The sequence below is a fragment of the Apteryx rowi genome, unplaced genomic scaffold (genome assembly GCF_003343035.1).
Source record: "Apteryx rowi isolate R43461 unplaced genomic scaffold, aptRow1 scaffold_72, whole genome shotgun sequence".
Taxonomy (NCBI): domain Eukaryota; kingdom Metazoa; phylum Chordata; class Aves; order Apterygiformes; family Apterygidae; genus Apteryx; species Apteryx rowi.
The window spans coordinates 1,367,658-1,439,746 of NW_020451005.1; the positions used below are offsets into that span (position 1 = coordinate 1,367,658).

At 36.7% G+C, this 72,089-nt stretch overlaps 1 protein-coding gene across 2 annotated transcripts; it reads right to left on the reverse strand.

Moving 5' to 3' along the window:
* Nucleotides 1–23,642: 23,642 nt before the first annotated feature.
* EDNRA (endothelin receptor type A) lies at nucleotides 23,643–53,220 on the reverse strand. 2 transcript variants are annotated; one of them, XM_026087545.1, is made up of 7 exons: nucleotides 52,819–53,220; nucleotides 40,769–40,896; nucleotides 32,642–32,840; nucleotides 28,577–28,729; nucleotides 26,250–26,383; nucleotides 25,731–25,839; nucleotides 23,643–23,780 (listed from the first exon to the last, which is right to left on the reverse strand). In XM_026087545.1, exons 1-7 carry the CDS (start codon nucleotides 53,218–53,220, stop codon nucleotides 23,643–23,645), a joined length of 1,263 nt encoding a protein of 420 aa, XP_025943330.1. The 2 variants fall into 2 exon arrangements, with proteins under 2 accessions (XP_025943330.1, XP_025943331.1); XM_026087546.1 differs by lacking the exons at nucleotides 32,642–32,840; nucleotides 40,769–40,896.
* Nucleotides 53,221–72,089: the final 18,869 nt, after the last annotated feature.

The following is a 72,089-nucleotide window of genomic DNA, read 5'->3' on the forward strand; positions in this document are numbered from 1 at the left end:
CGCCATTGTGCGGGACTAATGCTGTCACCAGAACACACACAAACTCTCTTGTTTTCAGCAAGAGAATACATGTGAAATAATAATAAAACCCAAACTGACAGAGTTCATCTTCACTAACTATTAAAGCATCTAATATTAGAGAAAAGAGTAACAAAGCTACTCCATAGAACTTGGAGATAACAGCTGTACTAGCATCATTCTCCATTACTGGAAGGACTGATGTGAATTACTGTTGATGTCAATCATTATGTACATTCTGCTCTCATGAATTTCAAATTTATTTAAAAGAGACTTATGTCAAAACATAATAAACTGGGATTATTCCTTAGTATATGGAAGCCTATAAATAATTTACTAAACTAAAATGGCAAAGAAAATAGACTATTTTATAATTGCAATTTGAAAACTATGTGGTATATATTATTCATGAATTATATTTTTATTTATATGCCTACGTTTCCTAGGTTTCCTCTTTTTTTTTTCTTACTTCATACCAGGCAAGTGAAGGCCCTAAGTGATAACTAGGCTGTCCATCTTGGCTGCTCAGAATTTCACAGTGGAGTCAACAGTAATGCTTAAACTCAAATTCTCACACAGTGAAAATCGCAGATTTCCCCTTTTGAATTATGGTAGTAATGCTATCAGCCCTTTGCGGTGTGCTTCCAGTAGAACACTGCTGATTAGTTCACACTCTACTTTGGTGCTTACTCACACCAGCAACTTTGCTAGTGCATTTTTATTTCATTTTATTTAAACTTATTCATAGTTAAAAATGCAAACTAACAATTCCCTGAGTGTTACCAGCACTAGAGACTTTTTTCTTTCCATCATCAATTTTCTATCACATTTCTATCACAGGGTTGTAATCAGTTCTAAGAAATTGATCTTTGTTATGGGAATGCTGCTATTGCACCCAGATTACTTCCTTGCATTTTTGTAGATAATCATTGAAAGGAATGGCTGTTGTTCAGCTCCAGAAATATCTATAACCAGCAATTTGGGTGATAATTTCAAGTGTGACGACTTTTGTTCATGGTTACTCAGATTTGTACATGTTAGCTAGCTGGGGACTTGTTTGCTACCTACTGTCACTAGATTGACTGGCACTTTAAAGCGTGAGCTCCTGTTGCAGTGAAAGGACATCTGTATTTGCTTGACAAAGCACTGACAGAGTTATATTTATTTATTTTGTGTATGGTGTCTCAAAATATATTGTGAAATGTAACAACTAGGGGCAGTGTAAAAGAAAGTAGTGGACATAAAATGATCAAAATAGGGCTCACCTATCCTTCCTGTGATTTATTAAAATATTGAAAGGATGCATGCTAAGTTGTTCTAAAATTCAGCAAGTTGATTATGAAATCTTCTTGTCCCTTGTTTCTCAAAGGAAGGATGTCCCTGTCCTGTCAAATTCAGTGATACAAAAACCTTTCCAAAATTTTATCATATATGACTTGCAGTAAAGAACAAATAACATTCAGATTCTGTTGTAACTGATCCAGTATAGCTCTTGGCTGAAAGTCCATGCTCCAGATGAAGGAAAAATTAAAATTCACAGATCTTTGGGATGTTTTCTGTAAAAGAACTGTTTGGTATGACTTAATGTGGCTTTCATAGGAATAAAATCTACTCCAGAATAATATGGAAGGGGAGGTGGAAAAGATGCTGATCAACACCTTCTCTACAATAGAATTCTATCAGTTCTGACAAAAATCATAAAAATAAATCACTCCTATATCCCATCAGCTGTGAAGAAAGAGAACTGTTATGTGGTAAAGGTATAGAATCAACTGCAACTTTCACTGAGCATAGAACTTTATTAGTCTATAGAAAATGGCATTAGCTGGATGTCTCCTTTTCTCCTTTGCTTGTTATGTGCCATTCTGTTGAAAAGTTAGCAGATTTTTACCCAGAACTTCCTTTGTTACTGTTGAGTTTTTGTTCATGAGAATTCTCAAATGCTGGTATGGAAGTTACTTCAAGAAATGATCTGTCCTGGTAGAGAGGCAGGCAATGCTGTTGCTTAGGTGGTACCTGCTGCTACAGGCACTGTCAGTGCTGATTCAGGAAACAAGTTTGTGAACTCTGGTCAAAAAAAAACCTTCAGTCTTCTAGTCAGCTTGCAGCTACAGCTTTAAAAAACAGCATAAATACCCATGAGGGACTGTTAACAGAGGATCTTCTCTCTTCTTCCACTCCCCTTCTTAGGAAGTAATATGTGGTACTGCACATCTTCCTCAGCAGAATAGAAAAGGATGAATTTGCCTGTAGGTGGGGCACAGGGACTGTTTCTGGTTAAGTTTTCATTTCAGCCGAATTGAGACAGTAGTGTTGCCAATAACATACATTTAATGTGAGTCATGCAGCAGAATACCATGAAACTAATTTTATTACCATGAAACTAATTAACTGATTTTTGAGCCCTTGGAATACATTATATCATATATAAATCCATGAATATTATTAGTAGAAAATGTGTTTCTCCCATAGTAATATGATTTTAAGCACTGGAAAATACCCAAAATCTGTCAGGCAATAAAATTACTCTAGAATAGCTGGTCCTGATTCAAGAAGGGGAAAGAAATGACAACTGTGAAGCCAAATATGAGGGAACAGGGAAGGGTCAACTCCATGGCCATTTTCTTCCCTCTTTCACAGTATCAGCTTCTGTTGCAAAAGTATGCTTGCTTCTGATTAATACCAGCTTAAGAACTGCTACAGCAAGAAGCAGATGGCTCAGCAGACAAATGGTAATTCAGCCTATACAGCCTATCAGGGATATAGTACTCTGTTTACAGTTCCGTTCCTTTAAGAGACAAACGCGTTACCTGATATTTCTGGGAAGACATACATTATGAATATCACAATATCCCAGTCATCAGAGAGTGAGAAATACTATGCTGAGAGATTTTGCAGCTATGCAAAACTGTGAATTCACCTGGGGAAGAATATCTTCAAGATTTTCGGTAGGAGTCCTATAGAAAAATAGTAATTTTTCACAGCTCTCCACTTCAGGAGAGAGAAGAAAGCCCCTAAATGGGGTTGTTATATTGTTTTAATACAAATAAGCAAAATTTTATTTATATTTTCTCTTGATTATTTCCTACTTCAGCAGACAGCTATCTGATTGTGCTGCTTATTTGATTGGCAAAAACACATCAAAACACTGCAGTAGATGTATTTTTTATGACTAATAGTTTATTGACTGTGTAAATACTTATTAACTTGTATAGCCCTTTAACCATATTACCCAGGTAAAGCTGCTCAGATGGAAATGAAGTAAAAACAGAGGGTTTTTTTTTTATTGAAAAATGAAAACAACAGGACAGGCCATGCTACTCTTCATTATATATTTTGGCTAAAAATAGCTGAAATGATACATTTTCAGATATGTTTTAGCTTAAGAAATGTGTAAAAACTATTTTTAAATCTTCCACATTCCTGAATAATGTCAGTTTTATTACTTGACACTTCCTCCCAAAATCCCAACTTCATTCTCAGTTGTTCCATAAAGCAAGAAGAAAAGTACGTGCACAGAAGGATACTTGAAGAGTGTTTATGCAGACACAACTGAAGTATTGTGCCAACCAAATGTCATAGAATAATACTAGTAACCACTAGGATGTGCTGTCGGTCTGAAATTGAAGCCCTGATATTTTAAGCAACTAAAGCTGCAAAATTCTCAAGTGTGATATAAACATAAAACTCTAGTATTCGTATTTAGAGATCTTAGAAAAAAATTACAAAATACAGATTTTCATAAGGAAAGGAATGGGGAATTTGAATGATAGGAAAATTTTGCTATCATGCAAATACCTTTGGCAGTCATACATAAAGTGAGAGTTTACTAAAAGAGTGTCACAGCCATGACATTATTTCAATTTGTTAAATACCTAACACTACATTTTAGTGTTTGCATTTTAGTATATGTATTTTTGCAGACTGTGGTCTCTGTTTTAAGACCTCATATGCATATCATATGCAAATACATGCAACATTTTTACATGAAAAAAACCCAAATGTGTTCTATAACAAAATCCTTGCTTGATCTACTATTACTTGTGGTAAGTATAAACATGTATCAGACGATGTTCAACTTTAATATTTGTGGATTTAAATTGATGTGTTGAATTACAGGTTGTAAAACAATGTATGTTTTTCAAAATTTAGCGTCCCCAAAACTGAGATAATGGAAACATTTGAAGCATGGACGTTAAAATTTGCCCTTGTCATGTCAGTTATTTTTGGCGCTTTAACCTAGAAACTGTTTCATATATTAGGATTTCACTTAACAGTATATTAGCCATTACAAAGTGATAAGTAGTGTAGGTGGAGAAAGTAGATTGAAAGGCACGCAGAAGTTACAGGAGGATCTATTTTAGCTGTTCAAGCCATAAATATGATGTGAAGGGGTTGGTGGTTGGTAATCCTTTCAAACTAGCAACAATCCTTACAGACATCTATAATTAGAGAATTCCTTCAGTAATAAAATTACTTTTTTTTAGGGGGGCGGATTTTCAGTGTAAAAAAATTTAGCAGGAGTGTAAAATGTTATAGATTCTGAAAATACTTCAATGATTTTATAGCATAGGCAACACATTTTGTTACCAGTAATGATGAAGTGGTGTAATGTCTTTTTTTTTTTCTGATTGTCTGCTGCTACTTGCATCAAGCTTGCATAACATTAAGTATTGTATTTCCAGTAATTTCTTCTAACTCCACCCAAAAGGTGAAGTTTACTAAAGATGTTTTGATCATGCTTTCTTAGTTATCTGCCTATCAGTGTTGTTAGCATCCTACCAGAACTGAAGGGTAACACCCATGAAATTGTTATTATATATTCTTTGAAAAAACAAAAACAACATAAACCATTTTAAGAAGAAAGTCCCAGTCAATTAAAACATGCCAGTATAACAGAACTATTTCTTTTGAAAGGTATGTTTTCTCTCTTTACTTTACTTTCCTGAGAGGCATAAACTAAATATATGTCTGAGAGCCAGGAACTCCTCCATTGCAATTCTAATTCTGATATTGACTCAATGGTAGCCTGTGGTAATTTATCACATTTTTTTATATGTAAAATGGAAATAGTATGACTGGGGTGATATGAAGATTAATTACCTTATAAATCATTCTGAAAATCTGCATCATACAGATATAATGATTATTTCTAAACTGTTGACTCTAAATCACTTGGGATGAGACCCAGAAGAGGACATAAACACCAGATACTGGACTCGGGTAGAATTTGGGTGCCCAGGTTCAAAATCCTGCAATCCTAAAAATGTTCACACAGCTGCCACACAACCCTGGAGATACCTAAACTTGATTGGAAGCTTAGGTATTTTTTATTATGGAGTGCATAAAGTACTCCAGCAGTGCTTTTATGTGCTCTCGGAGGTGCTTAAGCCTTGATAGGACTGAACAGCCTAGTATTTAACTCAGACTAATGTCCAGAAATAAGACATGTTTCCCTGGAGAGTTCACCCAGTAGATATGCTCTGAAAATGCTTAATTCCTGAAGGTAGGCCAGGATCCCACAGTGACAGCTGGCCCCACAGCAGAAAACTCTTTCCCTTCAGACAATAGCTCAGTGGTTAGAACAGACAGAAATGTGGATGAGATCCAAGTTCAATTCCCTTGTCTGTCTAAAAGGACCCCAAGCTCCTAAGTTTGCCTTAGTCAGCAGCAGCAAACTTTTTAGAACATAGGGAGGATTCTCCTATATTCATTTCACTTTCCAAAGAAGATGTTCACTAATCACTGTCAGCTTTTAAGCCTTGCAGTTATGATGCATTAGTGAGAAAGAGTAACTGTTTTCCAATTTTACAGAAAATAGAGAAATATTCAGTACTGGATAAGTACAGAAATAGTTGTAGGAGTTGAGACTGGAACCCAGGATAATGTGCTTCCTTGAGTGCCTGCTTACATTAGTCTGCTCGTGCACAACGTGATGATTTTTGTGGATGTACCAAATGCACATACTTCTCTTCATGCACTGTATAGAGGCTCAAATACAGGGTTCTGGATTCAATTATGTGTGCCAGGAAGCTAAAAATCAGATGTTGTGATACTCAGTAGTGCACTGCTTTGTCTTTTTCTACATCTGTCCTAGTCTCAACGATAAAGGTTTGTAAGATATGATAGAACCAACAGTGATACGGTTTCTTTCTTTCTCCCCTTCTCTCTCCTTCTCTTTCTTTCTCTCCATGTTTGTAGTCAATTCTTAAAATGACCATTTAAGAAACATATTCTAAGCCTGTTCTTTTTTTTTTTTAGAAGTCAAAGGCAAAAATCCTTGTGATGTTCCTGAAAACAGATTTGGGCTCTGAGAGTTAATGGAAAAAGGAACTTTGTGAGGAGTTTCCCATATAGTACCTGTTCTATCTAACACTCAAGCATTTCTGCCATGGTTTACCAAACCTGCTCTTTCTGCCAAGTCAATACCTATCACAATGCTTTAAAACAAATTAATTAAAAGGAATTTTATAATGATTTTAAATTCAAATCCTCTGAGATGTATTCTGTTAAGTGGCTGAAAGAACTGCTAAAATGAGAACAAGAAAAGTAAATACGCTTTTCTTTCCAGAATATATGCATGATTTTGCTTTCTTTTCATTGATTTGTTTAGCTAAAATTTTTGTAACAGCTTATGCATATGATTAGATATGATTATTCCATGATTCAGTCATCATGGAATAAAATCATAAAGAGAAATTATTCCCTTTTTTTATGAACACTGGTATAGGGAAGCATGAGTTGTGAGGATGCAAACAGGCTTTGATCACTACCAACATGTAAACAGTAATGTGACTGAAAGATAATCATCATACAAACTACATTTCAAATAGATAACTATTAGTTATTAATGGTTAAAGAATTTTTTCAGTAACCATGAAAAAGCATAAAAACAAAACCTCTAATTCTAAATCAGCAGGGCTGCTTAAACATGATACTATTAGTGGCTTTATGGATACTGTAACAAATTGCTTGCTTTTGTGCTGCAGTGTAGAGAAATCCATGAAAGAGATTGAAACCCCCTAAACTGGGCCTCTGGAAAAAAAAAAAAAAAAGCTCTTCCATATTTTAAAGTGGCTTTTTAGGCCTCCTGAGTCTTTCTGGCACATCATTCTCAGACCCTTATGGACTGTGTTGCTGCCAAAAAGCTCTTTTCCCACAAAACTTCAGTAAACTTTGAGTGCTAGACACTGGAGTAGTGCATTTCCCAAAGAGAAATACAGTATTTCAAAATACATACAGTGTAGGAATTAGCCTCTGAATGAACCCAACAGTATTTTTTCTCAGTTTTCTTACAAATACAAAAATTCAATTCTGTATGTTACACTGATTTAGCACTTTGTTTCTGTTGAAGCAATGGTTTTGTTTTACCAGCAGTATGGTTCCTGATATATTTTTATAAATTAGATGTGCTTATTCTTGTATAAGTGTACTTTGATTTTACTAGGCATTAAACCATACTTACATTTAATCACAACCACATCAAAATATTTTGTAACTACAAAATATTTCAACTCAAATAATCCAGAGGAAGAAATATGCTAGAGAAGCCATGGGCCAAATTTAGCTTGGTTACTGGGGCTAGATGAAATGAGTGCAAGCAAGTTTGAAGCATTTCTTTGGACTGTTATCCAGACTCTTAGACCTTGTCAAATTTTAGTATTCTGTAACTTCCATTAAAAACAAGAAATATTATATGCCGTTGAAAATGGAGCTTTTGTGTATAATTGGTTTTGCTCTCCTACACTGGCCTCTAACTCTTGTGCTAGGAGTTTGCCATAAGCTCATTTTATGTTGCAGGAAGGACTATGTTTTTTTCTGTGAGTGCTTGAAGTACTTCAAAGCTAGAGTAACGGAAAATGGAAATTTCTTCTGATGTATTTTGAAGGAAGTCTTTCAGAGGTGGCCAGGACAGAACTTTAACAAAAAGATTCAAATTAGCCAAACTCTTAGTCAGTGTGCCACATCTGGTATTCCATAGTCCTGGGGCAGGAATACTGCATTTTAATGTTTTAATTTATTCGTAGAGCATTCATACATCAATAGGCCAGGGGACCATTATCATAACAGGCTTGGTCCTGTTGTCTGAGCCAGCACTCCCAGGTGTATGCATGCAGCTCCAGGGGATTTGCCTGGGAGTTGCTTTCACATAAATCAAAATAGAATTTTGAGTCAAATGGTTAATTCTATTCTGAGAGACACTCTGACAGTATCTGAATGAAGAAATTGGCTCACCTCCTAAGTATCTGGTCCTACCCTGCTTACTCAGGCAAAGCTTCCACTGACTTCCAAGAATCCAGTTTAGTGTACAAGACAGCAGTAAAATCCACTTCAGTGTGAGTTTTGCCAGAGTAAATAGTACATAACTGTCTGCAGAATTACATACTTCCCTTGCAAACCCCGATTTTCATTTATTCATATGATTCTGCAAAAATACATTTTGTAGTCAAAACTTCCCATGTTTTGTCCTCTCCAAGCTGATTTCTTTCAGAAAGCTCAAAGGAAAACTTACTAAGCTTCTGTTACGGACTTTCCTACTAGCTTATACTGATGATTTTCCAGGTCATTGTAGCTTGACCTGCTTTGGAGTTGCACAAGGCAATGAAAGGTGCATCCCTGAAACACCATACTACTTTTAAGTATCTGCTTCTAAGCATCTAGGCAAAAACATTTCAGATAAAAGCCTGATAGGATTTGTTGATTTGTTTTGGGAAAGGAATGAGTGATCATGGCTATTTTCTTTTAAGAAAACACATCTTCAGAGTAAGAAAGACAACCAGCATGAAAAATTTCAACCCAGACAGTTACTATGAAAGTTGCAATCAATGTAAAACCAAGTCTTGTAATAAGCTAGTGGGCAACATAAATAACAAGCAGCAAAACCAGACCCACCTATGATACTGTTAATTATATCTCAGCTGAATGTTTTAGAAATTTGCCTGTGTGTTTTGAGACTGAAGGCAGAGCTTGAATAGTTTTGTAACTTCCCCCTACATGGCCTTGGCCAGCCTGCGTAGAAAACTATGGAAGGGCAATGCTGTTATGGTGGAAGGAGCCTTGATGTGGAAGGACAGCTAGCATGTATATTTCAGGCTGAAATATGATGACCCTGAAACATTTCCAGTAGAACTAGTTAGCAGAAATGCACTGACATTCAAAGAGATGAGTCATGCAGATCTTACTCTTTATTCTCTCCTTCCTAACAGCTTCCTATGAGGTTGGTAAGTATATATGCTGTAATGTGAGGATCCGTCTTAATAATGAACTTTGTCATAGACTTCTCATTAAGAACACTGAATAAGGATACCACAGTGTCTAATGTCAACTGTTCAAAAGCAAAAGAAGTCTTTAGGTGACCAGCAGGAACTAGTAGGGAAAGGAATGGCTAATCACTTTTCTACGTTTCTAATGGAGCACCTATCTCTGTAAAACAGAAATTATGTTTAATTAATTTATTGTCATTTTACTGATGTTGTACCGAGGCAGGGTATGATTATCATTAATTATCTAAGTATGATTTTAGGCTTTCTGTGGACACTTTACAGGAGTTTAGCTATTTAAGTGATGTTCAAAAGTTCATCCAGCACAGTGTTAAAGCAGAATCACTCTGCATTCCAAAATTGAGGAGGAATATCCTGTAAATCACTGTTCAGATGGTCTCACCAATTGCCCTACTCTGCCTTGACAGCTAGGTTCAGAATTTTTATGCTGCAGCCTTTCCCTCACCTTTAAGACTGTATCTTCTAAGTGGCACAGCAGAATGCTGAAGTATAAATACATACCTTGCTGTCAAAGAGCAATGCTCTGCCAGAGCCTGGCAAAATCTTTTAAGTGGCTGAGCCAGTGGCTGAAAACTAGCCAGGGTCAGTTTAGGGCTTGGTCCATATATCTGGTGAATGTGCTAATAAACTGGTTATAAAGCCTCCATTCCTATCTGGAAGGGAGTGTATCAGTTAGAAATCAGCAATACCAAAGACTGGGCCAAGAGGAGGATTAATGTGTTCTCTTGCACAAATCCGTTTCATCAGAGGAGATGAGAGTTTGTCATCAAAAAATAAGCTAACTCAGCAACAGTTTGCTTAGGAAATCTAACAGTAAATGCTCTTACAAATTTTGTTACAATTTTGTTTTTCTAGTTTAGTACTGTTTAATTTTAATGTCTCCCAATAACTATTTGAGTAAAAATACTTCTGAAATATTGGTGTGAAACTGCAGATGTTGCATATAGATAAATGCAAGTGTATAGCTCTTACATCAGTTGTTAATTTAATTAAATTAACTGAATTATTTAAATCAATTATTGAGCTGAAATGCTTCTTGGTGTAAAATTAGAGTTTCCTGAATTTATTTTTACTAAAGGAAAAGGATTTAGTTCTATAGAATAGGAGCCAGTGGAAAAAAACAGATTGGTTTTACAGTGCAAAATTAGGTCTTAATTGCACAGGATCAGAACTTTTTTTAATACATGTTTTTTATTTGATAGGATGCAGTAAACAGAAAACTAACAAATCACTAGGACAAGACAATATTCACCTAAGAACGCTGAAGAAACTCAAATGAGCTTTTAGCTGTAGGTACATATGGGCCTGCCTCAATACCAGAGAAACAATAGGTAGCAAATACTCAGTTTAAAAACAAAACAAAACAAAACAAAAAAGATTTCTGAGTGAAACTGTAGAGCAGTAAGCTAGAGTCTGTATTCAGCAAACCAATAGAAATTTTAACAAGTAATAGAATTAATGGCTACTTTGCTAAATATTTTATGTTTAGAAGAACGAACATGGGTTTTGTAAAGGGAAGTTGCATCTCACAAAACTCTTTAGATTCGCTGAGAGTGTTATTTGTTGAATACATTCACAAGGGTTGTCAAGTTCATATAATCTATTTGGATTTCCAAAAGGCTTTTGATAAGATCCGTCTTCAAAGACTGTTAAATCAGCTAGGTTTTCATGGTGCAAACAGAATGTTAGGAATTATTACAAAAGGATAAAGAACAAAATAGAACATTATTATGCTACTACATCTTGAACAATAGGTCAAGTTGATTTCTTTTGTATGCTTCGTCTCAAAAATAGCATAGTAGAACTAGGGAAAATACACAAAAGGTTAGTGGCAACATTTGAAGCAGCAGAAGCAGTAGAAGCAGTCAAGAGTTCAACATAGGTTAACGCATCCTGCTTCTTCACAGTGATAAGTACAGAAAGGATCTCACAGAGGACGGATAGTAGGAGAGATACCAGGGATAAACTGTAAACATTGAGCAGAAAAAATTTGTATTCAATGTACAACTTCTAATTTCTCTAACTTATGTATAGACATGTGCATTCAGAGAGAGTTTGTGTAATCTTTTGAATTTGCAGAGTTCTCAGGGTTGCAGCACTTGGATGATCAAACAAAGTTAACTCTCAAAATTTCTTGCAGATCGCTACTTATCCTTATCACCAAACTTTCAGCATTATGCAGACTATGTTGCCATGGGCTCGCAGAGAATAGTTTTGGAACAATTTATTGGAGTATTTATACGACATATAGTTGAAGCATCATTGGAATAGATTTTTAACTTGCTGGTGAGCTCGGAATTGTTCTTGAGTTGTATTGTTTGTTTTTTTGGTTGGTCAACCCTTTCCACTTTTCCCTGGCACTCACTGTTACAAATTGCTGCTAGCTAGAACTGTTAACCAGTTGTAGGCATAGCATGACAATTTGGGTTGCAAAGTAGTGCAAAAGAAGTAATCTTATTTAAGCTAATACATAAGCAGTACATTAAATTAATCAAATGTATCCTATTTGGAGAGATGAAGTTAGCTAATTATCCAACAAATTAAGCACCGTTTGACATTGTCTTGTTTTCCTTTCAAAGAAGAGATTATTGAAATTAAACAGCAGATTAACTAAAAAGTTCATGTGGAGCTTGATAAGAAGTATGTCAGTTTGGCTTAGTTTATAGAAAGGCCCTTTTCCTGTGACATCTAATTCTTTTCATGTAATATGTTTTCCATATTATTTTACTTGATGATTTTCTTTGCATTCAGAACAAGGTGTATAAAATCACTTACTCATGGCAAAAGCTTCAGAGTGGGAATGACTGTACATGAGAGTTCTCATGCAGTGTTTAGTTAGTGTAAAGTGTGTTTTCCCAAAGCCTACAAAATACATCCTTAGAACAGCTAAATATGTAATTGGCTACAGAAGATACATTTTCCAAAAGTGTTTTGTATGTGTAATAGAGAAGCTGAAAGAAAGCAGATCCCAATGATCTGCATATCAGGAAAATTGAAAGGGTTTTCAGTTTGACTCTGCAGAGTAAACCCCCACAGAGATACCTTTCTCTTGTATATATCAAGTGCTTCAAGAATACAGCACATTGCAGTGATAAACATTGATTCTGTGATTTTTCTGATATAGGATTGCTATATTTCTGAGAAATATTTGCTCACACTGTAATACGTCCACATTGATTTCAGTGTAGCTCAGAAGTTTCAATAAAACTGATCTGCATGATTGCAGTAGGCATGTCAGGGATACCTAATTTTAGGATGTCCTAGCTAACTGTACACATCTTCAGTTTCTGCCTGAAGAGTAAAAATGGACACATCCAAGGAAAACAGTAAGTGCATTGACATAGCTCATCCTATTGGTATCTGCGGGATGACTTGTGTAAGGAAAAGTTAAATCTTGGAGCAAGGTTTGCAGGATCCGGACAATATTCTGGATTTTAAGAATATCAGTGTGCTACGCTGAGGATTGCTCCCCGTAAGTAGACAGACTTCCTGTCTTCCTGTTCTGGCCACCCATCTCTGCTGCTTGAGTGGTGTAAAAGTAGAACCGCGTTACCTCTGGCTTCTTTTGCTCAGCTGCTTTTATGGGAGGAAAAGTGTGCCAAAGCTCCATCTTCTGCCTGAGCATAAGAGATTATAATTTTGCAATTATTCATGCAAGCCACGCAGAGGAGAGTCTTCGTCTTCTTCTGTCCTGCTTAACTGTAAAGGCCTTAGTCACATTACCATAGTTAACATGCTGATGGGGCTTCATTGTGTATTCTGACAATGAAATCCCAGTCCTGCTGAAGTCAGTGGCAACTTTCACATTTACTTCAGTAGGGTCAGCGTTTTATCCCAAGTTCTTAATTACAACTTGAAATTACTTAAATTAAATTACTTTAATGACTGTTTTTAACTTTGGTTGGGGTAATACCTTCAGATGGAAAATAAAATAATATCCTTCTTTATTTTCTTTTTATTTCAATCAGTGTCAATACACTTAATTCTAGTGTGAGCAAATTAAAATCTTGAGCAACACTGGCTAAGTGTTGATGGCTTTTTAATACCTTCCCAGCTGATTTATATATATATATATAAAATACATACACACATACACACACACATATGTATGTATAAAAAGAATTGATAAAATTTATAAAAACCCTTATTTGGAAAAATAAATTAGTTACAAAACACAGAACTAGGATACAGTTGATATGTAAGGCCACTTCTAGCTTGAAAAATCTGGAAATCTTGGAAGTGAGTTTGATCTTTGTGCAGCCACTTTTTTATAATAAAGTTGTAGCTGGTAATTTTCTTTGTAGATTAGCCTTATGACTTTAGCCCAGTGGTATTTCAAAGATACGTCTAACCATATTTGGGCAGCTCAGCCCAATTCTCATACTCACCATCAAAGAGTTTACCCAATTTTTAAATTTACCACTACTATACTACTGATTTAGTCCTATTTTCTAGAATATAGAATATTGAAACATACTTTGATTTTTATGCATATATTTAGTCTTTTCTATTGCTCAAAAAGCAGTTTAGTTAAAACATTGAGGTATTTGGTTGCCCAATGCACTTTTCACATCACTACTCATCATAGTGCATAGTCAGTTATATGTGGTATGGAAGTGCTCATACTTAAATTACAAAGTATTTTTCTCTTATGTCTGTCTAAATGACTGACACTTTTAAAATAAATACAAGAGAAGTTCAAAAAAGAACCTTGTTTTTTATACAAATGCAGATATTTTATATGTAAGAACAGCCTCTGTTTAAAGTTTTGTGCAAGCAAATTCTCACTTGTACAAATGATCATAAAAAGGAAATAATCCAACATTTTTTTTGATTGTGGAGAAGTCCTTGGCACTGGCATCACTGAAATTCCTTATTGTTACAGGAAACCGAGAAGATGCTGCCTATTACAAAAAATATTAACCAAAGACTTTCTGTAGGTGCAAGAAGGCAATATTAGTTAACACTCAGTAAGTCATTTCCCCTTTTCACGATTATCTCTGAGGCTGAGATGTCTCTCTCTAAACTAATACTTTAGAAAAAGACTGCAGGGAAATCAAAGAATCTTGCATTGGATAGTTATGTCTTCCTGATCCCCAGAATTTAGAGCCATTTTATACACTGGAGCATAAAGAAAAGGGCATATCCTTATGTTATTTTATTCCAGCTCGTGTAACTGTGGACATTTTCATTATTCACATGAGCCATGTAATCTTTCATTTATTATTTTAATTCTGGTTGAATTAAGGAAAGTGATAAGGCTTCAGGTTTTTCTCTGTAGAAAATCAATTTATTTTCCTCTATCAGCAGTAAACTGTAGTATTCATTTGTCCCAAGAGTACTATGTTGGTTTTCTATTTAAAAACTGACCCTAAAAATTTGTGACTTTTCTGGTAGTGTAGTTTAACTGTGCTTCTGTGTTGGAATATACCACAGATCTGGAGATGGATGCATATTCATATTGTGTAGCTATTTCAAACAAAGCTAAACAAAAAGTGGACTTTATTCAGAGGCAGTTCAGAGGAAGTCTCTTTTTATATATTTCTTTTAATATATAAAAGTTACATGAGACTGGATTAATATCATGAGCTTTTAAGAAGTATGCATTGTGACTTTTTTGTATTTCCAGATACTGAGTTTTAGAATTAATGTGTTCTAGTTTACTTCATAGTCTTGAAGTTACGAAAGATGCTCTTTCATTCTTTCATTTCATTCTTTTTAATAGAAGTTCAGTTTCTCATGTAATCACAAAACTTCAGGGGTTGCCTTTTAGGGAAGACAACAAATATTGAGGGAGAAAAGACACAAAAACTTCAGACAAGGAGATTTCAATAAAAAATGAAGTGTGGTTATGGAATGGCAAGTTGGTGTCTAGTAATAATGTATTTCTAATCTTCTCCCTACATTTCAAATGTATAGCAGGATGCACATTCTCATAGATGGCTTTTCTAGTTGCCTATGGAACAAGATCGAGTTAGCTCCAAAGCACAGCACCAAAACAGAAGCACTATGGATCCAAGCTGAGGAAAGATGAGGCAGAGGGAAGAGGGAGCTGGTGTGCATGTGATTCCAAAAGATAGCAACCTATCCTGCAACTTGGCTAGGAAGAATGAAATGTCCAGGAATGGGAGTCTCTCCCTCCCTCCCCTACAAAAGGAGAATTCTTGCCCTCATGAGCATGACAATTAGATTAGGAACCAAGAAAAAGGAAATTAATTTCAGTTTGAAACTCAGAAAAAGTACAATCATTGCTGCCTAAGTCACATCTTTCTCCTGGAGCTAAATCTACGGTTCTGCACAACTGAGTTGGCTTGTGCCAGTGAGACCCAGTTTAGCCTTCTACCTGTAGCAAGTGCTTTGGAAAGACTGTGGGAGCAGAAAGAATAAGCAGCCTCCCAGGAGCACATTAAAAAAGAACCAGTGTGAACTTTTATTCAGGACTACTGGAGGAAATGTTCCTGTTTTCTGCTACAGTCCTTTGATTGTTCATTGGCACTTAAACTGCAGCTGACTTTAAGTCTGATGATCTGGAAAGAGATAGTATGTTGCTATCATCTATGTACTTAACAATGACTTTTGAAGTTGAGACAGGAAAAGAAAAAACAAAAAATATCCAGCCATGGTTAGATGGAGGAAATTACTCATCACAGCCTGGATCTAGTAACCTATCTAGTAACAAGGTCTAGTTTCATTCCCTGACATTTTTGGAGGCCTACATATTGGAAGAGATTGTGTCTTTCTAATAAGATTTCTTTTTAATTGTAGGCATGCCTCCATTAATTGTATTAGCATGCTTCTATCTGTTAGAATCTACTAATATCTACGTTTTCATATTTGTTATAATATTTTTGTGTAAAGTTTAATTATATACCCTCAGTGCTCAGAAGGGCTTCTCGTGAATAGTTTTGGATGCATGATTCAGTCTTTTTACTCCCAGGAACTATGCCGGCATGATATTAAAGGCCTTATTCTGAGGTGCTCTAAGGGATTTCCAAATCATAGATTTTAAAGCAATTTGTGGCTACTCAGTTCCTCTGAGAAATGTGGGCAGAGTGCTGCTAAAGAGTGGGCTTGGGTGATGAGGGTGTAAGGGGAAGAGTTGGAAGAGCGTGGTGGATAACAAGCGCAGGAAGCAGTGCTCTCTGGTGAGTAGGAGAATCACTGGTCAAGGCATCCCTGTCCCCAAGCAAAAGATGAGCTTGATCTGGATAGCATACATCCTATTCAAATAACAGTTTTGACAGCCAAGCCCATGAATTTAGGCTAAGCGTGACAAAGTAATTATTTTATTTAATTGACGTTGACTTGTCATTAACGCTGCTTGCTGAGACTGTTGATAATGCTGCTTTCATGGGCCACACCTTCACTTGCTGTGACCGTACTGCAGCTATTTCCTATTCCCTGCACTCTTCAGAGAAAGAACTACAGCCTGTTAAACTATTGATGTCCAAAAGTCATATGTTGTCTGTGTGATCCAATAGCCATAGCCATTTGCCTATGGGTAGGGTAGATTTGAAGGACTTCAAAGAGACTACAGGTGGCTCCCCTGTAGCCTGTATAAAATTATTAGTTATAGAGAGTTTTTAAGTAAAATGGTGGGAAGGGTAATAGGGGCTTTGAAAAATACTGAGTCGTGAGAAAGTCTTGCATATACGTGTACGTGTGTGTATTTGTAACATGTAGTTCCCATGGTCCACCATACCTCTGGAAATTCCCATTAAACATTTATTAAATAAGTATTTTATATTAGATTTTAAGTGGAATTAGAATGCCAAGTTTTCTAAATATAATGTATTTATCAAATAGAAGAATGAGTAGACTAAGTCTTTTTGATGTTATATGTTGTGCTGATCATGTGGTGTTGCAGATTAAGCTGTTCAAATACAAAATTTTTTCATATCAGTTGTAGCACTTACTATGTTGAACATTACTGTAGTGAGTAAAGAGGAAAAGAGTAATATTTTAAAATATCTGAAATGTATTCCTCTAATAGCAAATGGGATTTTATCATCTACTAATTTATTTGTCTAAATGTATGTTGTAAAAAAAAATTGAAGACTGCTATTGTTGTAAAGGCAATATATATCATGTGAGGTGATGGGGTGAACGAATATCTGTTACTATTAAACTGCCTGATTCACTTCCAGAAATCTTATATTTAGATTTCTGTGTAAGTATACTTTTGTTGTTATAGATAGAAAACAGCAAGTGCCTATAGATAGGCACCTGTGGAACATACATTGGTTTTCTGCTGGCTTTAGAGTTTGGTAGTAGTAATTTGTTTGCAACTGCCTCTACTAGTTGTTCCCCTTGTTCTTTCCTTCTAAACTCTRAGCATAGATTTTGGCTTTTATAATGCAAATGTACTGAATTGTCATAAAACAATCTGTTTACAAAAAATCTGTTGATTAACACAGTGTAGAAATTGCTAGAGAGATGTGAGGCAAGTTTCAGACCTGTTTTGCTGAAGTGTGTATTGGTAAGAACAAACATAGTGATTTTGCCTGAGCATAAGGGACAAGAAGAATGACTCTTGTAGCTCCTGATAACACTTAAAAGTCTCATGAAACAAAAAAATTGCTGACGCATAGGAAGCATGTGCTATGCAGTGGCTTCTGGTACAAACTGATAAACTGAATAAAGCAATGACACATTTTCTACTGCGTTTTAGCTTTCTTAAGTGAAATTGTTCAGGAATAATCATAACATGAAAAGCTATAATTAACAGGCAAAGGCAACAACAATTGTCTTTACTTTGAAATACTTAGGTTTAGCACTACAACAACATGCTCCTTTTAAAAACTGGAGCAATTGATTCCCCAGCAGTCTCACTGTGAACATTGGTACTTGCAATATCTGCTTTAAAAGATGATGTGATGATGAAACAGCACTGGAGATGTGCTCTCTGTGCTTGTGGTACTCTTCTATGTATTAGCATTTGCAACATTTTCCAGCTTATGGCAATACTGGATTTGGCAGTCTTTATGTTGTTAGAGGGTTTTTTTTAATGGTATGCTTATTTAGCAGGAAGAAGGTAGGAAAACTGAAGATGTAATCTTTAATAGCTGAAAAAGTTAAGGCCTCTTTGGATAGCTTTTCAGAAACTGCTCTTTATACAGTAAATTTGATCAAGTCAGGTTGACACTGAGGGGGGGCTTAGAAAATCTGAAAACAACCGTCCCTCCAAACTCCTACATTCGATCATGACTCTCCCCTTGCTTCACTGGTTGCAGGTGAATGATGGACAAGAAAAAGCAGAGCTATAGTTCAATGTTTTTAAGGTCCCAACAGACCTTGAAATATAGAAGCTGTATTTTTTAACAGATCAAGAATAACAAGCTACTGTAACCTATGAGACCGCAGAAGTGTGACTCAAACAACAGTTCATTTCAGAAGCAGTTGTGTCTGTATAGGGAAAAAGCTGATTCTAGATGGAATGCTGAAAGTCATATCATTTCATCTTCCTTTAGAGAAACTGGAGATGACCTGCATTTTTTGATTTAGTTCTCATCTTCCTTTCCCACACTGGTACTATTGATAAGCTGTGTTTCTTTTACAGCTACATTTTAAACTTGCTTGTTTTTTTTTTTTCTATGCAACTTGGAGATTGTTTCTGTTTTATAAACTTTTTATGTATCTTCCCCCACCCTGATTTTGAAGATAATTTCCTTTATTTAATCTTTGAAAGGGTGGGAAGTGTAAATTAGAAATACTTTGCTAACCCCAGCTTTGCACAACTGATTGTCTTGAAGGAATTCCATCAGGCAATGTTAGCATGCAGTCTGAGTGTGTCTGCTACTGAAAATGCATGTTGTGCCTCAGGGACATTTGAGCAGAAATCTGTTTATACAAATACAGCAGAATTTGAATTTGTACCATGCCTTCTTGGAGACTATGTCCCATAGTGCTTCATTGAATGAAATGATACAGTAGCAAGATTGTGGTAAATATGCAAATGATGAGAGAGAAACAGCAAAAAAGCAAGTAATTCCACAAGCAATGGAACTTATGAGTACTGGTTTCCAAGAATTTGTGTGTTGTGGTTTCTCAGATGTCTTAAAAGTAACTACCTCTGATCAAAGCTTTTTCTGCAGCTGCGATGTTCGTGACTTCTCTCTATCATGTGAATTTGTTGAGTACATATAAAATCCATTTCAGCAATTTTCTGTGTAGAACACTAGTAGGATCTTCTTCTTCTATCCATCCACCAATTTTCATGAAACTCACTGGAACTTTATAATGATGAGAACTCTAGTCTGTAAAATTTTTTGGAAATTGGTTAGGGGGTTCAATAGTTATTTTTGAGAGACTGAGGGACAGACAGGTAGACATCTGAAACTGACTCTCTTAAAAGCAAATATAAACATACACAGACTTGAGGGTTGCATAAGCCTCATTTCAAGGAACCAAGATAAGAGTTTATCAGGTAAGATTTACGATGGATTACTGCATAGGCATTTTTTTTTCCAAAGCAAAGGAGCTAGTTAGGTCAAATCTGAAGCATGAAGAGTTCCATATGTAAATAAATATATACAAACATAAATATAATAAAAGCCTATGTATACTGTATCTGTGAAGCAAATAAAGATAAAATAAACCAAAGAGGAAATGTTTAGTGAGGTGGTTTGAAATAAGTACAGGTTAAAAACAAAGATAATAACTGGATTCTAAAATGGAATAAATGCCTGGAAGGTGTTTGCAGTTGAAATGTATGACTGTATACATGAGAAAATAGTCAATGACATTTTATGTTGACTGGACTGAAAAAAGTTGAGAATTGTGAAAGGCCACAGAAAAGAAGACTGTGATAGTTAAATGCATTTCAATTATGATGAACAGATGTTAAAAAAAGTAACAAATGAATCTGAACAAGTGAAGAATAAGAAAAAAAAACGTTAAACTCAAGAATCATACTGAAAGCATGGTAAATACTTCTCTTGCCCAGCAAAATAATTTCTGAGCCTGAGGCTTTTAAATACAAGGGACACAATACCAAGCAGGAGTAGGAAAAAAGTATTAATATGCAGGAGGCATTAAAGGTGTTAAATGTAAATATAGACATGAAGTCGAGGTTATTGATAAGATTAGGGGGCTGAGAGATGATCTTCTGAGATTCCATACAGAAGAAACTTATGGATAACAGAGATCCTGTCAACTGAAGAAAAAGCTAGACTTGGTTCAGCTGAGGGGAAAACAAACACCAGATGTGAAAACATCTATAAAAAGGGAGGAGGAAGGAAGGATACTTATTGTGGAGAGCTGTTCTGATGTAAAAGAGAAAGCAGATTCTGTGCTTCTCTGGGTTTCTTTTGAGAAAGCAGCAGAGCAAAATCCCAAATAAACCTACATTGCTTCTGATGCGCAAAAATAAATGTCAGAGCACCTTTTTGTAGAAATTGGCAGAAAAAGAAAAGGCTAAAATTAAATTATGTAGTTGAATTTCAGAATCATGGAAGGGTTTTGTTGGTTCTTTTGGAAAGGTAAGTCTTTCAAAATTGAGGGGAGTTACAATACTAGGAGCAATATTTACCATAACCAATGCAAGAGGCAATAGTAGGAGAGAATTAAGTAAGTATGCCCTTTAATAAGTTTTACAGAAGCATCAGTTCCTGCTCACCAGAGTTGTCACATAGTAACAGCCTTTCTCTTTATGATTGGCTTGTGGGAGCAGCAGCCCCAGAGACAATGCAAAACAAAGTTTGAGATCTCTTCCTCACTGCTGTTCAGGCTAGCTCTGTCCTTCCACAGCTGGAGGGGATGGGATGAGGACCACTAATTAGCTTTTGTGTGCTTCGATCCTTAGAAGTAAGCTTCTAAAAGAACTTTCTAAAATTTTATTTAAAAAATAACAAAAACCTCTTCCATCTATTAGATACTTTGCCCTTTTTTTTTCTTTAGTTAAAGGATACAAGTTGTGTATTTATAATGCTGTCACTGAGGTCAGTCAGCCTTTGGGGAGGAGGAACATGTTTTTTCCAGGTAGGGCTAAATTGGCTTAAAGTCTGCTTTGTGTGTGCATGTGTATGTGTACTTTCTTTGCCATCTAACAGAGCCAACTATTGGGTTGAAAGCAACAGTTGTTCAAAGTCTTAATGTTGGAAGGAAGACTGTTAGCTTTTTATGACTTGTGCTTGGTATCAGTGCTGGTAAAGCCTAAAGACGGTCAATTTCAGAAGTAGGTAAGAGCTGAAATTTTTGCAGGTAGATCCTCTTTTTGTAGCAGTAAAGAGGCCTAAGGTATCTGTGGCCTGGATTGCCTCTACTGCTCACTGCCCTTTATAGATAGGTAGAAAAGATTGTCTTTGAACAATGAGATTATTGGTTTGCTGGTATGGGATGAATTTTGGGTCCATCTAACAGTCAGATGGTTAGATGGCCAGAGGTGGGTAAAGAGCACAAAGCTTTTTTTTTTCTTGCATTGAAATAATGAAGTGGCAATTTACCACTTAAATCCATTCCTTGTGTCTTTTTTCTGTTTACCTTTATCATCCACTCAACACATTCTGTCACAGCAGCAGTGAAGGTGTCAGGCTGTAGAGAGACCCACTAAACCAGCCTTCTCAGAGGAAAGCATTGTTACTCATTTGCTGTGATTTTTGATACAAGTTGAGGATGAAAAGTTTTGAATAAAATTTAGCCAAGTCTCATTCCATAGCATACTCTTGGGCACTACTACAGAGCACTATCAAAAGACTGTATTTAGGCTTATAAAATATCATAAATGTGTATGTAGTTATACATGCATATATGCCATAGAGACAAAAGCACACAAAAATACATAAAGAACTTTTTTTTAATGTATGTTAGAATATTTGTGTGTATGTAAACATTTGGAAAATTTGTGCAGCAGAAGTCACTGTAGGCACTAGTATTTTGACTTTGTAAAAAAAAAATTCAGAATTATGTCTTTCAATTGAAATGTAACTGGATGTTTAAAAACTCATGGAGTTTTAGTTACAGCTTCTCAACCTTGCACAATGGATGCTATAAATCTCCTAGCAAATTTATGTAGAAGGCATATTGTACGTGATACCACACTGTTTAATTCCATTATTTAATAAAAGGCTACCTATTAAAATTTTTTATAGCCAAACACTGAATCTCTTGCCATGTAACCATAATGAATAGAAATGAAAAATAGATCACCTGTTTACATGTATGCAAGCAATATTTTCTATATATTATTAATAGCATTTGTATGGTTAATAATTCTAGTAAACTATAAAAATCCCATTAAAACCTTTAAATTTTGTGAGAGTAAGACAAAAAACTCTGCAAGCATAAGGTACAAAATGTCCTTATGCACATACAACTGTTATGGACTTCCATAGTTTCGTATTCACTATGACTATAACTTTCTGTCCATTTAAATAGTGTTGTGCATAGTTGCTATGATAGTAATCATATTCTTAAAACTCTTTGGGCTGCTTTAAAAATGTTTCACTGTATTCCACTGACCCTCGTTTCAATTTATATTTAAAGCAGCTATAGTCTAAATAGATTAATAGGTTCATATAGTTTAAGATTTAACACGGCAGTTGATTAGAAACACATGGTAAGATGCCCCTCTATGGACATTTTTCATGCTTTTTGCTTGTATAGAATATGTTTACTTCATAGAGAACATTCAAATAAATAACACAGTATAGTACTGTGTTATTAATAATACCTTGTTTTGGTATTAACCTGTGCTTAAGTGCCAAATGTTGGTGCTATTTTAGATGGTATTTTCCTATTTTTGAGTATTGAAATGCTACAGATGTGAACTGCCCAGCTAATGTCCTGACTCGTAACATAAGTAAATAAAATACTGGTGTGAACCAACACATTTTCAAACCTAAACTTGAAAAAAAACCCAACAACAACATGCAAAACACACTGGTGTATGCAATATATCCACCACGAATAAAAGACAAATGGGCAGAGATAAAATATACAGTCACAGAGAGATTCCTTAAGATTTTGATATCTTCTGAAAAATTCCATGGCGATTAATTCTAGGTGACARTCAGGTAAAAAGGTTGTGGTGTACCAGTCAGAGATACAAGACAGTTCCTGCTTGGTTCAGAAGAGCAAACCACATGTGTGGTTCAAGTCAGTTTTTTGGTTTTATAAACACATCGATATAATCTTCAGAGACAGAATTACCATCCAGGGGATCTCAGTTCACAGAACATCACATTTATAGTCAACCTACTCAGCACCTCTGGAATTATATACAAGAGTGCACGCTTCTGAATTGATTATGTTGTATGGAACACTCACTGGGCTTCCTGTTAAAATAGCTTTGTTGTGACTTTTTTTTCCTGTTTGATTCTGAAGTGGTGCCAGAGTCCTTAATTTTCAGTTTATGCTGTCTTTATGGCTGCTGCGATCTGTATTGTGATTTAGTTCTTGATTTTTCCACTGAATGCTTGTTCCATTCATGGGCACTGAGGTCACTAGACTTTTAGATTGGGAGCAGCAACAGCAAAGACATGACTGGAAATTAATAAAAGAAAAATATGGTTAACATGAATCTACCAACTCTATGCAGCTTGCCAACTGTATCCTTTGTTCAGAAGTGAACAGATGATTTTAGGTGAAGAGAGAGAGCTGCACCCAAAGAAATTTTTTATCATAAAATGTAAACAATTCTTATGATTAACAATCCCAAAGGCAGCAAATTAGGCCTGTTTTTATTTAAGAAGAACTTTTGCAGCATCAAAAGGGAAATTTGTTTGACTAAGGTAAACAGGTTGGGAACTAACAGAACTCCACACATATTCTAAGAGCTGGGGGAGGGTCCTCTCTCTCACTGGGCTGAGGACCTAGAGATCAGTAGTAGCTGCTTAGCAAGTAGGGGGGAAAACGAAAATTCCCCAGCAAGTGATTTAGGTCCCTTCCAACATTTTGGAGGAAGACAAAGTTGTTTAAGAAAAGAGATGGTGGATGTATTGAGGCACATGATTTTTTCATAGCTAAGAATAGAAAGGCAGTTAGGATTATGCTCCCAGGTCCTGGGATCCCATCCAGGGATGTTCAATTGTCTCCTCTTTTCAGAAAGAATTCTTTGGCTATCCTCCCCTCCCTTTACAGAAACAAATGCTGAACTCTATGTAAGTGGGATCTCTCCACCTTATTTAGGGGAAAGAGAGTTATGGTCTCAGAGGAACAATGACAGTAACAGTAGTTGATCAATGATTTCTCTGAACTCAATGAGAAGAGAGTGTTGCAGAGAGGTAAGGTCAGACTTAAAATACATGTACTGCATATCTGTGGGTGGAAATGTAAAATAACTGTGTTAGTACAGAGGTAGGGTGGGAAACTCAATTATAAAACGGGAAGATTGCCTGAATTAATCACACTGATACTAAAAGGGAAAGGGCAAGTTATAGTGAAAACTGGGGAAAGATTAAATAATAGCTGAAAATTATTTAATTAGAGTTGTTGGATGGCATTTTTATTTGGAAGGGCAAATGGAAAGAAAGAGTTAATGATATGAGGAGCAGCCTGGTAGTACCCACTGTTACTTCTCCCTTGAGGACAAGTCCAGGCGTAGTATCTTCTCCACAGTTTCTCAGTGAAGTATGGGACTGTCAATATCAATGTCTAACAGATGGCAAAACTGACTTCTTCTGTCTCATGCGGAAATAACCCCTTAAAAATAGTTTGTAAGTCTGAGTGGGCTACAGAAAAACAAGCATTCCCTATTTTAATCATTTATTATATTTTTCAATAGCTCATGCCACCTATTCATAGCCTGAAAGTTTATTGGTACAGTTCTTTTTTTCTTCTTTGCAGATAAATCTATTTCAGTCTTCCATTTCACCACTTTCTTCTCCACTATTTGCTCTAATTTTCTTTCTTCCTGTATTGTCTTTATTTGGTGAATTGGGACTTGCAGAGACAGTGTGATAAGGAAATTATTTTAGCCTTAAAATATGTTTTCCTGTGTTGGAACTAGAAAAATGCAGGTAAAAGACATAATGCTTATTTAATTGCCAAAGTCAACTCAGGTGCCTAGCTTTGGTATACAAGCTTGAAAATTTTAGTCAGAATGTGACTGTTTAACTGCAGGCAGATTTGGTATCTTCTGTGCATGTTCTTTGTCCTCACCCAGAGTGGGAAATATGTTATCAACCAAATTCTGCTTCATGTACATGCCACATGCAGATAAATAGTACTTAAGAAGAGCAGGACTGTCTCAGTGATTGTTTACGTATGAGGACTATGTCAGACTTATTTACTGGTTTAGCATTTCAGATAATGAGGATAGTTTCAGCTCTGTTTGGTATGTGTGCTATGTGACCTGCTAGCTGGTAAACCAGATAATTTATAATCCTTCATTCCTTTACATGCCTCTCCTCACAACTGATGAAAATAGATAGTAACTAAATGGTTTAATGCAGTTCATCAACTGGACATAAAATCTCATCAACAGTTTCTTACCTGAAAACAGTTTTTAAACTTCTTGCTCACAAAATAGAGAGCTATTGGGTTTATACAAGAGTTCATGGTTGCCAGGTTGATGCTGATATAATCCAGTGGCAGCAAAAAACTAGGCAAAAAAGAAAAAACAAAACATTTAAACTCTTCATATACTATCAAAGCATCTGTGCTATTTGTGGTTGCAATCTCTTCTGTCACAGAAACTAATTCTCTGTCAGCTAGCTCCCTCAATCTAATCTTTTACCATGCCGTGTCTGGAATAACCTGTCTCACAGAAGTTCTCAGAAGCAGGAGGAAAGTGATTGCAATAGCATTAGACAACATTTATTTTAATTTTTGTACCCCATTACAGCTGAAACCCCTGAAAATAGAAGGATGTAATAGAAAAATCATAAAATAAGAGTCAGTTCTTCTAACATCACAGTTGCATGCCCAATGACATTTCTTACCTAATCTCCAAGTGTGCTGCATTATATTTTTTCAATAAGAACACTTGATTGGTATAAGAAAATAGGGTACCTGAGCAGTTCACATCTGCCAGGGTCTCTTTCGTTGTATACCATTTTCTTCAAAATTCGGCTCAGATGGAGAGGGAACCAGCAAAGAGCAAAAATCACTACTAAACAGAAAACTGTCTTTGCAACTTCTCGACGCTAGAAAAAGAAGTTAAGAAAATGATTACTGATGGTCTGATTCATATTGGTAGGTGTCTATAGTGGAGTGATGTTGGCAGCAAAGTAAGTAATCTAGATAAGCATGCAAGGATTCCCAAAGCACAGCTTTCAGGCTACCTGCTGTCTGTGAAACCTTTTTTATGGAGCCAGTAAATTGAGCTAGTTCTTGAAATCTGGCCATCCTCAACAGAGCCTACTGATCACTTAGACTAGAGCAGCTAGAGCATATGGGTGATTGCTGTCACTGAGCTGTCACCCAAGGAAAATCCATTGCTGGACTTTCCTGAACCTGACTACTTTCCCAGCCATTCCTATTTCTCTGCACTCGATTAGTTTTCTGGCAATCCCTTGGATAAACCTCTGTCTTCAGGAGCATACATACTCTGCAAGGAGACTTTTTTGTGTATTAGGGAAACTGATATCACACTGGACTGAAAACCACTTTCACCTAAAGTTTGATTTGGGGCAATTTGTAAGCCCAAGGCACCTAAATCAATTGGTAATAGAAGTTTCATTCAACTGTGTATCTAGTCAGGATGTCAAATTCTCTGTGGTGTACTATTTTATATTTAGTATGTATATGTAATGTCATGTAAAGGGATACTGAACAGGAAAAAGTTGCAGAGTGTATTAATTTTGCTATGTGTGCTTGCTATGTGATCTTGATGTTCCTGAACAAATAGTCCCTCTACAAACAAAATTGTAGAAACTTCTGTATTACAGCTTAATTGCATAATACTTTGTCAGGAAATAATTTAAATTTGATGGATATTTTATGTGGCTCTAGGGATTTACAGATGTTTTAGTGGATTTTTTGACAATGCATATGAGTGGTATCTGGTAGGCATGGATTTGATGAAGAGAGTCATATGTAGGGATGAGAATACCACTTCTTGAACTGCCACTGTAATGTAACAATAACAAGCATTGCAAAGCTCCGTCATTAAAAATTTTAAAGTCAAATGTATGATTAGATTAAGTCTCGTTTGTCTTTGAATAAGACTATTATTATTTCTTCTTTCTTATAATAGCAGTTTTCATCAAAATATGAAAGGATCATAACTAGACATTAATGTGGACAAGGCTGTTGGGAGGAAGGAGAAAGGGAGGAAGAGCAAAAAGTGATAGTTAAAAAGACCCTTTACATTTGTAAATTGTGGCATAAATCCATCCTCCAGTAACCAGTCCAAGTAACATGCTGGGCACTGCACCCCGCATGATGGGGAAAGAGGGAGGGAAGATTGCCCTGTACATACCATTCTAGTCCCAATTGGTGGAGTAGATTATGTGGGGCCCTAGGGGAGACTGTGTTGCAGGCCCTGAGGCCTGATGAGGGAAGCAAGTGGAGGATCTGCACCATGGGAGGAGCTTCTGGTCTGCCCAATCTGGAATGAACCAGCAGAGGGAGAACCCCTTAGAGAACTCAGATGCAGAGGGGACTGCTTTAGGGATTCATGTTTCTAAATCAAAGAGTGGGATTCGATGGGCTGAAGTTAACATTGTATCCTATTGTCTGACTAACTGCAGGGAAAAAGCTACAGATTACTTTTAAATTTCCAGTTAGGAATGAAGCACCAGAAAATGCTGCAAAAACGCCAAAGTGAGATTTGACAGTTTTGTGAGTGGTTTTGCTCTATGATTACTTGTTTGTCCAAGTCTCCTACTGCTCTTTTCTATAGCCAGTACAGCTACAGTAGTGGTACTGCAACAGTGAAACAAGCCTGAAAAAATCTAGACTACCCTAAAACCAGGTTACTCTACAATTGCTTTTTACAGGACACAGAAGTTGTGCATCGAAGTATGCCAGAAATAGGGAGGACCCATGGAGTTGTATCTTTATGAATAAAAAGTCAAGAAACAATTTTTTGGCAAATCTTTGTAACTAAATTCCATGGCATATAGCCAGTAATGATTTAAGGTTAAAGAGCGGGAGAGCAGAACTGTCACACTTAAGAAATAAACTCTGGTGAGCTTCCAGAGCACATTGTCTTCAATATCTCCTTATACTATGATCTCTTATGTTCTGAGTTTGACTGAATATCTTAAGGTCATAAATAACCTGCATCCTTACTTTCTGTAACTTATTGTATTCAGATACACTTTGAAACATTTCTAAGCTAACCCAAAGGTAGAAGAACAGTATTTTCAGAGACTGGTGTTCTTAATATTTACCTGCTTAAGATGTTCACTGAGAGCAATTCTCAAATTACTGTTCCTTCTGTTTAACATTTCGCAAGTCATTAGTGTGTAAAAGATAGCAGTACATGCCAGTGGCATGCAGAAATAGAAACCAAACAGCCACCAGTCCTTTGCATCTTTGTAAAACTGCAGATAAGGGAAAGAAAAGAGAAGATATTTTCTTAAAATTCACCAGAAAGTACCACAGAAATGTAATGGAAAGTGTGACAGTTGGTATGGTTCTTTTAAGTCCAAGTCTATTGGTAAACCGTACTGAACTATGTCAACTTTCTTATCCTTCTGATCTATTTTGGACCAACAGCAAAATGGGAATTGTGGCAGTGTAAACATTTAGTTTACCTTACTGATAGCCTGTCTGTACCTTTGTTACAATCTGTTTTGAGTTGGAATTAATTTTTTGTGATTGTGTTTTCTGGACATGTACTCCCATTCATGAAAACTGGAGCTCAGTTTTCACAAAAATGACATGCCAAAATGTAGTAAGTGTCAGTGTGCGATAACAAATCTCACTAAAAGCCTCAGGAAATGCCATTTACCTCTATGGCTCCTGTCCTGATTCCAAAAAAGGAATGTTCAAAATGTCTTGTAAGCTTAATCATCTTTTGTTATCTATGAAAAGATTGCTAGTTGGTTTGCTTATGTACTGGGCAGATAGAGGCCACTTCATAAGTATTTGTCTGTTATATGCAAAACTTAGGACTGATGGCTTCCAGTGGTATAGTTACTTTTAACTCTTTGCTTGCCATTTATACCATTTGACTTTTGTGACCGGGCACAGAGGGAATTGATAGCGTAGCATTACTCTGCTGTGTAATTTTAACTCTTAACTGTGGTTTAAGGTTTTATGTATTATGGGAAATACTACATTTGACAAAACATTTAAAATTGTACTTTTCTGCAGATAATTATGTTTGTAGACTTGAGAAAATACTGTATTTTGTTTTTTAACTTCTATGCTCAGACAAAACTGTGCATTGAAGTATGACAATTTAAATACTTCCTGTCTCTAAGTTATTAGTCACTGAGATGGATGTGTGCAAAAGGGAACCTTCTTTCTCATAATCTTTCCCTTAGCTTGTTTATTCCTAATGGATGTGCTCTTGTAACATCACAGTTCCCACACCAAATGTCAAAATGCGAGTAACTGAGGATTATATGAATCCCATTTGAAAAAGTCAAACATCTGACATCTTCTTTACATTTAAAACTGAAGAGTGCTAAACTTCGAAAGATGAAAATGGACATAATTTAATAGACTAATATCTAATAATGTTATTTTTTTAATTTGCTTTAGTTACATCAGCAAGTTGAGTTACTGAGAAAAGGGAAAGTTTTTTGATTTTTATCCTCCCACCCCAATAGAGAGAGTAAGTTGCTTAGAGTTTGCTAATTTAGCATACACTACCGGTATCTAGGCCACAACCCCACCTCACAGGACATTTTGAACTGCGTTGATTAGTTTGTTTTCTCCCCCTCATTAGCCTCATCCCTGGGAAAGGAGGGGCTGCAATCCACTGCATAGTTGCACTCTCCTTGGAGGCAGAACTTCCCCCCTGGGAACTCAGCTTCTGCCAGCAGAAAACCAGAAAACAGTATGCTTCATATTTTAAGAGTCTGTACCAAGGGGAAATCTAATTAGCACTCCTTCTGCAGAGAAGAGGACTGCAAATACATGGAGGCAATTATTTTTTCTGTGGCAAAATCCTTCAGGTCAGACTAGAAGCGCACTGGCTGTGCAGCATAGCAAAATATGTGCTGTGTGACTCCATGCTGTATTTGCAAGGCAAACTTTCTGTCCTGATAGTCTAACAGCTTTTGTGAGCATTGCATGTCAGTCACAAAGAACACACACACCCAGTTCTGTGTATCAACCCTGACCAATGCATTAATTCTGTACGAAGACCTGGCTTTGCGAAGTTATAGAAACTACGTGAAAATGTCTGCAAATAATTAATTAGGGAATCTGAGCTTCACACAGCTTACATCAAAGCACAGAATTGGGTTGATTTAAGAGAAATAGACATTCTTTTGTTTGTCTTGAAAGTCCACATGGAACTGGTTTTCTACAGGAAATGTGCATTTTAAACAAGTTTCCTGGTGCACTCAGCCTCTTGGGAATCATGGTCAAGCATGAATCTTTCGTCTTTCAAGGATTGCTTTAAACATGAATAAGGCTCCTATTAAAAACAAAAGTTAATCTTAATTCCTTCCCAAAGTTTAATGATTGTTTATTGTGGTGTTTGTGGTAGTAAACACTATAGATAAGTTAAAATGGTATTTCCATTTTAATATAATGTTTTTACTTGCTTGCAACTCATTGAAACACTATCCATTTTGGCTGAGGCTTCCAACACTTAATTCTCAGCTTGAAAGTAAATGCTGGTTTCTTTCCCGGAAAATCAACTTGGGGTTGGGGGGATTTGGAGCTTTTGAATAGTGCTGAGCATGTAAAAGATACTAATTACTGCTAAGAAACAAAAAAAAAAACAAGCTGTTCTACTTACTGAGTTAAGAACAGAACAATATCATTAAAGTTAACATGCCCACAAAAAACTTGAACTGTAATGTTTTTGAGAATAGTGAGGAGAAAACCATTCTTTTTCTTAGGGAGAGAAGAAATGAAGATTGTCCAGGCACATTTGTGGAAAAAAACAGCCATTATAAAAGCAAAAAGCCTAGATTTGCTGCAGTATACATTTCATAAATCGCATTCTTGTAACTAAAATATCTACAGCCATAGAATCTATAGACTTTAGAAACAAAAATATTATAAGTCCTGGGCAACTCTACTCCCTCTTCACCTATGTGATTTACTCCCATCAGGGAATGACTTTTCTTTTCTCTTGCTTTTGTCTCTTGCTGTTTCTGCCATCCCTGCAGTCTGTGTAACCATACTGAAGTTGGGGATCTTCCACTGAAAACCATGAATCATGCATCCCTTTTATTTTCTAAATTTTCTAGCTGTGTTTTGTGCCTTCCCCTCCCCAGTTCTAGCCCAAGCCATGTTATGATCCCATAGAAGGAGAAGTGTCAGACATTTGAAAACAAACAAAGAAACTTGTACTTTATTCTAAATAAAAATTCTAGCTCAGGAAAAAATGTGGAGTTTCCCTCAATAGTTAAGACCTTGCATTATCTGCCTTCTCTCAGACAGAACAGAACAATAATCATTTTTTATTACTGGGTGAACTGTAGCTGGCCCTTCTTTGGGTCCACAAAGGAAAATGTAAGATACCTTTTCCCATTTTATCAGTGGAGGGTTGGGCAGAACCACTATCCCTCTATGTAGTAAAGATATGTTAACTCTGTAGTGACTTCTACCTGACTTGCTTTGAACAAGCTAATGTGGGTATTGGCAGCTGTTAAGCTGCAGCAGTGTCGTCGATGAGGGCTATGAAACATGCCAAAGAAGCCTGATATGTACTCAGGCACTTCTCTTGCTCTGAATTTTGTGTTGCTGTGTCTAGATGACAGCTAACAGTGACCAAGCTTTCTAGGTTAGAGATATGAGTTTGTCAGATTTGTAGCCATGAATTCTTATAAATGAAGGGATTATTCTGCTTGACTTTGTAAACGGCATTCGGAAGAGGAAAAGTTATGTTAGCGCATGGCCCCACCCTTTTTCTGCCAAAAGAGCTGGCTACTGCATACAAAACGATGACTCACCATGGTAAAACATGTTTTCCAATAGTTGCAAGCTCCAAGGTGTTATACCTAGAAACACAATACCTCCTAAAGCTCTGGCTACACAGGTACTGTTCTTGACTATACTTTAATCAGGTCTGTATTGTAAATTACTGGATTAAGAATCCTCACTAGTGAAGGAACGTAAATGTTGTAAAGTCACATTTGCTATCTCTGGATGAAAGCAGAGACTGACCGCTGTAAATGAAGGATCCTCCTTGCACCAGTATACATTAGAATATATTTTATACTTTAATGGATGAATAAAGCATATTTTAACACTATAATGCAGTATCTTAAGTGTCTAAGATATGTACTGCCAATCCCAAGAAGAGAAGAAAGGATGTTACTTACCATCATAAAATTATTTTTAGGATTGAGCATGCAGGTAACATAACCTTCATCCTTGTATCTGAAAGGTACCACAGCAAAACCAATTGCTTCTGGAATAGCCAATATAAAGGACAGAAGCCAAATGGAGAAAATTTCAATAGCAGTGATCATAGGGATTCCAATTCCCTGAACACGGCTCCAGGAGGCAACTGCTCTGTACCTGAAAGAGACAGGCATTAGATTCCAGTCTCCAGTATCTTTCTTAAATCCAGAGCTCTCGGTCTAGTTTTAAATATTAAATAAAATCCTGAAGCTGACATCCCAGCTTGTTTTCAACTTGTATTGCTTGTTTATACATACACTAATGGTTTCTGATTAAAGTAGGCAAGGTTTGTGAGGACAGGCAATGTGTTTTACTAGAGTAACTTATGTATCAGAAGAAAAAAAGCTTTCAGGCCCAGAAGCCATTCTACAGAAACAGCTTATCTCCTTCAGCCACATCAGTAGTAACAGCAGTGCTATCCAAAGTGAAGTTGTCAGCTTGCATATGATGAAGTACTGTGAAAATACTCTTCATAACATGAAAATGCACTTGTTTTACTTATTCTGTTTAACTGTTAAAAAATACTGGGTTTATGAGGCATTTTTATATTGATCTTAGACTACAGCTGAGTGCTAGTTAGGACTGTCTGGCTGCCAATTCAGGTCTTAGCCTCTGCATCACCTTTCCAATAAGAAACTGAAGTGAACAGCTAAGAAAAGTCTCTACATGCCAGAAGCAACACATTTTTCCCATGACTTTATCCCTTAGATAGCAAGTTTCTCTGTGAAAAGTGAAATTATTGAAACCTGCTTTCCTGTATATATGTGTCTCATAGCTGGAATCTCTGGTAAAAGGTGAGAATTCTTAAAGAAGCTTTACACATAGTCATGCATTTACAGCATTCCTCATTTTTCCTCTTTCTCCCTTTACCTTCTCCATCCCTTCCATGGTGAGGGATTTTTGTTATCAGGCTTCAGCCTTTCTCCCAGTACAGGAACTTAGAGGGTCCTTCTCCTCTACTTGTCTGCCAATTTTCAAGGAACTTGCAGGGATTTTTTATCCTTGAGACCTCAACCTCTCTGCCACATCTAGTCAAAAGGTTCAAAAATTATTGGAAGGAGACTGATAGGCATACAATACAGAGTACAAACTGGTCCATAAATAAAATTTTCAGTAGCAGACTGTAAACTGTTGTCTAGGAGTAACTGCAGTAAATTAGTTACTTAGCATTTGCAACAATTTAGCAAAGACAGTGCTATCGCAAAATTAGGGCAAGAACAAACAGTATTTTTGTTCTTGTAATAATCTGAAGTACATGCTGGGCAGTTTTCTTTCATCCGTGACATAACATGTCCTAAACTGCTTATTTTACTTCCCCAAAATAGTTACAGCTTCCCATCTGGAATTATAGTGCTGCATGGCTTTATCATGGCATCCACTGACGAAACATTCTTCTTTAGCTGAGAGGGAAAAAATCAAGAAAAATTGTTCCCCTACTTTAAAAATGTCAGAACAAGAGGTCATTGAAGCAGATTAAGAATTTATAAGAAACTGTCATTTTATTGTCTTGGCTATGGCAAGTATTCTTTTCTTCCTCAGATGTGCCCTCATTTTCTGTCCCTCTGAGTCCTGGCAGACAGATTTGGATGTATGCACCTGCCACCTCTATTTTTAAAACTTTGTCAAGGCACGAGCCAGGTGGTGATTTTAGCTGATGACAGTGACTAATTGGAGTACAACAGGAAATACCAGCAGGCACAAGGAAGGTGAAGGGTGTGGGAAAAAGAGGTGCCCTCAGCAGATCAGGAGCATATGATTTGCAAATATGTAGGCTTTAAGTTGCGGGGCTGGATGAGCTTGGGCACAGGAAAGCTGAAACTGGGAAGAACAGGGAAGTTTAGATCGGGAAGCTTTAGGCTGGAGAATTAGGGTAGGAGTTAGAGAGGAGACTGGAAGGAATACAGAATTCTGGCATGAGACAGTTTTGAGGAACTTGACCAGGAAAGTACTGGGGGCTTGAGGGCTCCCACTTAACAAGGGTTTAAGGAAAAGAGCAGTTGAGAGCTCTGGGTTGGGATGCTTTGAGTGTATTGGGAAAGGATGGAGTTTGGTTTTCTGAGACGGAAGGGATGAAGAGTTTCTGATGAGAAGAAGAGTTAGTTAAGAGAAGTAGGACCCCAGGCTACAGAGGTCAGTAAATGTTAGGGTTATTAAAAGGCATCCTCTCCTTACAAACTTTTCTGAACAAAACAGAGTGAGGAAGGTGCATGAATGCAAGATCAGGTCTTCAGCCCATCAGAAAAACTACAGAAAGAATTATTACAGAACATCACTGGAAGGTGTCAGAGCCTCGTATAACATCGTCCTCATAGTAAACAGACTAGAATCATTTGCTTTGATACTGATAGCAATATCATACACAGCATAGTCACAGGTATAGTAGGGACAGGTTCTTAGTACATCATTTTAACATAAATATATGTATAAACTGAAGATATTGAACATGCTAAAGCAAACTAGTACATTTTAGACTTACAGATTAAAAAATGAAAACATCTAAAAGGCATTCCTATCTTCAAAGAATGTCATGAAGGAGGGAGGCAGTGTTTCACTCATGGGGAGAAGGCCTATGAGGTTGGAATTCTGAGAGCATACGAGTGAATAAACTATACTGAAATGACTGAGAAAGTTACCTTCATCATAATATCTTCCCACGCATATTAATTCATATTTGAATTTAATTTTGAATCATGTTTGTGATCCTTTCATATTGCCTTTTGCCAAATACCAAATTTTGGCTTTAATTACTACATGGAATATACCTAGGAACATGCCCTTTTGCACAAATACTCAAAGATTTGTCCCAAGTGAACTTTGACAATTTTATAATCAGTGCAAATTTTACTTTCTACTGACTGGCAGTTTTACAATTAATTCTATCAGTTGCACAAGCTACATGGTACTATCTCATCATCCTTGACCGAATGATGTTTTTAACAAACAGTGGTTTTAAACTGTGGACTGTAAATATTTTTCAAATAAGAGAAGTAAACAGAATCACAGAATCACAGAATGGTTGAGGTTGGAAGGGACCTCTGGAGATCATCTAGTCCAACCCCCCTGCTCAAGCAGGGTGACCTAGAGCACATTGCACAGGATTGCATCCAGGCGCGTTTTGAATATCTCCAGAGAAGGAGACTCCACAACCTCTCTGGGCAACCTCTTCCAGTGCTCTGTCACCCTCACAGTGAAAAAGTTTTTCCTCATGTTCGGACGGAACTGTCTGTGTTTCAGTTTGTGCCCGTTGCCTCGCGTCCTGTGACTGAGCACCACTGAAAAGAGTCTGGTCCCATCCTCTTGACACCCTCCCTTCAGATACTTGTACACGTTAATAAGATCCCCTCTCAGCCTTCTCTTCTCCAAGCTAAACAGGCCCAGCTCTCTCAGCCTTTCCTCCTAAGAGAGATGTTCCAGTCCCCTAATCATCTTTGTAGCCCTTCGCTGGACTTGCTCCAGTAGTGCCACATCCCTCTTGTACTGGAGAGCCCAGAACCGGACACAGGACTCTAGATGTGGCCTCACCAGGGCTGAGTAGAGGGGGAGGATCACCTCCCTCGACCTGCTGGCAACGCTCTTCCTGATTCAGCCCAGGATACCATTGGCCTTCTTGGCCACATTGCTGCCTCATGCTTAACTTGGTGTCCACCAGCACTCCCAGGTCCTTCTCMGCAGAGCTGCTTTCCAGCAGGTCAACCCCCRACCTGTACTGGTGCATGGGGTTATTCCTCCCYAGGTGCAGGACCCTGCACTTGCCTTTGTTGAACTTCATGAGGTTCCTCTCTGCCCACCTCTCCAGCCTGTCCAGGTCTCTCTGAATGGCAGCACAACCCTCTGGTGTATCGGCCACTCCTCCCAGTTTTGTATCATCAGCAAACTTGCTGAGGATGCACTCTGTCCCTTCATCCAGGTCATTGATGAAGARGTTGAACAAGACTGGACCCAGTACTGACCCCTGGGGGACACCGCTAGCTACAGGCCTCCAAGTAGACTCTGTGCCACTGATCACAACTCTCTGAGCTCTGCCATTCAGCCAGTTCTCAGTCCACCTCACTGTCCGCTCACCTAACCCACACTTCCTGAGCTTGTCTATGAGGATGTTATGGGAGACAGTGTCAAAAGCCTTCTGATAATTAGATCAGAATATGTTGAATGCATATTAACCTGCAATTACTTGGTCTATTTACTTAATGCTATAAGAGTGACTGGAAAAATAGTGGTAGGATAATTTTTCAAGTGGATGTTGTGTGAATTGCGTAACATATAGGATCTTTGTCTAGCCACAAACTTCCCATGATTAGGAATGCAAAAATACTGGAAGGTTTATTTCCCTCAAACCTAGAGAATATAGGACATCTGCCAGGGAACTGAAATAAAAGGGACACATCATGCATTACATATAATTCCCAAATCTAAAATCTGTGTGTGTGTTTTATCTCACATTTCTTTTACAATTTTTTTCCTTTTTTGCATGAACCTTTTCTAAAACATTCAGTTCTTTTCCAGGTCATTTCTTTATTTACTGTTGTGGCTCCTCTTCTCTGTCCTCCTTTCATTTTCTACTGCTTATCCATGTGCTGTCGACTTTAGTATATTGTGCCCTTCAGTTGCTCTCTCTCCTCTGTTTTCTCTGCTTCCCTTTCTTCGCTCATTCTTAGCTATTTATTCCAAATTGCTTTTCATGGACCCTGCAGTCCCTCCTGAACAGAGATGCACAGTATTTGACATGGGACCATTATATCATAAAGTATACCTATATGCAGTTAAGTATTTTGCACTCCTATCTAGTTATGAATTGCTTAAAGCATGTCTTTCAGAATGACATCCTGTCTTGATCTGAGGGTGTTAAGAGCAGGACCCCTGCCCTTCTCCTCTTGTAGTTAATTACTTTCATTGTTAAAAATGTGTACCTCACTGTCATTGGGAATTTGTCTGGCTAAAACCTTGATAAATGGGTTCTTATCATGTCTTTTTTTGCTAGGCTAAAGACTTCATGCATACTTGATATATTTTCTTTGTTTCAGTACTTGACCACTATAGTCAAGCAGCTTCTTCAGTATTGTTTTTGATAGGCAACCAATTGAGATCTGTAAGGCCATTGAATCATTTTTGATGCTTTTCTATACCTTCTCCATGATTTTGTCAGTGTTTGATCAATTATAACTCCAGAACTCTAATGAGCCTTCCAGTACTGGTCTTGTTAATGCTGTATGCTTGTGTTTTTTGCTGTGGCCTAGATTACTTTTTGGAACAATTTGGATTAATTTTACCATTGTGGTATCTAATCAGAATTAAAAAAGAATATGTAGTATGCACCATATGAAATGAAATCAAGGAGCATATGAAAATGAAATCATGGGCCATAACTTGTCTGTGAACTATCAGTCCTTTATTCCTGCTGTCTTAGAGTAGGTGCTTTCCTCTTCCATTCCTTTTGACTAATTACGTATTTGTGAAGATGTAAACAAGAATTAAAAAATTAATTGTTCAAATGACCCATTGGTGTGACATATTTCTACTCTGCAAATGCCATCAGCCCTGCTTATAAAAGGGAAAAACAATACAGAAAAGGCAAGAGACTTGATCAAGGACATTAGAAGCAGTCACTGTCAAGACTGGAGTTAGAACAGTTCCTAGATAACACTGCTGTTGCTAATATTGATCTGTTCCTGCTTGTCATGAGAGATCACAGCAGTTCTTCATTTTAAAGATAGCCAGTAGTGTGTTGACTGGAAAGCTCTTAATGTAATAAAGCTCTTTTTGCTTTGTTTTAGTGTAGAATCTTGATTATCTAATGCACTTACTGGAAGTTGGTCTATCAGATGAAAGCACCTAACCTGAGATTATTGTTCTAAGCAATGCAGTATGCAGAAGGGGCAATAAGCTGTATACATGTGAAATGAGATCCCTATATTCACTCTTCATCTTAAAATTCTCTCATTGCCTGAGACATAAGCAGGAGTAAAAACTCAGGAGGGAAAATACTCTTCCTCTTAGTTACAGTCAGGCACTGTTTAGAAAAAGAGTCAGATTATAGTCATCATCATGACCCAGAGCTTAAAAATGCCTGAGAGGCATCTGTAACAAATGTGAGCTTCCTCTGAAGGGGTGAGTGGCTGGTTTGGTGTTATGTGTCAACCTCTGAAAACCCTCTCCAAATGTGAGTGAGCATTGTTCCCCTTGGCCACGCACAGTTAAACCTTAATACGCTGTCAGTGCAAGCCACTTTGTGGAAGGAGCACTAGTCATGAGTGGAGTTTCACAATAGAAGGAGGAGATAGTCAACACAGAGACCAATCCTTGTAGAAAAGAACAAGCACTTTGTTCTAAAGCAGGGCCACAGTCTTCAAAAGACCATCAGAGAGTCAATTACTGAAGCTGTGGAGCTCTGAATTGATTATACCAATTGACTCCATCTATTTCTACCTTGCAGAATGCAGCCCTGTATATAGACACCCAACTAACTATAAGTGAGCTAGCTTTCAGGAGCTTTTTGAAAATAAAAATGAACAAAGCTGAAGACTAGAAACAGTCTAGCTGTGACAGCTGGCTGATTTTCCTTATTAAAAAGACTACATTAGCTGATGTGAAGTTCTGTACTAATGTGACTATGCTACTTACAGTGCCTATCCCTAACTTGTTGAAAGTGCTGTCAGATCCTGATTTCACTATAATTTAACCTGGATACACCTCATGTTAGTTACTGTCAGAATCTGGCCGTATACGTCTGTTTTCTAACACATGTTTATCTGCAACTATTTGTTAGAGTAGCACCAGGTGATAAAGAATATGTCCTTGGCAAAGCATGTAAACTGTGAGAAGAAATTAAATAGGCTCAGTCTGATCCCTTAAGGTTTTATACTCAAATGCAAATGGCATGTGGTTGTTGTGGGGATTAATTAGTGCTTGTAAAAAAAAATATATGCATATCTAAAGAGAGCGCTTCAGTTGAGTTACTTCCAATTTACAAAAATACATGTAACAGTAGAATTAAGCCTAGTAGAATTGCATTGGTCAGAACTTAGCTAATAAATTCTAAACTTCATACGTCCTTGATCTAGGAGTTATTCCTTAGAGTTATTCCTTAGGATTGTATTTTATGCTAGGCAGATACCATTTGGGAAATAGAATTCTTTTTATAGTGCCCAGACTCCTAAAGGAAATAGAGCACTACCTGTATTATGGCTTTTTGTTTCTGGGTTCAGCTAATGATTTAACACATGAGTTACTAAAACAGTAAGGACCGATATTTCAGGTATGGATACTACTAAGTAACTCATCCCTTGTAAACCTTGTATATCAATTCTTTGTGCAAAACCAAACAAAGCTTGTTTTTAAAGTCTTTGCATCACTGTATTAATACACATAATGAAGCTTATTTATCAACAATTTGTATATCAAAATTCCTTATATTTTGTAGTGAAACATGATAAAGTAAACTCAAGACCAAGAAAAATAGATAGTTTTTAAAGAAGTGAAGACTTCATCTGCTATTGCCTAATATATATTAAGAAAAAAGGCATAAAGGAATAATATTTAAAAGCTTTTTAGCTGTTGTCATATCATCCTGTTTATATATCTTCCTGAGCACTTTTAGCAGAGGCATTAATTTTCGAACTATCAAAGCAAGTTTCCAGCATGGTTTTCAATAAAATTCAATTAGTGATATATGTTATCAAAATAAACACTGTAATTATATTCCATAGGCAGTGAGTTGATAAAGGTCACAATTATTTGTAAAACAGATTTGAACAGTAATCCAGGATTAGAATACAGAGATTCTTCATATTCAGGCATGTGCTTAAAGCTGTTACCTGCCTTCCAGTGTATGAAAAATTTTGTCTTTAATAGGTAAAGTTTCAAGAATTGGCATGAAATAAATCCCAATAGTTACACTGAATCCCATACGCTTTTGAGAGCATCAACAAGAAACAGTGATAAATGTACATGCCCGTAACTGCTGAGGAGACCATACTGAGTGCTCCCAGTTTTAGAAAAAATTGCAAAGGAAAGAACAGTGTCTGCCAAAAGCATAGAATATACTGTACCTGTCCACACTAAGGGCACAGAGATTAAGGACTGTGATTCCCACTGATGCCTTCTGTATAAAGGGAAGGAATTTGCAAAGAAACTGTCCAAATTCAGAATCCCCAAAAGGCCACTTCTGAGCAAGGAGCTAAAGAAAAGATATAAAATAATCAGAATACTTAAATAATAGCTTAGCGAATATGTATTGATTGTAATTATTTCTTGTCTTTGGACACAACCATTTAACCTTGAATTCTCCATATCTCAAGCATATCCTTTGTTACTGAGTGATTCTGGATAGTAATTGCTGCTATAGAAGCATGGAAGGTGAAAATATAAATATAAATACAGATCTTCTACTGTTGTAATAGTAACTTGCATTGTTAAAAGATCTTTTTTTAATGTACTTCAGCCCTGTCATAACTGGTTGCAATTACTATGTCTTTTCCCAGAACCAAGCATTCAAAGCATAACTTGCAGTTCATAATAAGATACTTCATAGGCAAATTCCCATGTTGCACACAAGTAGATTCTTGTCATTGTAAATGTACCACTGTGTAACTCATGGCAGTATTCACTGCCAGATTCTTAAGCGTGTGGAGAAAACATTGTACATACATAATTTGTTCCATATGATGCTTTAAAGGACTAGCATCATAAATGTGAGCTTATTACAAGGCAATGGAAAGGCATACATTTAGAAAGATGTGAGTGAGTGACTGGTGTTTAGATTAGTATTTCCTAGGAGGCATTAACATAACAAATATGAGTACATTTATTCTTGTGAATAATTAGTAAGTAAACGCTAATCTTTCTGGCTGTAACTGTTAATGCTTCGAACAAGTAAACGTACAGAATACATGATACAAAATTATTCAGGATAGTCAAATCTACAACTGACTGCAGAGAGTTACAGATGATCTCACTTTACTGAGTGTCTGGGCAATAAAATAGCAGATTACATTCAATGTCAATAAATGTAGTAAGTGAAAAATTAATAAATCCATACAGAATATTGAGCTCTAACTTAGCTAATACCACTCAGGAAAGGGATGTTGGAGTCATCATGACCAGTTCTTTTGAAAAATGAAGTTAAACCTTCCCCCCAGAAGAGGATGGATCACTCTTGCTCTATGGTTTTCTAATCCTCCTCCCTAAGCCTTTGCTACTGAGTCTTTGTCAGAGGTAGAATACTAAGTAAGAGGTAAAACAAGTTCTTTGTCTGACATAGCATAGCTGTTCTTATGCTCTTATCAACTTCTATTCAAGTGGTTGTATAATACAAAGCATTAGATTTAAAATGAAAATATAATGCACTTGAGCCAGACATACAGCTTCATCAACATCCTGGAGGATGCTGTATCCCCTATATAAACAGGGGGCATATTTTTCAAGGCAATACTTAGTAATAATCATTGTCTCATTGGATGATTAACTTCTTATTATTACTATGTATTCATCTTCTGATTTCTATTAAGCCTTACTGAACAAAGGCTGGAACACAGAATATTTTGATGTTACCTTTTAAGAGGTGATTCTAGATGTTTTTATTTGCTTCAGAGAAAGTTAGCAAATGATAAATTATGGAGTAACAGTTATAAGCTAAACCCAAGCTTCTGAAACCTAGTTCTGCTGAAATTTTGATCTAGACCAGGAACTCAGTTTTACGTAGCTAAAATAGATTTCAGCTTCACAACAGTTTTATTTGCCAATGTCAGCATGGGATGGAGATAAATTGGTGTGGCACAGCTAGCATTTCCAGTAAGTACAGTATGTATGATGTGCCAGATTCTAGCCGTCCCTGAACAAGAGCACAAAATGGAAAAGAGAGAGCAAGGAACCACCCTCTCACCTGCACAGATGTACAGGGTGCCATTTCTTTCTGCATACAAAATTTAGTACAAATTTGCATACAAAAATTATTTGTGTTCTTACGGTAATAAAAAACAGAACCTCTGAAACATACACACATACACAAACACACACACATATATATGTATATATATGTATGTATGTATATGTGCGTGTGTATATATATATTTAATTATTACACTAAAAACTTTTGTACCAGAACAGTAGGATCACTACTGGCTTGGTGATTAGTATTCCATTAGTATATCCACTAGGATAGGTGATTAAGTGTTGTAAATAATAAGAAATGTAATGAGATTATACCTGCAAGTTCTCGAATATTTCCTCTGATTTTATCTCTGTTTATAGACTGACATTGAAAGCTTCAGACAGTTTATTTCTAGATAGATTGGCAATATTACAACAAATATTTGCAGGGCATATTTTTGCTTTTTGCCATTAACTCTTGCATGAAGCTTTAGTTATGTGAGGGACTGCTGAACAGCTGTTGGAGAGAGAAGGACTAATTTGAAAGGTAATTCTCCAACCAATTGTAGTCACATGGAATTTCAGCTCTGAAATTCAGATGTAGGTTTTAATCCAGATTCTTGATAGTCTGTAATCATATGGTATCTGCATTTGGGCCAGATCAGAATAGTTTTCAGGTACCACTGGTGAAAGCTAAATTAGAAGGGGCACTGCCAAGGGAAAGAGGTTCTAGCAGACTTTTATCAATTCCCTGTGCCAACCAGAGCCCAAAAATTCATTTATCATTAGAGGTCACACTTTAAGAGGCAAGAGAAAGGCAGCCATCTATTCATTTCTGTGCACTGAAAATGGCTCTAGTGTATATTCAGCAATAGAAATGAACAAGCACTTTGTAGTGACTGTGAAACTCTGTTACTACAAAGCAAATATTAGCTTCAAAAAGAAAAGTGTTGTACTTAAAAAGGTTTACTTAGTCATTACTCTTCACAGGGAAGCTTTCTCATGGTTCCAGCATGTACACATCTTCTCCACGCCCCAGGAAGCTCTCCTTTTTTAAGATGAAAAGTATTTTATTCCTTTTGTTTCTTACACTTTTCCACTAATTGAAGTAACATCAGTATCAAATGATTAGACATTCTTTTCAAGTTCATTTTAATCAAAATGACTGGTATCAGGATTAAGTTATTTGATTTTTAAGATTAACTTTGCTCTCATTTCTGTGAGTATACCCCATTATCATTCCACATCAGCTAAGCATTCATTACTTTCCTTTGGATCAGGTGCCAGTTTTTTCCTATGTAGATATTTTTAGTCAGCAAATTTGATCCTGTCTGTGGTTATACTAATTTTACATCAAAATAAGTCCATTGCACTCTGTTCTACCCTAGCAGGGTACGGAGACATCAGAGGGAATAACACATCTATTTTGTATGAAGAATTGGGCCCAGAAGTTTAATTAAATTAGTCCTCATTTACTTAGATAGAAGATAAGGACTGAGACCACTGGCTCTGCTCTTCCAGTGCTTTTGCATGTTTTAATATCCAAACAAAATGGATATAAAATTCTAGCAGATAACATTTTCTCTCAAGGCACAAGGACAGGAAGAAGCAGGCTGGTTATCCCAACTTGTATCCCAGTTCTCCATGACTTGGTCAAATGGATTCTGCTCCTGCAACCTCACTCATAAAATCTGAGGTTTCAAAATAAGACATGTGGCAAAGGAAATACACTTTTCCCCTTGTGTATTTTGCAACTTCGGGGTGTTTCAACTGTGGTGCAATTCCCAAGAGAGAAGAGTGTAGTCAAAAGCATATTTTTACACTGAAATCACAAACAGAGATTTCAAGGTTCTACTGTCAGTCTTAAAAAAGCTCAGAAAAGTGACCAGCTACAGCCTCCTTGAGCATCCCTCCCTCTCTGCTCCTTTATATGGCCTCTCTGCCCTGACGCTTGAAACAAACAAGACAGCAGTGCTGAGAACATTCCTTTGCAGTGATTTTTAAATGTCACTCAGTTGGTTTTGTTCTACTGCTGTTGCTATTTTCTAACCCCCATTAGTATGCTAGCTGATGTACAAAACACAGATAAAGTCCCACTCTGCACCCCAAGCAATTTATAGTCTGAAAGAGAGAATGTTATAATCTAATGGCATGAGCATTCACCAGTACATGCTCATATGCATCCACAGTGTTTATCTAATTCTAGGCTGATACTGTGTGTTTACAAGCAGATGATGACCCTGGAGCTCAGCCCAAAATAGATGGGCTAGGTTGGGTGCTGGATATGAAATGGCTCAGGTCTGCTCTATAAAAACTGCTTTGATTAAACAACTACATGTTAGGAGGTCCTCCTTCTCTGCCTCATGGTTGTTGAGGATGAAAGCAGTTTTCAAAGATTTATAACTGCCCTTTCCCACTCTAATCTTATCATAGTGCTCTAGAGCCTTTCTCTTCTTCCAGTTTCCTCTTGGGACTGTTGTTCATGTGCTGACACACAAAATATTTTTCCCAGAAGCTGAACTGGTTTTCATACAGACAGTGCTTGCACCTCATGTAGCAGCCCTCATGCAGGAGAACATCCTGAGTTTCATGGCCTTTAGGTATGCAACAATATCTACAGTAAAGATATTGATGGCACAACTCGTCATCTGCCTCTCAGCAGTCAGGGTTTCTGCTCCAGCTTCAGCAAGGCAACTAGAAATACCTGCCTTATTCCCTGACTTCTGTTCAGCTTGTGCAGTGAGGGAGACAGGGACCAAGGCAGCATAATTCTGGTCGTAAAGACAGCTTCTGATTGTATAAATAAATGGCATCTTTTAACTGTGGCGTAGGAGTTACAATATCAGTGTATTTTTCAGTGATTTCCTTTCCCTGCAACATAATACAAAATGAAAGTCAAGAAAAATTTCTCTGTTTTTGTCACATTGGCAGGGGTCTTTTTAGGGCTAAATTTTTCTAGGAGACCTTGAGCTGTCTTGGTGAAGCTCTATCTTAAATTGTGATCTACAATAATGCATGGTCTTGTAAAGCATGTCTGTTAAATTTCAAGCCACATATGGTACCTGGTGTTTAGTTGGAATTCAGATGAAATCTGATTGAACATAGTGGTGACCAAGGCCTTTACCCCTGTGTTGACTGCATTAAGTGACAAAAGATGATGATTCTGACTAATGCTTTCCTTCTGTCTCTGATCTGTGAGACTGGTTGGTTAGGAAGAGGGTAGGTTGAGTCTCCTGCTTGTGGTATTTTGATTCCATGACTCAACCCACCCTTCTGTTGCCAGGAAACTTCACAGCACAAGAAATCACTGCACACTCTCGAGCCTTTCTTTTCTTCCTCTAAACCCTATATCCAATAGAGGATTACATTGCAGGACAACCCCCTTCCTCATCCATTTCTGTCTCGGGACCCACAGACTGTTGCTCATCCCACTTACGTGACTACCTGTGCTGCAGTATTTTGCTGGAAAGAGAGAGAGCTGTAAGGGTGAAGGAGAGAGAACAGCCTATCTCTAGCTTCCCTTGCCCTTGCCCTTGCACTTGCCCTTGCCCTTGCTCTTGCTCCTTCCCCTTCCCTTCTCTTCCCTTCCCTTCCCCACCCCTCTTCTGCCCTCCCCTCCCCTCCCCTGCTAAAGTGAAAAGCCTCAACTTTGGGAATGACATTGAGTAGGAAGAGTAGAGGAAGACACTGAATGAGACCAACTTTTGCAATGCAGGGCACAAGACTAATACTGAGTATATCATGGTAACATGGTAGTTTGGGCTTCTGCCAACTTCAGTATCTCTTGATATTTTGCTTATACTTAAAATCATGATACTGGCATGGTACAGAAGGCACACTGCATCTCTTCAGCTGTTCTTTGCAGGAAATATATTCCTCATTTTGCTACAGCCAAGAGAAGTTTTCTTTCCACTTTCTTGGTGGAGAAAAGACTGACTGTTTTTTTCTAGAGGGAAGAAAGGTTATGCAGGGATGCAGGAATACCATAAAAGACATTTTTTCCCTCTGAATTGCCCTATCACAGCTTTTTCTGCAATTTTGCTCACCTTTGCCCAGCTGAGCAAAGGTGGGAGGTAGCAGAGGGTCCCATGCCATTTCACAGATTCCTACAGTCTTTTTTTTCCCACTTAGGAAGCTATAGAAGGGAATGAAAGGGAATGTATAGTTTGTACACAAGAGAAAGTGGATACTTCAACAGATCCTGAAAGGTCAGAAACAAATGCCTTGTTTTTGAAATAGAACATTCTTTCTTGATTAACAGATTAAAAAAATCTTAAGTTTTATGTTCTCTTTAAATTTTGTTCTATTTATTACAAAAATCTACTTAGTGGTAAAACATTCCTGACAATTCTAGACATCTCCCTTGTTGTATTTTTATTGTTTACACAATAGGATTAACTTCTTTTCTCTTGTTGTTCTGTTGTGTTGGCTAAGGTCCCATCCTTTTAGGTAGAGTGTTTCTCAAGCTATGCTGCTCTTCTTCAGGGAAATGAGCTGCAAGGTGTGCTTATGTGCAAGGTGATTTGTTGAACAGAAATTTTTCAATCCCTGGGCAAAATACCACTTTTATTATTCTTCCAGCTGTTCTGTCTTTTGTGTGTTGCCTAAAGAGTGTGACAGTATTGCTCAGAAATTACTGCAGAACTGGTAAACCCTGGATATGCACCGTCAAAACAACTTCTTGTTTTCTGTAGAGTTTAGCTGATTGAAAAATGAACACAGTGAACATACTAAAACATTCTGTTAAACCTAGAGTCTGTAGATACTGTGCAGTTTTACAAATCTACAGGGCAGCAAGGCAAGCATGAGATGCAAAATTGAAGAAGAGGGAGGAGCTCCCTGTCCATTGAAGGGAAGACATATTCCCCCATAAAGTCTCAGGATTGCCCATTTACTTACAGGACAGCCATTAGTTGAAGGTAGACTGGATCATGGACCGAACCCTAGAATATAAAATCTCTTCCTCAACTCCTGCCTTGGAATGCATGTTATGTACTTTCCACTAGGGAGCTGTAGTCTGCAAATGGGAAGAGCAGATTCCAGGTCTACTTGTTCTTGTCCCTTCCCTGTTCCATTTTTGGTGATACGTGCCATGAGGTACTTTAGGACACAGCAATTCCTTTGCTACCTCTAGATTTCTTTTATGATCACTACATAGAGACATACAACCAAATCATAGGAAATCATATTCTGAGTAAGTTACATTGTTTTCTGCATCACATAGGGCTACCAATGTGCTCTTTCTTGGAATCACTGATAGGAATTCGGTGAGAGTTGGAATGCAGTTGGTAAGATGATGGCCACAGAATTTCCTGGTGATGTTTGTGCTTCATTGAAAAGAATACACTGCACATGTGACAAATTTTGCTTTTAAAAAGGGTTTTGTTTTCTAAGCAGAGTTAATTTTATGTGCACTGTGGGCTTGGCCTTATTTTCCTTTGGCACAAAACTCCATAAATGTGTTTTATTATCATCCTTGTTTATACCTAATATTAATTATCTCAGTAAAGGCAATCAGTTAGCTATGYCAAATAGCTTTTGATCAAAAATCTGTGCAGCGGATGAGAAGAGATTGGTCTAACTCCTCACCTATTATGCGTTTTCTCTGATGCTGAAAATGTTCATAACTAGAAATGCCCCAGGTAAGTCTTCCTTCACCAAAGAGAAAATGGCTGAAGATGTTTGCTTACTGCCAGCTACCTTTTACAACATTTAGCCTCACAGTGTTTTAGGCGGGCCACTCAGATTTAGATACCGTTCTAACTGATGTAAGCATGAATACCAACTTACTAACAAAAAACATAGTCTATGAAAGAAAACACCATCTTGTTAAGATGTTTGAACAGTGGACACACACATTTGTTATCTGTGTTGATGTCTTTGACTTTGTATCAGTAAAATGATTAGAAAAAAGTTTGTAAATCACATTTAAAGGAAAAGTTTAAAAGTGGCTATTTTGCATCATCTGCTTTTATGTAATCTGGTGGTGTAAGGTGTTAAGAATATTAAGATGTTAGGCAATATAACATACATCAATCCTATGTAGGTCAGTTTTCAATAAACCGAACTCATTTAAGCATTTTTCTCTGAATCATATAAAAAGAGAGAGCTTTACATGAGAGACAGCTCAAGACTTCTCAACAATGAAGTTAAAACTGAATTTTGCCATTCCAAAGGTGAGAGCCTGGGCCTAGAGTGTTTCTAGCTCCACGAGACCAGTAAAGAGCTATGGAGAGTATTTTTCTATGGAGAGCAGCTGTTGCTCTTACTGTTGCTACTGCTAACCTTTTGCCAGTGATAGCAGCCGCAGCCAAAAGGGCTTTCCAGAGCTCTAGCACAGCCAAAGGGATAGTGGTGCAATGGATATTCTGCTGTTCCTGCCTATCAAAAGCCTTAGAAAACAGGCTAGTTTCCTGATGGAAAGCAGTCCTCTAGAGAAGTTTCCTTGCATTAGGTCCAAACTTAATTTGCTACATCTGCATGTGGCAGTGATGTGTAATGCAGGTGATGCAGCAGCTTTTAGCTAAGTTCTAGGCTACCTGAAACTGGAAGAGGACATATGAATCTCTCCTTCAATAGCTTAACCCTGTCTCTACAGCACCATAAGACATGAATGTTACATTTCCCAGTCTTCTTTTCAATGAAAAGCAGTAATTCTCACTGATTTGGAGGCTCCAGGATTTGACACTGCGGACGTCTGAGATGTGTATATTTGAGGGAAAGAGGAAAATATTTGGGCCCAGGTGCTATAAACATGTGATTGAAAATGGAATTGTCTTAGAACTAATGTTTCAGTCCATTAAGGCTGGATTATAATTGGCACCCTTCCTGTAATACTCAATTTGTTATAATTGATTCAATATTAAAAGCGGACATACTAGAGATAATTAAGCATAATAAGGCTTTAATAGATTTGGAATAGCTTCAAAGGAAGCTAGTGAATATTAGTGATCTCAATCCATTTTACAAATTCCTAAGGGGAATCAACTATATGATTATAGTAATTGGAGACAGTAAGGGAGAATTTTGAATCTATTGTACAGTGAAAAAGGATAAAAATGTCAAACACTGTGACTATATCTTTAGCTGACATAAAATATGTAATTTCATTTTATGTTTTCCAGCAGCATCACATCATTGTTAATTGTGTACATGCATAACACAGTGATGGACTCGGAATTCTCCTAGGGCTTTATGTTTTCGGTTAATGTAATCTTATAACTGCTTCTTTCTAAAGATACATAAAATGGATTTGAATATCAGTAATATTACCTACTGCCTTTTGAAAATATTTTCAGTGTAGGTAAACTTTCCTTATGTTTCAGGAAAGTGATTATAGCTGTTTACAATATCACATTATCATTAAATATTACTACGCACTGCATTATAGGATGTGTCCCTGGTAATACTGTATTATTGTTTATTTTAATATGCAGATAAATGCTTGTTTACTCTGCTTTCACAGTAATTTTGTCCTTCTAAAAAATGAAGATCAGGCCTATAAGGTATTAAGTGTTTCACACCATTTATTTATATAGGATACTACTAAGTTTACATAGGTCAACATAAGGCTGACTCTGAAATTAAAAAGCGTTTAAAATAAAGTTCAGAACTGAGTGTATAAAAAAATTTAAAAATGAAGTTTTAATGCCATTTTTTAAAATGTTGCTTAAAAGACTGTCACTTCCACTTTGAAATTCTAATATTTTCAGTTGCCACCCTTCATAGATTGTTGTCACTTGACAAGGAGAGATAAATGCTGCCGCAGATTTTAGGATCCCTAGAGGTCCAAATATGAATGCCATTTAACAAAGTTTAAAATCAGCTCCTAATGTAAATAGAGATATCTTTGAATCGTTTATATGAAATGTGCTATAAATAATAACAGAATTTCTTAGCAGAAGTACTAGGGCTCCACTGTAAATGCTACGAATGCTTCCCTGTATCAGAATATATGCAGCTAATCTTACACAATGAGATGGTTGTATATGATAGTATAATTTTTAAGTAATTCATTTTGAAAGTTCAAGCACTCAAAAATTACTGTAGGTTAGAATTAGGCTTGTCAATGTGATTTTAGTTCTGCCTTCTTGCATATTAGAGTTGAGATGATACATTGATGTCAAGGGCTGCCATTTCAGCCACAGCCTTTAATTATCAAATACTTCTCTGCAGTCCAGAACAATATTTTGATATGGGCTAAGATCATTTTATTCATGTAAGGATATTCAGGACCACAGTTCAGATCATCATATAAGATACAGGAAGGTCAGTGACCCTATACAGTGCTAAAGAGTGTCAGAAAATTAACAGAAAAAATGTATTGCAAGGTGATAAAGTGAAAGTAAAAAATATTTTTGTTACTTTTACCTAAGCTTAAAAGAATTTTCAGAAGACCAGCAAAAGGCAATTCTGAAAGGCAAAATTAATTCCAGATTTCCAATTGTGTTTGAATGCAAAGAAGCATGAGAGCTCTTGAAAGGTTAGAAAAAATTGCTTAATAAAAATACCAGTTCTCTCCTGAACTGAGCTCAGAAAAAACACACACCATTTTTTCATGAAGTTTCTTGTCAGAAATTTCACCAGAAGTAAAAACCCTATCTCAGAAAAAATCCATAGAGGCATCAGATCCCAGAGAGGAAACTGTAATGTATCGTGGGAGGTGTAGTCCAGTGCATCCCTGTCCCGTTAGGCACCATCGCACAGCTATGGAAGACACTGGTGAAATTCAAATCAGGCAGAGGCTAATTGTTTGAGTCAGCCTGATAATACAACATATTTTACTTCTGCTAGCATCAAACTGAATATTTAATTTTAATTTTCTGGATGGAAAATTGAAAAATGGAAACTAAAACTTCCATTAAATCACATGCATCTTTCTCCTAGTTTCAAATTCACATTATGTTAAAAACAGATAAAGTTGGAAGATTTGTCTGTAATTTATACTACCGTAAGATCAAAATCAGGCACCTCATGATACCTTAGATTATATGCCACTATACAAATGTAATGTGTACACATATACATATTTTTAAGCTGTTATTGAGTTTAAATTTATTATGATCTTGTCCAATCAATACCTGCATTATAGTGATCTCAATAGTTATTTACATATAAAATACCATTTTCTGGTCAATTTACTGTTTTTTTCTTTAATTTTAAAATCCAATTTCAAACCACAGGACACTATTCATTACAAAGTTATGCATTAAAATGTTCCATGTAAAATATATCTCAAGAATCTTTAAGGCCCAAATTGTAAGGAATGGATTTTTTCATTGTACTACGTATTGCTTTATTTACTAACTTAAATGCCTTAAGCTTTTAGCAAAAAAAAAAAAAGAAAAAAACATCGTAATATCCTTTCAGCTAACGTACTTCATTACAATCCACAGGATATAGGTAGAAGTTTGCAAAATTCTTTCAAGATTTTCTGAGATGAGTTAAAAGCTGCCACATGTATTGAAAAATCAGTTCCATTCATTCAAGCTTGTCCAGGAATCATGCAAGTTAATCTTGTATATACACCAGTAAGCATATATTCCATCAGAAAAAGCACTGTTTTATGGCTTTGTTTAATTAAAATGCAAAACAAAAAAACTGGGACAGGGTAACTTTATTCCAGTTAAGAGTTCCTGAGAATCCTTTTTATACTTTGACAAATCCAGATGAAGTTTAGTATTTCAAAAATGTTCTGTGATAAAGTTGTCCATACCAAACTTAGAATGTTTTTTGAAAATCTGCTATTAATGAATATTAAATTAACCTTAACACTCAACCAGCATGATCTCTCTCTGCAAATGCATAACGTGAAGCCTGCAAATCGCAGAGAATATTTTCTGTATAAACATAAAGTAAGGATAGGATATTCTAAAAATAGCAACTGCTCCAATGCTTTTTGTCCATTAATGAGAACAGTTTAAAAAGAAGTCTACTCTCTTAAATTTTTTTGTGAGCTATAACAGCTATAATAAATGAACAGTTCCTATGAAATACCCAAGCCCAAGCTTTGGTGAAGTGCTAAATAACCTTTAAATGAAGATACACTTTCTTTATGGAGGTAAGACCTAAGAGGAAAGTTTTTGTTGTAGAACAGAAACAAGTTGTATTTTTTCTCAAGTTGACTATTCATTAATAAAAAATCACAACTTAGACATAGAATTAACCACAGAGAAGAACAGCAAACTTGTAAGGAAACTGCAATTAAAATGTGTTCATTGTTGCCTCCTACCTTGTACACAATGATAGGAATATCAATCACAATATAGATAAGGTCTCCTAGTGCCAGACTGGCTATCAGTGCATTTGGGCCATTCCTCATACACTTGTTCTGGTAAATGATCCTCAGTAGAGTTGCATTCCCAACCATTCCAACGATGAAAATAGCACAAGACACCACTGTGTTAATGTATTTAAAAGTTTCAGCGATTTTAGTCTGCTGGGAGCACTTGACAGTTTGGTTGAACACCAGGGGCTGCCTGGTAGTGAGGAGTACGCTGGATTCTATCCCTGAGAAGGTGGGAAGATAGTTTCCCAGATCACTCTGATTAGTGGTGTATCTGTCAGAGCTGTCACTGAGGGCAAATCCTGGAACCAGCAGCAGCAAGGAAACTCTTAAACACAAGGCTTCCATCTTGAAGTCCCAAATGAGCAAATTCAATGAAACAGGGTTTTCTCAGCGTATCAGTGTGATATTTCTCACTTCTTCACCTGCACAAAGAAACAATAAACAAAAACAAAAAAGGAGAGAGAAACAGAATCAATACAACAGGCACAATACATCCTGTTTCTCATTTAGGAAGAAGGGTATTTGAATGTACAGTTTTTACAACACATACGTACAAACACATATTTGTAATCACTGTGCTACTCTGAAATCTAGATTATCCACATTCATTAAATGGCCAGCAAAATTCAAACACAAAAAATCCAAGCAGTAATTGACGTTTATACAAATGAGATCCTGCAGAGCCCTTTTAGTTTAAGGCAGAATTTGTATATGAAAGGAAAAAATATGGTGGATGAAGTTCTGTTATAATCTTGCAAGAAAAGTGTCCCTCAGTAAAGGGAAGCTTTGAGGACTCCACTGAATGATATTTTAGCCAAAATTCAAAGGTATTATTTTAGCTTTCTGCTAGAAAGTAAGGCAATAACCCTGCATTAACACTTAGAGCTACTAAATTTGTTAATCTTCTGAGTATTTTTGATGTATCACAACACTGAGGCTTTACATCATTTTCCTCTGTCATCACCATTGCTTGGATTTTAAAAAGAAGGCCAAAAAGATATGAATTTCAAATCAAATTGTAGACCAGATCCAAATTCCATAGATTTAGCAAGAAGACTTTACAGTCTCAGGGCAGACTTTTGACCAGGACAAACCCTTAAAGCCATATGTGTTGATTTATTGTAATAAAGGTATGTGTATGGTTCCTGCATAAAGTCATTGCAACTCATGTTCAGTCCCTAGCCCCAGCTAAATTAAGTATAAATACACAAAAATTTAAGCTCGTTTAAACATTTAAAATTTTTGATTTAGTATTCTACGCAATATCTCATGACATTTTCAGATGGGAAAGGGAGCATCAGAGCATTCTGTCCCAGTAAGTGTGACCACATATGCATGAAGGCCAGAGCCAGCTCCTCGCAGCAGGGGGTAGATACCACCTCCAGGGGAGCCTCTCCAGTGTACAAGCCAAGGATGTCCATTTTCCTTAAGCCTTATTCTGAGCCAAGATTAAAATTTTTAATGCAACTTGTCTACGCAAAATAGGATAAAGTGCTGCATTGTGGCCAAAAGAAGAGTAGAAAGTCGAGTATTTATAACTTTCTGATTTCTAGGGACTCACATGAAGGATTTGGAAGGATACTTTTAAATAAGTAAATTGTAATTTCTTTCCCTATGGGACTATTAATTCAGGGTTTATAGTGAAAAATTTACTAGAGAAAGAATGTGGGAGACAATTTACTGATAGGACTTCTGGACACAGCCAGAGTATAAATATTTACTACTACTATTATCCTCTTCTGTCGTGTGTGATTTGTAAAAGTGTGTGTGTATCTATAAACAGCAGCATATGCAATGTTAATCTGAATATTCCTCTCTGGTATGTCAAGTGCTGTCCCTCACAGACCAGTGATACAAATTTACAATGTTATATTGGTGTATCTGAGATGAGGGTCTGACCAACTATGAGTACCTGTATGCTTGATTTTGAAGTTTAATACTAGATAGCTAATCTTTTTAAATGCCTCTTATGTTGGTGTCTGGGGGCAATGAGCAATACTTTGCATGATGTAAGTGCTGTCACTTTAGCATTCTAAATCACGTCAGAAACAGCAGGCACACTTTTACTGTAAATCCTTTCAGGCAAGTATTAATACTTCTATTATTTGTTATGACTACGGTTCCCCAATTTACAAATGGGAAAAACTGAATCACTAATGGTTTAAATGACTTTTCCAAGTTCATACTTGCCCAAGTAAATCTGTGGCACAGCTATGAACAGAGACCACAGCCCTATGCTTTAATTGCTGTTTTAGTCTCCTCCTTATTTAATGACGTTTCCTTCTGCAAATTTAATATGTACAGATAATATGAATATGGTGGCAGCATGGTAATCATGCAGCCAGCGTGCGAAGCTTGGAACAAAATTGCCATTACCATCTCTTCCCCCTCCCAGAAGAAACTTTCCTTTAACTAACAAAACTAGTAATTTCTCGAATGTTTTCCTATGGATTCCTGACAAATCCTTTCACTCCTCTGTGCATATTTTCAATGTGTCTATATTGTTATAGAATATAACAAGAACATACTAGTATCTATACTCTGCTCATGACAATGTAATCCAGTATTCTTCGCATGTAACCTGGGGTAGGTGAGGGTGTTGTGCAGGCCGTAGGTGTGTGCAGTCCGTGTGCTCGCACAGCAGCGCCAGCAGCAGTACTCTAACTTGGAACATCTCTGTCCTGGGCTATCACACCCGAAAAATTCCCATGCCCACATTCACAAGAAGAAACAGTACTATTGGAAATGAAATTGTTCAAAGTATTAAAGACAAGCTAAAAGCGTTAACACTGATTAATCTGCCCAAAGGCAGCTGAAATGTAAACAGGATCCAACAAACTTAAGGAGGGCAAGAAAGCTCTGAAAGAAATTCGGACGACAAAATGAATTTCTCTTGGTTGTCTCCCACTCCAGCACAGCCAGCGTACTTTGCTGTTGGGGTAATTGCCTTGTATTTCTTCCTCATTCTCTGCTTGTAATACTCAAAAGATCAATTCCAGCATGCACTTGGCAAATCAGTACTATCTCTTCCCCAGCCTATATGGATGATCTGACAAGATCTATATGTTCAAGTTTATTGAATAGTATCCCAAACTGCCTTGTGCCTCTCTGTCTCTTGTTCTCTCTCCCCCCCGCCGCACAGTTGCACTATCATCACCTAATCATTATTGGGAGTGTTATCAAGAAGTGCTGAAAGTGTCCCGCGGCTCTTGCCGGGCCCCCCCGGGGACGGGCAGTGGCTCCCGCCCGGCTCCTGCAGCGGGGGACCGCGCACTCACCCCAGGCGTGCGTCTTCTTGCGGGCTCACCCTCATGCTGCTGCTGCGCCTGCTGCTGCTGCGCCTGCTGCTGCTGCTGAGAATTTCCTCTGAGTGGCTTTTCCTGGGGTAGTCTTACCAAATCCTCCTGCCTGCCTCTGACTGGGTGGGATTGAAAATCTCCACCTCCTCTAAATCAGTGAAAGAGACAGACTGAAGGAGAGCGTCCCCTCTTTTCTGCCCCCTCCCCCAATTAAAACAAACCTCCAGCCCAAACTGAGCCCCTGCCAATGTTAAACACAAAGGCTGCCTCCCGGGCACAGGGGAACACTGAGCTCTTTAACTGTTTCCTCCCTGAAATGGAGCTAAACTACTTCGCTGGGCTCATTTAAGCAACAGTAGTGGGAAACCACTACAGCAGCTGTCTGCTAAAGTAGCACAGGCGTTTCACAGGGACGTTTTAGGTATAATTGAACCAGAAGACATAAGAACCATAAGCAGAGCACGGAAAAAATCTCGTGATGCAGCTTCTGTTTTGCATTTTCCCCAGGTTTGGTTAGGATTATAATATTTTCCAAGACAATCAGTAAAACTGGATGTGTAAGAGTTTCAAAACCTCTGGATTCCTAAAGAGTGACTGTTCCTGGATGGGATTTTCTGCGGTCCATCCAGGACACACCTTGCTAGTACCTCTTATCTGTTTCCAGACTAAAAAATGCATTTAAAAAGATAATAAAAGTGTAGCATATACTAGCATTCCTATGTTTCCTAATACTGTTCTTCTGGCAAGGTAGCTGTACAAAAAAATACTTCTGCTGAAAAAGTGGGAAGTTCTCTTATAGTTGATCAATCTTTTCTCATTATGAATAAAATATCAGTATCTCAGAGAGAGCAGCCGTAGTGGAAACACTTTCAAGATCCCTTCTTGAATCCCCTTAAACTGGAAAGTTTAAGAAATTTTGAGTCCCTCTTTGAAACATTTTCAGATCCTCATTTCGTGTTAAATTTCCATCTGGCTGTATCACAGAAATAATTTTCTAAATATATGTGGGCTTCTTTTGAATATAAAAAGGCAGTCTTCCTAAATATGATGTAAAAATAAACAGTCCTAAAAGAATAAGAACAGATTGAAAAGAACAATAGAAAATGTGATGCCTAATGGTCTGCAGCGTTAAAATCATGTGAGAAATTGCTTTCAACTTTATATGAGTATTGGATAGTAAAAAAAAGTTTCTATGATGCTCTCTTAAATCATCTGACAAATGTTGTACAGAAAAAAGCAGCATCTGGATGAACTAGAACAGCAATACTTTGTTTCTTCCAGAAAACCATCTCAGTTATATGATGAGTCAGAACACAAGATCTGTGAAGGAACAGAAGAAGTGTTCAGACTGAGAATCTTAAGCCTACTGTTTGCAAATCAGGTAGAAATGTTTAATTCAAAATCTCAAGTTCTCTTGAAGCTGAATAAATGCAATAAGCCACTAAATTGGCTGTGTGATATTAGTGAAAGTTATTTAAAAGTTCCTTACAGTTTTGTCATAGATGCTTAGTATTACTGGTATGCTTTGTCAAGAATCAGCTTTATAATAATTTATTGACAAAGCTATTGAAGACCTAGAAAGTGTGTACCTAAAGATCATGCACACTTTAGGAGTGCTTTATCAAATGCAGTTCTTAAATCTCTTATATGTTCTCCAAACATTCCTGACACCCTATTTGTTTCCTAGGGTCATTTGACCTTTATATCTAAACAACTTGAATTGCCCAGCAAGATTAAATTTAGATTTCTGATCTCATTCAAACACACATTTTTCCTTCCAGTTCATAATTCTATTAATTTAGAAGGTTCACATCATAAATTTAGACACTGTCATTCTTAATTATATTTACTATTAAATGGAATAATCAGATTTATTAATGCTGCTGAAATCTATTTTAAAATGTGAAAAGGGAGAACTATTTATTACCATTGTGAATTCCTCTATTATTGCCAAGCCACATAAATTGCACTGATTATTAGAAATTACTGAATTGCTCACAGTGGTTCTGTCATCTTTGTTGTTATTATTGTTGCTTATTCAGTAATTGGACCTTTGTTTTCTCTTTAATATTGTCAGGTGCCTAAAATTGAGCTGAATTCTTCTCTGAAACTAAGTTAAATTCAGAAGTTATATTTAATCATTCCTGCTAAGTTCTTTGACTGTGTTCGGGAAAGTAACATGGGAAAGGAATTTACTATATATGAATTCTCTGAAAACTGATATTAAGCATGTGCAGTTGACCTCAGCTACTAAGAAAAATGATCAAATACAGTTCTTTACACCAATATATTTTTAGGTACTAGAGAAGCTTTCGCCATAATGGTAGGATTGCTGTCCTTTGCATGCGTTCTTTTACTGGAGAGTTCTTGATTGAGGACTCTCAGAATCAGTTTAGTGAAAGTATTTCCTCCGACCTCTTCCATTTTGTCTCTTCAATAAACCACTTAGCTTTTGGTTTAAGCTTCAAAGATTCAGCATAAGGGTAACGTGTTACTGTCCCTACAGATAACAACACATTATACTTAAGTTTTAAGGCTACTAAAAATATGCCTGGGTTTTGGCGCTAAAGTAATGCTTCAGGAAGACTCTCAACATTTTTAAAGCTGTTAGTTTTCCTGAAGAATTCAGCTATCAGAAAGAAATTCTTTAGTTCAAGTGTTACAAGCCTAATGATGCTGAAACTGCAGTAACTTTTATACAACTACCTCACAGGCAATAAAAGGGGATCTTTAATTATGTTTGCAGGAGTTAATTTTATTTGATTAAAATGAATATTATTTAGTGAATGTATTACCTGTAAGCCACTTAGCTCCTCAGGTTTGGTAGGAAATATGAGCATATGTTCATCAGCTTGAAGTGTCCCAAATCCCATTGCTGAGGTTCAAAAGATCAAAATCAAGAAGAGAGATTCACCTATAGTTGGCAATCTCATAAGCTATCAGATGTTATGCTTATGATCTCTAGCATTTTCAGAAAATCAAAAGATCTATTTATGGCAATTTATAAAAATATCTAATTATCTTGCTTTCTTCCACTTGATTTCTGATCCAATTTTTGTTTCTTCAAGAAAGAATACAAAATATTATGTTAAGCGCCACTTGGATATTTTGGAAAAATGAAACTACACACTTTGGTTAAAATCCTAGATGACTGTTTCACATTCTATTCAACAGGTAGAGCTCGTGAATAATTTTCCCTTATGTTTTTGAAAATGCCAACTCATCACATCCAAAACTTTTCGTGCAAACGTACTAGTTTGAAAAATATTTATTAGCCAGGTTTCTCAATTTTTATTAACCAAGATTCAGTCAGAAGCTGCACCTCATTGAAAAAAGCCAAGAATCCAAACCATAGACAGTGTTTCCATCTTGTGTAGATTCCCTGTTCTTTGACAAGAGTTGCACTCATGCAGAGGCTTTAGAGTAATTCAGTTAAAAAGTACATCTAGCATGAGATATAAATTCATTGCAACTCAGACTCTGTTATTCCCAGTGATCATGGAACTATTTGCTGTCTGTTACATAAAGTTTCTGTTTCCCAGTAGCTGTCTTATTTAAATTTTGTCTCTGGTAATGGCATATCTATGAATCTCTGTATATGTTTAACACAAATAACTCTTTCTGGCAACAGTATCTTGCTCCTTCCTCCCTCCCTCCCTTTTTTACTTTCTTGCTTGTTTCTTTCATGCTTCTAGAAAATTTTAACAACTTCTAATATAGATTTATAATTGAAAGTGACATAGAGAGAATACTTTTATATTAGTTCATTCTAATAATTGGAAAGGTATTTTGATTAGAACCACTGAGATGTTCCTGTGTTGGGACTATAGGAAGTTGAGAAACAAAGCTATGATGGAATCAAAAGGGAACAAAGGATGGAAGTTTAAAGGACTGAATGGACCATGGTGCAAAGCATTTAATATAGGAACAGCTGCAGAGCTATTGCACCCCAAATGGAAATATTAGTCAAGAGCTGTGGGTGGGGAGTTGGATTTGGATCTGCATCATAGCTCCCCTCCCTTGATATTAAGGAAAAGCAAGATATTATTTTATTGTCTTCAAACTGGTTAGCCAAACCATGTTCTTAGTAAATTAAAATATAAATTTTGCAGAAGCATGATAGAAAAGTTCTAATATGAACTGAGATTGCTGGACCTTTAGTGTGCAGGTTAGAGTATAGTAACCTGTATTGTTCACTCTCTTCATTATTTAGCAGAATCACAGAACAGTTGAAGTTTGAAGGTACCTTTAAAGACCATCTATTCCAACCCCCCTGCTCAAGCAGGATCAACTAGAGCAGGTTGCCCAGGACCCTGTCCAGGCTGCTTTGAATATCTCCAAGGATGGAGACTCCACAACCTCTCTGGGCAGCCTGCTCCAGTGTTCCATCACCCTTATAGTAAAAAAGCTTTTTCTTCTGTTTAAATGGAATCTCCTGTGTTTCACTTTGTGGCTGAATGGCAGAGCTCAGAGGGTTGTAATCAGTGGCACAAAGTCTAGTTGGAGGCCAGTAACTAGCAGTGTACCCCAGGGATCGATACTGTTCAATTTATTCATCAGTGGTCTGGATGACGGGACAGAGTGCATCCTCAGCAAGTCTGCTGATGATACAAAATTGGGAGGAGGTGCTGATACACCAGAGGGCTGTGCTGCTAGCTCTAGCTGACCCTGCTTTGAGCAGGGGGATTGGAATAGATGATCTTTAAAGGTCCCTTCCAGCCTCAACTGTTCTGCGATTCTGTGACTCAGATTGAACTTCCATTGTGTCAAGAGTATTTTGATCTGAGTTTTACAATTGTAGTGTTCAAAATACTTTGAATTTTACTGTCTTTGTTGGTGAATAATATGGTATTGAATTGAGCGTGAACTACAGTAATAAGAGTACCTGTAAATTAATATTTTGTGGAAAATGGGGTAGTGTCCAAAAGAATAATGTGATGTTTACTGGAATGTTAAGTAAATAGTATATTTTTTAAAAGTTAGCTCTAGAAAGATATTTTTTTTTCTCCTTCTCTTCTGAGGCCAAGAGAGCAAAGCTATTGACTGCAGAGAACATTTAGCAGTCTTCAGCTGTTCTCATAATTCATCCCCATTGTTTCAGACAAGGGCATACTTTCCCACTGCTGCTAACTCACATCAGTACCCCTTAAATCTTACTCTACCATCTTGTCCTTGATTAGCCATAGTCCCTGTTTAATTTTTCATGCATAAGTGGGAAACTCAAATTTTAAATATGAAAAAATATTACTTGAAATTAATAATCCTACTTGCTCAATTGAAAGTCATACTAGCTGAATAGAGTTTGTCTACAATCCAGCTACAGTGACAGAAGAGTTTTTGCAGGACCCCTTTGGTTTTTTTGCTCCCTTTCTTTCTGTTTGTGAACCATAAAATGATAAAATGACCACACCGGGTCAGACCAAAAAGTTCATCTAATCCAGTCTCCGACAGTGGACATCCAAGTTAGATGACCAAGCGCAAAAGAGTAGCAGAATAGTGATGTTTTCCTGTACTGTTCTCTCAGCTCCCAGTGACTGATCCACAGCCAAAAGCAGTGTATTTGTGCCTTGTTGGATTACTGATTGTCCAGATCCATTTCTCCTTAGACTAATACTTCACAGTAATCACTTTAAGATCATTGATCTAAATACCTCCACCTTTATCTTACACTTAGAGACTGTTCACTGAAGATAAGATTTTACTAATGCTATCAAATATAGGCAATAGTATCCTGCAGTGGAAGGACCTATGATAGCAATATATAAGCACTGAGAGGGATGTCAGCATGTTGAGACCCTGAAATTAGCTGGGAGCTAAGAGAGTTCAAGGAACCTGCTCCAAAGAGACTAGGCTTTGATGGTAATAGATAAAAAGAATTTTGCTTAAAACCTAAACATGCAGTACAAAGAATAAATAAAGAACAATGAAATAGAAGTATGACATAGAAAATACCTGTTATGTAATGAAATGAAATTATGCAATGAGTGATTATACCCATACTAAAGAAAATAAATGGAAAAAGAAGGAATAGATATTTGAAGACAAAGTAAAGTTTATTTTAAAGAACTTAGAATAGGAAGGGAATGTATAAGATTACAAAATCTTTCATAACTTACTTTAGTTCACAAAAGTAAGTTTCAAGGAGAGTTTGGAAGCATCTGTAGATGTGTAGACGTGTGTGCAGAACACACGTTCAGTGATAAAGGAATGCTATTCTGCTGCCAGTTCCTTCTTTTATTGTCTTAATCACTAATAAAATTATCTAGATAAGATAGTGAGATATTAGAATGCCATTTTATCTTAATCTAAATAAGGTTAAAATTATTTCTATTGGCTACTCTGCAATGAAGCTGGTTTTCATGGAAAACCCTGACTCATCTCACATACTTCTAATGTTTCCAAGTTATCTAATTTTTTATTAGCCTAACTAAAGCTAAGTTGAAATAAGCTGCTTTTACAGTTACTTTGGTTCACTAAACTACTATTCTTACTTTATTCACTGTCTAATGGTTAGCATATACTATTCCACATATTATCTTATGCTAAGTGTTATGCTTAGGCCTATTTACAGACTTATATTTAAATGATAGATCTAAAAACTTTTACAAATATTGATAGATGTGAGGAATGCTCTGCAGCTCAATTTTATGGTGAAGACCTTTCAAAGAACCAAGGTTTCTGGAATAAAGGTTACAGCATGGCTTTCTGCTACCTAGAAAATTTTTCTGTATTGGAAACCAAAGCACACATTTAGGTAGCACACAATTAGCAGAGTGAAAGTAGAAAAATCTAGGCTTGTAATACTTGAGAAAGAAGGATTGGACAGCTCTGTAGATTTTGGTGATAAAACTCGTCCAACCTCTCAAGCATGTCCCTTCTATTTTTATGTTCATGCATATGGGGTATTCTGTTTGTTTTAACATTACAGCTGCCTTTTCCTGTGTTCAGAGGGGTTGGGCTAAGATGATTGCATTCATAGTAATGATTGGTATAATGTGCTGTCATATGTTATCATGGCCTTTGTATGAGGCAAATGGGAACCTAAATTGTGGTATTTATAACTGATTAAAGGAGATAGCAATAGTTTTTGTTAAGCATATTCCTTTTGCTACCTTGCTGTGACATGGACTTCCATTGTAATGCACACATCTTTTGGGTAGATAAGAAAACAATAAACATGAATGTTATTATGTCAAGAGTCAAATGAAAGTCCTTATGCTAAGGCCTCGAGTTAGTTCCTTATGGTAGGTACCTATATATATGGATTTTTTTTTTTTACTTGATTCAATAAAGAAATATCAATAATCTCATGAAAAAGAATCTTGGATAACTTCCTACTAAACTTTTTTATTAGATCAAATCCAGCATTTCCTGGATGCCTGATATAACTGCCATTCTTTGGCAACTTCTTAGGAGTCATATGCACATCTACAATGAATGAAAGCAATTTGAAGTGAAGGAGCTATTTTGAAACCCTGCATATTGATCAGAGACATCATGCAGAATTACATGTTGGTTATTTACCATAAAAATACCATATATTGATTCAACAGAATCCAAACTGACAGAAATCTCTTTCACAGTAAAAATACCATGGGACCCAGTTTGTCAATGGGAATTGCTCAGTGTTTCTTAAAGGTAGACCCTATATGGAAAAAATACATTCACTGCTGCTTGGCTGTTTTAACATAATTCAGTGATACTAAATTTCAGAGTTGCCAAGACATCTGAACTTCTCTTTCAAGACATCTGAACATCTCTTGAGGATTGGGAGCCAACTAACCTTGGCTCATTTCATTCCTCTTCTATCCCAGCTCACAGAGAGCCTTATCTTTTCCGCCCTATTCTTGCTAATGAGAACCTCCCATATCTTCCGCGTATGCCTTGTAGGCATCAAACCTGACGACAGCATTCATCTGCCATCTTTCTTCTACTGACTCTTGTCCTACCTACTGTTGATGATCTACTGTAGACTCTCACACCGTTGGTGGTGTGCCTATTTGTTCATACTCTAAACACGAAGTGGATGAATTTCGCTGGTTCACCCTTAATCCCAGTCCCAGTGCTGGGGTTTGGTATGACAAGGAAAAACAGACAAGGAAAGTGGGAGGGTGAGAGAGCCCTGGCGGGAGGGCCCCTGCCCTGCCAGCCGTGGTACCCCCTGCAGCTCCCAGCTCCCTGACCGTGAAGGAGCAGCCCACTCTCACTGCTTGCTGACAGAGGGCACACTGGGAGAGAAAACAGGGAGTCATTTCACGGGGCTTAGTGCAAGTATCCTAGACAAAAGATCCAGTTCAGTTCTGCTGCCTTTGGACAGAAATATTTCTTTCTCTGGGGATAGTAACTTAAGCTTATTTTATAAAATAATTTGGAATGGAGCTACTTTCCATGTGTTAAGCCACCTATGTCCTAACAAATAAAGGAAAATTATGAAAAGATAAATCAATGCTGCTGTTAAAAAATACAGACTTATTATTTGTGTATTATTTCTTTTTATTTTATTCTCGTCACAGTTACTACTTTCACAGTTTTCAGAAATACTGAACAAGAGATATTTTTGCCAGTCTGTCTCCCTTTCCTGTCTGATATTCCACTACAGTTATAAGGCCCTTCATTTGATAATACTGGATTTTTGGTATTTGTTAATATCCAGTGCAAAGAGAGCATAAATAACATATAGAAGAGACTTCTGCAGCAAATCCTTTGTATCAAGGTGTAACACAAGACTATTCTGTTTGTATAGATTTAAAAAATTAAAATCTGAGGCCTGTGCAATTTCTGGGCATAATAGGGTAAATAATGACATAAGCCTTCAATGACAAATGTTATGAATATACCCCAAAGCACTGTATATTACTATTGTTAGTAATCAAATAAAACCATGTATTTTATGTCAAAAATCCAGTATAGCTCAGCTTTTAAAGTTAACTTTTACTTATCTTAGTCACAAACTTATTAACTCTAATTGATTTTACTAACTAATAAATAAATGTAAATATAAGCCTATTTATTCTTTGAACCAGTGAGCATATAATTTGCATCATACTTTCCTAAGGAAGAATATCCGGAAAAACACTTTGCACTGCCTTATGAATGTAAAACTCACCTTTTCTAATCCATAAGTAAATGTTATAATTCTTAAATCTTAACTTAGGTCAGATTTAATACAGTGGGAATGCAATGTTCTCTTCTGCAAGATAAAAGCTCTGTAGTTATTTAGAATAGTATATTAGGAATAAACTCAAGAACAGGCATATCCTTATGAACTGTATACTGAAAACATACATAGCTATATGGTGATCAAATGTCATTTACTTCAAACCCACTGAAATCAAAGATATGTTGTGGGACTCTACTCTTACAACACTGTTGGATCAGATTCTCGACTGGCATAAATGAGCGTAAATCTCTTGATGGAAATGGAAATATTTTTATATGTATCATCAGAGAGTGATCATAAATGATGTAATTATTTCAGGCTAATATTAATACAGTTTGTGGGGAACCATGCCATCATGTTCATGTATCTCAAAATATATCTGAAACTGGGCAAGTGCTGCAATTTTCTGCAAAACCTATTTCTGCCTGTTAATAATTTTGATTCAGTCCTTTTCATAACCTTTTTTAGCATTTCCTGATTTTTTATGGATATTAATTCCTTAGTGGCTTTATTAATCTAGATCAGTAAATTTTCAGTAAGCATTGGAAAATGGTTGAAAATCAAATTTTGATTTAGTAATCTGAAATATTCTCATTAGAAATTAGGTTCTGGGAAATTAAAATATAGTAGGAAATCTGTGTCCAAACAAGCTTTACACTGAAGTAATAAACATATGCATAGACTTGCCTGTAAATGAGCAGGAATCAATGCTTACTTACAATTTTTTTATGTTTAATAATTACAAATAATATAAACATTTGTATAACATAATTTTCATGAATTTTGTAAACAAAGATAAAATTATTTAAATAATTTAAACAAATTATTTATACAGCCATAGGAAAAGCAAATGAGTGGACAAAGGTGAATTCCTGTAAATTAAATAGTTTCCCTGTTTGGCATATATTCACATCAAAATGTCTGGATCCAGTGCTTCACCAACTGCCTTTGATTGATTGATTTATAATATCCACGTAGATATCTCCTATTTTTTTCAGCTGGTGCTGTTCAAATCTTGTTTGTATCATTACTTATGAAATAATGGCCAAATAATAGAAGCCTTACAAAAACTATGAACAACATGAGAAAGAGATGCCTTTCAGACTTAAATTTAGAATATCCTGTAACAGTTTGGCAAAAGGCAAGATGGACTAAAGAACTGCTTCTAGTTTAGCTTGGAACCTGTGCTTTATACCTTAGCCTGAGCTTTACTTGGATCAGGATCCGTATGCTGACTTTTTCACGTCAATCTGTGTTAAAAAGCGGAAAAATGGGAAAAACAATACCAAAAAAATTAGTTTTTTTCCTGAAATTTTGTAATTTTGAAATATAGTGAAATACCTGGGGTTTTTGACTGTGAAGAACTTTAGTTGAGATATTTTGGTTTTATTCTGCAACTTTTTATTAGTTCAAATTGAAAAACAAATTATTAAAACTCTCCTTCCTCTGAGAAGTGTTTATTAGCTCCACCAACTGTACCTTTATTCCTAGATAAATGTCCTCAGATTAAAGAAATTTACACACCTTTGCAGTTTCTTAAATTTACATGCCTGTACATATATATCAGATATAGAACACTAGAAGATCTTGTTTATTGTCAAAATTCATATATGCAAAAAAGTCTTTTAAGTTATGCAGAAGTAGGAAAAAAGTCTGTACGATTTTAGCTGCTAGCATTTGGCAAGACTAAAGGGAAATGATACAAACAGATGTCCCATACGCTGTCAAGACCTAATAAGTCTGGTATTAATAGACATGTCTGGGCCAAGTACTCTCTAGAGATAGTAACAATAATTATTGCCTCCAGATAGTCATGCCTAGCCTCTGCAATTTTCTGAAGGGTTCAGATTTTCATTGTGTTTTTAAAAATTTTTAATTAATCATTGCTTTTATTGTAACATTGTCTGTAGATTTAAATACCCACCCCTAATGAGGTGTCTCAACATGAAACAAAGGGGATTTTTTTTGTTTTTAATGGTGAATAGGAACTGAAAGTTTAATTCCTTCTGCCCTGGAGGGGTTGGTATGACTTGGTATATTAAGAAATGCTTGTTTGAACAGATATGTTTGGCAACTTATATCAAAATGATGAGACTCAGGTTCAGGCTATTTCCTTGTATGAGGTTGTTCTATAATTGTGCACCCTAATTTCCAGTGTCACCTGGTGGTTCTGTCAACTATCACTATACCTGACTGAGCATAGCAAGTGCTCAGGGAAGGGAATGAATAATGCTTCCCAAGGCAACAGTCTCCTTTTCTTTTAGAAATTTGGATATGAAATGATATTAACTAACTAATCAATTTTTGATTGCTTCTGATAGGGCACAGTAAATTTTGGCCTCTTGTTTAACCTCTATCAAATCACTTAGGTAGGCTAGACCCATGGGTTTAGTGGGGGGGACTTAAACTGCTTATAGAAATCACAACACTCCTTTATGGACAACGTGTTTAGAACAATTATAAGCACAGTTAAATAGAGTGACATAGAACATTAATCTATTCTAGTATTTACACAAGTTTGAGGTTAACACCGTTTGGCTTGCTAAACAGGTTRTCATATCACTCAGTCACCATTTTAGAAAGATCTTCAAAGAAAGCAACTCTTGTGCTTTCTTATGCTCTAATTTGCTTATGGATGTTTACATTTGTAATATTTTCCCTGCTTCACTTGGTTGTGTACCCCATCATGACCTACAGTATTCCACAGGCTAGACACTATTACCATTTAAGTGTTTATCACTGTACCCTAACTGTTTGCTAAGGCATTGCTGCAGTATGTAACACTGTGGTCTACTATCATTTACTTTGATTAAGTCTATACTTCTTAGCAGTTATGTACTTCTTTAAAAATCCCTTACATTACACACAGTCCTTGTGACTTAGTTATCTATAGTATCTTATTAGGTCACCTGTTTTTAGAGGGCTGTACTTATTCTTTAGGTTTTAAGGTTCATTGTTCTCTGCTAGAATTTCAGAAAAGTAAATTCTTAAGATTAATTTTGAATAATGAAGAGCTGAGATAGATCCAAAATCCAATGACAGACACTTTTCTGATTAACACTGTATAGAAGACAACACATATCATGATACGTGTGCATTTATCTGAAGGTTTGAGGATTCTTAGCCATTTTCCTCTCTTTATCTTCTTCCACTCTTCAACTGGGCTAACAGTTCTCCCTAGCTGTTGAACAGCAAATTAGTCTGACTCTACTCTAGCTCGTTGGAGGTCACTGTGATCACCACAGCACTCTTTCTCATGTGTGATTCAGCTCAAAAATTGGGTGAAGGGGAGGGAGTTATATGGACCAATTCACAATTGGGCTGCACTGACCTGTGCGTTCATACAGTAGCTTCTGGACAGCACCCTATAAACCTAGAGGCAGAGTACTTCTGATACCTCTGTTATGTAGAGGAGATCTTGCCTATTGAATTAGAAGGGAGCATATCCTACTCATTCTGAGGAGGGTGATAAATAAGATGTCTTAGTCATTACGGCCATGTAAGCCTATAGGAATAGTGTGGAACTGAGCACACCTTGGATCACTGTGCTCATGTGACATCTGTAACGGGAGAGATAATCTTTCAGCTAGTTTTTCCAAGCACTTTCTTACTGAAGTGGTATCCATTTGGCTCCAGTGTACCTATGCTAAATAATCTTGATCTTTCCTTTTCTACTGCACTGCTTGAAACATTAGTTTCCAAACTCATGTGCTTGGCTACATGCAGACGATGAATAAGAGAAGACACTGAGTTAGTCATTTCTCATGAAAGAACTCCTGAGGATGATGAAGAGCAGATCTATACTACTCTGACATTTTTCTGGAAGAAACAGATGTAGTATCTGCCAAATGGTTAAACCACAAGCTAATTGTCAATTACTTTAAATGCACTGACATGTGAAGGAGCTGTACACAAAATGGCAGTAGTAGGGGTAGAGGGCAGTAGTAGTATAGAGGTAGTAAATGGAAGGGAAAGGATGAGAGAAGTAGAAACTTCATAAAGATCTTCACAGTAAATTCTAAATATTAAGGGTGGTAGAATCCTAAAACTTATTTCAAGGTGGAACATAGTACATATGGCCATCTTCAGTCAGAGTCAAAAAAAATCACAAAGCTAAATTGCTATACGTGATAGATGTAAACATAGCCTTTTTGATGGCTCAGACTAACTTAAATACATAACAGCTGTAATGAATGTAACCATCATGGCAAATTCAGCAGGTTGTCAAAATACTGAATGGACATAAAACTTAAATACTCATTTCACTCCTAGGTATGGTTCCTCCAAGTGATGACGGAGGTTTGTTGCTAATCCTATGTGGATAAGCTTTCAGTATACCCACTTTTCAGTGGATAATTTGGGTTTTGATTATGAGCTCTGTCAGCATGGCATACTGAGTACTAGTTTAACTATACTCAGAGAAATACTCATGTGCTGTGTTTATCCTAGAAAGCCTTGAAAAGACTGAATTGTCAGTTTAAATAGAGGTCTTTTGTTGAACATTTACATTTTCTGTTATATCTGATATCTCTTTCCCTCTTCTGCACACTCACAAACATGCACAGGAATTAAAACTACCAATATATTTTTGTAAACACACTCTTTTGTTTGTAACTACAGATGTGTATGAAATGTTCAGTGGATGTGCTGTGGCTTTTTCAAGAAAGAAAAGATTTTAGGGTTTTTTGCTTTTAAAATGGTTGACACAAAAATGTTTTCAACTACTTAATGAAAACAAGCTGGTATGAAGCTTTTAAAATAAGACTCAAAATGGCTGGCACTAGAAAAAATATCAGTACACAGAAACTGGAACATTTCTGCAAGTTTGCGGTATTCTTTTGGGTTTTCAGTAGGAGGGACTGGCCTACAGAATCTGTTCTCTGATTGCTTTGAAGTAAAATAGCTCTTCTCTCCTAGTTCAAAACAGGCCACAGACATCTTCTGAATTTAGTTGTCCAAATTTAAGATGGTGTTACCCATCCACTGCTTGTCAGCAATCAAGAGATAGGCTAGGCTAGGCTAGGCTAGGCTAGGCTAGGCCAGGCCAGGCCAGGCCAGGCCAGGCCAGGCCAGGCCTATCACTTCCCCCTGCTCCATAGCTCTGTTAGCAGAAGGAATATTATATGTGCTTATAATTCACCTCAGTCCAAGTCCACCTGATACTAACCCCCACCTGCACTGATGTATTAAGCTAGGGCAGTTGAGTTGCCCTGAAACAAATAAAGGGATGCTCAGGTAGGCCCTTCCTGTAGAGAAAAGGTAGTGACAAAGAGCTGGGGTCAGAGTAGTCTTCAAAGGCACAGTTTATTGCAAAATAAATGTCAGCTGGTGGCCTAAGATACAACTCAAAGAGTAGTATAAGCTCTGAAAAGTTTTAAGTGACTAAGTGACTACAGAGTAGTGCTGATTCATTAAGTGGTTGATATTATTAACTAGCTTGTGCTGGCAGCTGCTATAACTTGTTATAAAGAAAGGAAAGAAAACAAAACAGAAACTGATGCTTTAATAAACCTTTTCCAGCTTCCTGTTCTGCACAGTTTGACTCTTTCTCTTATTTTGCTTTCTTATTCCCTTGTCCAACTAACACTCTGATTAGCTTGAAGTCCAAGCAGTGTGTACTTTGCTGAAGAGCATGTGAATGCACTGACAGATCTCAGTTTGACCATTTACATTGGGATCAATTGATTGAAAAGGTTCTTCTACTATGGAAGCCAATATTCCAAGCCCAGATAGCAGGTTTAGCTTTTTTCTTATGCTATTTCTTGTTTATTGTTATTTATATTCATTATTGTGCTATACTATTCTGCTTTTACTTATCTTTTTCTTAGTTGTTTTAATATATTTTGTGAATAGACACTGAAGCAGAATCACTGATTAATGCCTAATTAACCTTGAATTGATTTTCAGCTGTTAACTTTGACTGTAAAGTACTACATTTATTTTATTTCTGACTGCAGAATATGTTACTCTTAGAGAAGCAAGTTCAGTTCAAAATGTATTTCTCAAATAGAAACATGCCATTTGCTTGGCCAAAGTCCATTAGTAAAAAACAATCCAACAAATAGGAAAAAATTCACCCCAGCTCCCAAATCACACTGATAGTTTATAAAAACAACTTCAAAAATTGCAGGTATAAAGTCTGCCTAGACTAAAATGTCTAAATGGTTCAAATAACTACTGGAGAGGAAAGAGATAATCTTCTACTTTTTGCATGTGTGTTTTACACAATAAAACCTACTTTGAATCAGATTGGAAAGATTTGTCTCTTTCCATCGATCTGTGCCAGAATCCAATTATAGAACACATCCCAGTAATGGCAATAAATAATAGTTATAAGAGGAGAATGAGGAATGGGAAGGCATGCTACAGTTTGATGTTGCCGAATAAGACCTTTTAATAAAAAGTCTGTTTATTCTCTTTAAAGTGACATTTCAATGTTGTTGGGTTTTTTTCCCCCATTTACAAGTTAGGAACTGGTATACTTCCAGCATCTTGGTGCATCTGAAAATTAACTAAATCAAGCATATTTTTTAAACTTCAACAGCTTACTCCTCTTATGAATAAAATATCTGAGGCATAAAAGGAATGAAATCCTGACCACTTTGAAGTCACTCGGAAAATTCTCTTTCTCTCAGTGGAGCCAGGATTTCACCCCAAGTGACTGAAATCTCACACTATTCTAAATTGCATTTTAGAGAGCAATCTTCTGTGAGGAAGTCAAATTCCCATTTTACATCATTATCCTCTTAGAAGCT

Excerpts from the sequence above, each read along its gene's own strand:
- EDNRA (XM_026087545.1), bottom strand. The coding sequence starts at position 53,220 with ATGGAAGCCTTGTGTTTAAGAGTTTCCTTGCTGCTGCTGGTTCCAGGA. Across the intron at positions 40,897-52,818 it reads TTCCTATCATTGTGTACAAG|CTCCTTGCTCAGAAGTGGCC; the intron begins GTAGGAGGCAAC and ends TCTTTTCTTTAG. Across the intron at positions 28,730-32,641 it reads CTAAAAATAATTTTATGATG|TTTTACAAAGATGCAAAGGA; the intron begins GTAAGTAACATC and ends CCTTATCTGCAG.